The following is a 61,682-nucleotide window of genomic DNA, read 5'->3' on the forward strand; positions in this document are numbered from 1 at the left end:
GGGCTATCCACACAAGATGCATTGAAGCTTATCAAACACCAGGTCATTGACAATGAAACCAGAGACGTGAGAGCCATTCTGTGCTTAGATCTAGAAAAAGCATTTGACAACATCCACCACTCCTTCATACTCGAAGAAATTTCCAAGCTTGGCCTAGGGAAAGCCTTCTATGACTACGTATGGTCCTTTCTTACAGATCGGAAAGCCGTGATGAAGATTGCAGATATCGAGACCGCAGCAATCGAACTAGAAGCAAGGGGCACGCCACAAGAGGCAGTGATTTCCCCAATGCTGTTCAACATTGCCATGATTGGACTGTCAAAGAAATGATCGAGCATTGAAGGAGTGAAGCACAGCATCTACGCAGATGACATTACCATCTGGTGCACAGGTGGAAGCGAGGGGCAGATTGAGAGCGCTGCGCAAGAGGCGATTGACACCGTAGAAGACTACCTTCGCCCTTCCGGGCTCAAGTGCTCCTCGAGTAAGTCAGAACTTTTGCTTTATCGGACTGCACGCCGGGGACCGAACCCCAGAGGATGGAAGCCGTTAAACCAGATTGACATCCATCTCCGTACAAATCAAGGGGATGCCATCCAGAGGGTCGACTCCATCAAAGTCCTGGGAATGCTGATAGAGTCTACTGGCGCCAACAGCAAATCTCTAGCCAAGTTAATTCGGAAAACAGACAGTGCGGTGCACCTCATACGCAGAGTGGCCAACAAAAGAAATGGGATCAAGGAAGACAACCTCATCAGGTTGATGCATGCGTTTGTTCTAAGTCACTTCACATACGAGGCAGCAATGCACAACTGGTCAAGAGCAGAGTCCGAGACACTGAATGTGCTCCTCAGGAAAGTTATCAAGAAGGTCCTGGGCCTACCCATACATACCAGCACCAAGCGTCTGCTTGAGCTTGGCATACACAACACGCTCGAAGAAATAGCAGAAGCCCAAGAGAGAGCACAGTTTGCAAGGTTATCTACTACAAGGTCGGGGAGAATGATCCTGCAGGAGCTGGGTCAACACCCAATAGGAATCAGACGCAATTACAATGATATCCCTGACAACATCAGGGAGACTATCACAGTATCTCCTATACCGAGAAACATGCATCCAGAACACATCGTCGGAAGAAGAGTAGCGAGGGCCAGGACTATACTTCGTCAAGTCTCAAACGAGGAACGAGGGGTCGTATTTGTTGACGCGGCTTCCTACGCCAATGGGAAAGCGTTCGTGGCAGTGGTAGTCGATGGGGCTGGCCATGTCGTCAACTCAGCGACGGTCAGGATGAAAGACCCAATCATTGCGGAACAAGTGGCCATCGCCTTAGCACTCAAGATGGATGACATTGAAGTCGTCTACAGTGATTCCATGGCAGCACTACGGGCGTTCGCCAAGGGGACGGTCTGTGAACAAACTCTGAAAATACTGCAAGGCAAGAACGTAACACATCATTTTCTGAGTTGGTTCCCAGCTCACCTTGGACAAATTAACGATTCCCCTCCCAATCTCAACGAAGCAGCACACGAGGCGGCGCGAGAACTCTCCAACCGCGCCTCCCCGGGGATGCGTTCTACCGGTGAAGGGGATAACCGGGAAATTTTTACAACATATAACGAGCTCACTAAACATTTATACCTGTCTAGAAGGATTTTTCCTCCACCTCATAAAAATCTCATCTGGCCCCAAGCACTTACACTAAGGCTTTTGCAAACGCGGATGTACCCTACTTTGAAAATGTTACACATCATGTACCCTGACCTATACCCAAGTAATCTTTGTCCACATTGTGGGGAAATAGCTTCATTAGAACACATGCTCTGGCAGTGCACCAAATTCGCTTATTTATCGCACATCACCTCTGCCAGATGGGAGGCGGCAATCCGCAGCTCGTCCTTGGCAGATCAGCTCTGGGCTGTCCACCAAGCCCGCGAGGCGGCTGAGGAGCTTGGCATCTCAGTCCCCGTGTGGGAGCTGCCCGCAACACAGTGATCTGTGTTTTGGAGGACCAAATAAAAGTTTATCCAATCCAATCCAATCCCTCTTTTCATGACGGAGGGATGCCGGACGCGCTGAAACGCGCATGCGTCAAAGCAACGCAGCGAAGCGCGTGCCTGCGAGTATATGGCAGGACCGGTGCCTGGCGTGGCAACGTGGTCAATACGTGACAAAATGAACGCTGGCGAGCACGCGCACCGCGTCACGTCGAATTGTACTGGTGCCTTGACTGTGGCATGTAGTCATGTTTTCACATGACACGCATCTCATCATTATCGTGTTTGCACCAGTCGCATACCTTCGTCATCCATTGACGTCGCGTAATACCAAATTTGGCATATGTGCAGCTAGCGAAACGGCCGCGAGTGCATCATGAGTATGGCATGTAGTCATGTTGTGACATGAAATTCATGTCGTGAATATCATGTTTGGATGTGTCATTCACCTATGTCATCCGTTCGCGTCACGTAATACCGAGTTTAGTACATGTGACATAGCTAGCGAAACGGCTGAGAGCGCATCATGAGTGTGGCATGTAGTCATGTTGTTACATGACACGCATGTCGTGATTACCATGTTTGCACCAGTCACATACCTTCGTCAACCATTCACGTACTGTCATATCAAATTTGGTATATGTGACCATATCGAAACGGCCGCGAGCACATCATGAGCGTGGCATGTGGTCATGTTGTTACATGACACGCATGTCACGAGTTTCATGTTAGAGTCTGTAACTTGTGTTCGCCATGCAATCATGTCATACCATACCAGTTTCGCAACATACCATGTGAAGGAGACCACCAGAAGAGCTGCAGGATCATGAAATGTAAATCATGACATTGATGACATACATATCAGGATTTTTATGTCCTGACTAGTCAAATATGTTCTTCATACAGTCATGTTACGCCATACCAAATTTGATATGGATTCCAGTGTCGAAATTGCTAGGAAATCTAAAAGTCGTAGGCGGCTAAATAGATAGATAGATAGATAGATAGATAGATAGATAGATAGATAGATAGATAGATAGATAGATAGATAGATAGATAGATAGATAGATACATACATAGATAGATAGATAGATAGATAGATAGATAGATAGATAGATAGATAGATAGATAGATAGATAGATAGATAGATACTTTTCTACTCAGCTTATTCGTCTTATCTACTCTACTTCAACATTGTTGTGTCCCTAGTGATTGATTGATATGTCGGGTTTAACGTCCCAAAACCACCATATGATAATGAGGGACGCCATAGTGAAGGGCTCCGGAAATTTAGACCAACGTGCACCGAAATCTGAGCACACGGGTCTTCATCATTTTCGCCTCCACCAGAAATGCAGCCGCCACAGCCGGCATCCGAACCCGCGAGCTCACATTTATAATATTCTACTCACTCATAACTGCAGTAGCCTTCATGGACCAGCCGAACAGATGTGTGAGATTCGGAGGAGTGAATGTTTTTTGACCCTCTCTTTGATTTCCGTTCTTGCGAATGCCATCTAAAAACAGCCAGGAGAGGTAAAAGTTGTTGGCGGATAGATAGATAGATAGATAAATAGATAGATAAATAGATAGATAGATAGATAGATAGATAAATACGTTCAAAGTCGCCGAAGTTTGGTAAGAGATGCTTCGCATTTAATATTAGTACATTATTAACCCATATCTTTTGCCAAGCTCCGTGGTGGTGTTCCATAAGATACGACGAGTCCAACCTTTACATGACACGGTAATGCATTTATTTGGGCTAGCTGGCATTGACTGAATGCTTCCATAATAATAGACTCGCGGAGAACATTTATATGCAACGAAAGGAAAGCTACGAGGGCGAAGTTTTTGCATAAGTGCCACTATGAGAATTAGTTCGGTATGCCGCGCGTCCCGAGCAAGATTTTGGGCGCTGCGGATGGGGTCGGCCGTTTGCAGTATCACTTGGTCATTTTGGTGCCGCTTAGGGTACCGTTAAGGGCAGACACACAGACAAATGTACACTCAGACCAACCAAAATTTTTGCGTCGAAGGTCCCCAAGAAAGACTATCATCTTTAATATTCCCTGGTAGCACGACGCACACCCAACACGAATGTCGACTGCACCAAGAAAACTTCTAATTCGTGAAAGCCTAATGCTAAAGCCGACTTTCAGTGATTGCGATATGCACCTCTGCTTGGACCGTTCCGGATGCCAATGAACTCCAGAAAGAACAAGAAAAGATGCAGGGTTGATTTCAGCTGAAAGCACTATTCCACGGAATGTCGCAGTCGTATGGTTTTCTGAATAAGAATTTACGTTTACACGTTGACCCTTCCACCTTTCTTGCTTTCTTACACCTTCAATAATCTATTGAATGAAGTTGCGATTTAGGCAAATAAGGCCCGGCCACGGTGGACTAGTGGCTGGCGTACTCCACTTCTGACCCGCAGGCCGCGGAATCAAATTCCGGCGGCGTCGGCTGCATTTTCGATGAAGGCGAAAATGCTGTGGGTTTGTATGCTCACATTTGTTGCACTGTAAAGAACCTCAGTTGGTCTAAATTTTGCGGATTTCTCCACTATGGTGTCTCTCATAATCATATGGTGGTTTTAAGACATTAAACTCCTCATATAGGAATAATGACAACTAAGAATGAGGTAATATTCGCTTCTCTAACTGTGCTCACAAAAGCGCAAACCTCGACAGTGATCACCGCGAGGAATACAATTGTTCTCTGCTTATATCTGCTGTCATTGACATTGTGTAATGGAACTTTTTGGTGAATAAGCATGTGCGCAAGAACTAAGTAGATATTGTGTTTTTTTTTGTAAATGTCGTGGCTCTCGATGCCCTTATGAAAGCATGAATTTACCTCAGTATTGATGCGTTTTTTGAGAAAGAGAGCAAGTTCAAGGTGGTTGTTTTAGCGCAAATTGCTATCTTCTACTTGAAATCTACATTTGCAATATTTATTCTCCACTTACCGTACTGAGCTACTGAAGACGCAATATATGCGGTAGTACATGTAGAATAGAAGTGTCTTCGCCAGTAGTGTGTAGCAAAAGAAAGGCCTAATAAGTCAGACAGATGAAGAACGCGTTCGTGCTAAAAAAGCATTCAATTCAATGTGTGCGCTCTCCTCTCGTGCCCTCACTTAGTCCTCCTCACCCTCGAAAGAATATTCAACAGTGAGTGATCCCCTTCCACGTATCTAGGCAAGACATTGCTAAGAGGGTAAACATAAATAATGAGCTATGGACATTTAGATGGGCTTATTGCGTACCTTTTTCTTCCACTGATGTTCTTCCACAGCACCATTTTCTGGGTGGCTGCTTTCATAGCACGCACCTTATGATTATCTGGTGAGAGAGACACCAATAGGGCTAAGACAGAGGCGTGTCCATACGGCCCAGTAGCGAGTTTGCACTGCCGCTTACGAAAGTGCAAACTGCAAGTTCATTCAATGAGATCATCAAAGTTCACTTCAAAAGTGCTCATATGGGTTCACTGATGAAGTAAAGTGTACGTAAACTAATAGTAACAGCCAATATCAGTAAGGTCAACTAGATACACACGGCATCTTAGCTGGCGCAAATATAACCCAGTAGTTGAAAAAATGGACTGCAGAAGGCAACTCCGGTGGTGGCATTGTCACTCGGCTACCTCTGGTATTTCGGCAGTACAGCATCCAGCACCATTTGCCTTGGACGTCTACTGGTCACTGCGTCCGCACGTTAAATGCTAATGGGCCACATCTGGTGGCGTTAATGGCAGCCAGCATTCAACCCAACTCAGTCCGAATACGGGGCACCCCCAGAAACGTATACAGATGCGTAAAGCCACGACCCTCCATGTATTTGCGCTATGCGATTAGAACAATGCGCTAGGACACGTTTTCCCCTATCTTTTCTCAAATGACTGTAATCAAGGAAGCTGATGCTCTCATTCTGAAAGATCGTTAGTTGGGCAGCGTACCTAATAAACGGTTAAGCCACGTATATAAAGATTTACATATGGAGAACACTGAAACGCACGTTTGCAACATTAAACAGCTGTGATGTTGTAATGTGAAGGATTGTGGCTGCAAAAATGCTACACAACAAAGCCAAGTCTATTCATTCAAATCTATTGACTACATATGATTTTGCCTTCACAACACTGTTCTAATGCCTAATGAGAATAGTCCGCGCCTCACTGCAATAGATATGCGCTACGTTCATGGAAATCATTCGAGAAACATATTGTCACGAGTTGAGAGTAACCAAAAATCAGAAAACACTATATTTACAGAATGTAGAAGGAGGAGTACGCAGCTCATCGGCCAAGATGTCAGAGCAGCAACGACACGATCTCTTTTCTAATTGTCATCTTCATCATCTTCAATAAGCATTCCTTGTTGTTTATCATGGCTTGTAACAATATCGTAACATACCAGTAAATGGTTTCATGAAGCAGGCACGAGTAGCGTGAGAGCAGCGACAAAAGGAAAAGCTTTATTTGAGCGAACTTACGCACGTTCACAGAAAACTAAGTGACCGCACTGTCGCAGACAGACAGCCGAAAATAATCATTGCCACGCAACTGTCACGGTAGCAGGATGAAAGGGCGCAAGCCCTTTCATCCTGCTGCCGGAGTCTAAAGAAATATTGTGGAGTCTAAAAGATTGCGGAGTCTAAAGAAATAATGGTGTCGTAGAGAAACAAACGCTATTAGTCGTATTGAGAATCTGAATAAAGAACACGTCGAGAAAAGTTCCTTTCACAAAGTTGAAAAGCAAACGTCGTGGAGTAATGAAGGAGGAAGTGCTTTGTTGACGAGAACTTCGAAACGATTAGCAATTTGTCGTTGACAAGTTTGTTGTGGGAGCTCGACAATTATTTCCTTCGCCACGGCAGCCGCTGTCGAGGCAACGCGCCTTTTCTATAGAAGACGATCCGGCGTGTGATGTTTTCTGGCATGGCCGGAAGACAAAAAGCCCATAGAAAGGCGCGTAGACGCAGCAGACACAAAGCCGCTGTGACGTCTATAGCCGTCGAGATGGCGACAGCTTGACGGTTGTCCCGGATCGCTGGTCTTGGCGATCCGCCAATTCTTTCCCGAATTTCTCCGAGCCCGATTATTATAGATTGTGCGTTTAGCGCAGCAGTGGCGCGTCGTGTATGCGACGTTTCGTGGAAAATGACCAAAAGCGAGTTCCGGACAGGGAATTGGAGCAGTTGTCAAGCTCGATACGCCATTACTAATATATGCGTTCTGTTATTCATTCATTGTACAGATCAAACGATTTGCGAATGTTTCTAGAATGTTGTTGCGCAGTTTTGAATTGAAATCCTTCTAGTGGTTAAGTTTCTCAAAAAATTACCACTGGCATCTCATTCACAACAAGGCACCAACGTTTATTGCAGGCTTGTTTACAGAACTTTTCTAGGCAGCTGCCACCCCCCCCCCCTCTCTTCTTTTTTGTCAGGAGTCGATAGAAAAAGTGATTTTAATGAAGAATCAATAAACGCGTTATTGAACTTCAAATATGACGAATAAATGGTTTACACAACCAAACATTCTGCTACATCACCAGATGCCCAAATTAAATTGAAGCAAACTTTAGAGCTATTCTGTGTACATACAAGTGACAAATAAAACACGTTAACCTTTCCTGACGTAAACGGTTTAGTAATTTTTAGAACCTGTATTTTAAAAATAATTGCCTTTTAAATGCGACGCATTTCTTGGCGAACTTCGGCGACTATGAGCGTATCTATCTATCTCTGTGGTTGCCTACGACTTTTAGCTTTCCTGGCCGTTTCGATAAAGGTATCGATACCATACTTGGTATGACATAAAATGACTCTATGAAGAACATATCTGATTAGTCATGACATGAAAATCGTGAAATGTATGTCATGAATGTCATGATCTACATTTCTTGGTCCTCCAGCTCTTGCAGTGGTTTCGTTCACATGGCATGTTTGAAAAGTGGTATGATATGACATGATTGCATGGCGGACACAAGCGACAAACCCTAACATGAAAATCATGACATGCGTGTCATGTAACGACATGAATATATTCCACGTTCTTGATGCGCTCGCGACTGTTTCGCTAGCGTCACATGTACCAAATTTGGTATTACGGTACGTGACGAAGGTATGGGACTGGTGCAAACGTGATAATCATTAGATGCGTGTCATGTAACAACATGACTACATGCCACGCTCGTGATGCACTGGTGGCCGTTTCGCTAGCTTCACTTATACGAACTTTAATATTACGGGACGCGAATGGCAGAACGTATGATACTGATGCAAATATAGTAAGCATGAGATGCGTGTCATGCAACAACATGATCACATGCACCACTCATGATGCGCTCGTGGCTGTTTCGCAAGCTCCACATATAAGCACCGCACAGTGACCAGAGGGATCTTCGTTGCTCACACTTCCCCATCTCAAAGTGTCTAACATTAGCCGTTAGGAGAACGAAACATAGAGACGGGTGCTCGCGTCCCCAATCTATCCCGCGTGCAATCCGCCGACAGATACAGTGCGCAAAACGCGCGCGTCGCGTTCCATTTTCACCGATGCCGTCTCAAGGTATTTTAAGGGCGAAGCTCATTATGGCGTGGCTTGCGCGTCCCTCGTCGTAGTGCGTAACCACTGGTGGCACATACCCGAAAGAGTGGTCCTTGGAATGTCCGCTGTGCGGCGGTACTTGTATATGATGAATAGATGATGAAAAGATGTGAGATGGCGGTACTTTCAGTGGTCACTAAATGGACGGACAGACGGACATGCAGATGGATGAATGGACAGACATAGGGGCGGACGCATGGACGCACGAATGGATGGACAGACAAAGGGACGGCCGCACGAATAGACGTACGGGCGGACGGAGAGACGGACAGGCAGACCAACGGACAGACAGATGAAAGAACGGACGCACAGACGCACGGACGGCCGGACGCACCGATAGTCACATGGATTAACGGGCACATGGACGGACGCATGGACGGACGCATGGACGGACGGAAACAAGAATGAATGAACAGACGGAACCATGGACGGACTGACGAACGCTTCGCCCACCAATCATCCTTGACTCCGTGTATGTGCTGTCACTTTTTTTACCCGCTAGGCTATGTATTCTGGCGCTGTAGTCAGACAGGAAAACTCGACTGAATGATGTCCATCATAGAGTTTCATACAATAACTAGAGAGGAATCTGGCGCAGCGATCGTGAACCTCCATGGGAATCATGGGAAGTACAGGCTTTGGATTGAATAATGTTAACTGGCGAAGTGTCTATGGACTTTTTTCTACAGTTTCAATTTCGTTCTTCGTGCAGTGCGGTTAGTGGGGTGCGGTGAAAGAGGCTGAAGCAGTGACTTTGTTTTAAGTGTGAATACACTTTATAAGCGACCCCAAACCATCCACCGCCGTCGGCGGCGACCACAGTCTTCTCTCTAGCTTTAAAAGAAAGAGGACTTGGCGGGCCGCAGCGCGACACTCTATTGAATAAGCCACGGACGCGACGCTGATATCAATGTCAGTAACGCGCCTTATACCCCCTCCCCCTTCGATCGCTTCTCCGCTCTCCTCGCTCGCTGCAGCTGCGCGCGCACCCCTCTCTCTCGTGCGCCCGCCTTCTCTCTCAGTCTCCCGTCGAGAGTGGGTCGTGAGGGGGAGTAAAGGTAAAATCCGTTGGCATTCGCCAGTGAGTTAACGTAAACTCTCCGTCTGATCAAATTGCGATTCCCTGGAACCATTACACCATAAAGGCACCATAGTGTGATTAATAAATATAATAGTGCGAATTAATAAATACCCCTCATAGCATCACCCCGTGAATTCGCATTTAACCATGTTCACTCTCGGGGAAATGCTTGGGAGTTTTTTTCGAAGAGGCTGATGACCACTGGATCTCCTGATTTGCTGCGATGTTGGAGCTTTACGACTCGTAATTGAGAGTTTAAACGCAGCGTCATCCACTCACCGCTGCACATATATGTGTATAGCGTCTCGTGCAAGAGCAGGATATTGCCTCGAGTTTATGTTTCTCACGAGCGCGTCTTGCCTAAGCTCGTTTTAAATCGACTGCAAACCGATGACGAAGCAAAGTAGACACACCGTCACGCTCCGCTGAGTCGACTTCACAACAAAACCATAGGTGCCTTGAGGGCATACCACTGTAACCACTGGGACAGATGCACCTAGCGTCGCAGAAGACGAAGTGATAGGTTTTCACACTTAATACTGTACTGTGATTTTCATAATTAAATAATACATACTTTCGAAAGAAAAAAGCATGTTTGTTTTCGTTGTAAAAAATAACTTCGTTAAACCTTGATGCCAAATCTGGAACGCGATGACACAGCAATGCAAACCCCTAAGATTGAATTCACCCATGCAGGTTTCACTTTTGCCGTCTGGTCGCAAAAGCGTCTTGCAGTAAAGTTCTGGCACAAATAACTGAAGCAAGTTTAAAATAAATTTGGGCTCATATCATTTTGTGTTACACCCCAAAAAATAAGCGTCGCAAATCTCAAGAACGTAATCCATCCAAAGCGCATTCAAAGCCTGTACTTCTCATAATTCCCTTTGGGGTACAAGCGCCACTGAAGGAGCCCGCGTAGACACTAGCGCCAGATTCCGTTCTAGCTATTATTGTATGAAATTTTATGATGCCTATATACGTGACGTCAATAGATAACGAAACATATGACTGGTGCAAACTTGATAATACTGACACGCGTGTCATGTAAGAACATGACAACATGCCACGCTCAAAGCGTGCTCGCGGCCATTTGGCTAGCTCCACATATACTAAATTTGGTATTACGTGACGTGAATTGATGACGAAGGTAAACGACATATCCAAACACGATAATCATGACACCGAAGTCATGTACGGCATTACGTACCTCCACCTCGTAACTTTGTGCGGATTTTAAAGTTCATGGAAGACAGCGCTGCTTGCGGTCATTGCGGCACCGATGAAACTATAGAGCACGTTCTCTGTCACTACCCTCGTTACAGCGTGCAAAGACGGCAACTAGCTGCTGCGTTAGCTCGCCTTGACGACAGACCTTTGTCTGAACAATCAGTGCTGGAAAGACGACATGATTTGTGTGCTCACAGAAAATCAGTGAAGGCCTTACTGAACTTTTTGTGTGGCAGCGGCCTATTGTATGAACTGTAGCTCCCCAGCTCCCCCCCCCCTCCTTTTTTTTTCTCGCGCGTGTCTATTTCCCTCTTCGCTTGCTCTCCAATCTTTCTTCCCCCTTCCCCCTTCCCCTAGTGCAGGGTAGCAAACCGGATGCTCCATTTTCTGGTTAACCTCCCTGCCTTTCCCTCATTTTATTCTCTCTAAAGTGACTTATCAACATTTCTCATTCGTGCTTCGCCTATGACTGTTTCGTTCTGTGCGTGGGATATGCCAATTTTTTCTAATAAATTTCTGCGCCATCTTTTAGGATCTCAATTGTTACCTTATCCTCACCAGTGGCTTTTTCTCTTTGAATTCTTTTTGGGGCTTTGCTTACTTTTTCTGTGGTTACTGGTAGGATGTCGAATTCCTCTGCACTATTATTGTTTCTCATGATGTCTTCTGGACAGCCTGAAGCCCGTGAACGAGCGGAGAGGCATGGCCTCTCTGTTCCGACATGGGACTAGCCAACGGCTGGGTGGGGACCTACATAGTTGGCCCGCTGCCTTGCCTCTCAGGACAAAATAAAGTTGTTTGTCCTGTCCTGTCATGATGTCTTCCTGGTTCTTTTTCTTCGGTACAGCTCTCTGTAGAACTCCTCCGCCACTTCCACCATCCTATTTATATTCGTTACGGCATTGCCTTCCTTGTTCCTTAATGCGTATATCTGACTTTTGTCTACGCCAAAGCTTTTAGGCTTATGCCACTTTTTACAGCCTGCTGAATTCTCTACATGTTGTACCTTCTGACGTCACCTACCTTGCGTCTATTTATGAAATTCGAAAGCTGCACTAGCTCTATTTTGTCGGTTGCATTTGGAGAATGCATGATTTGTCGTCCTTAGGTAAGATTTTCGTCTCCTGAGATAGCTTGCCAGTGTCCTGTCTAACGGCTGTACCTTCAACTTGCATTGCTCAATTTTTGATGATACTAGTAAGATTATCGTTCATGGTGTCAACCCTAACGTCGGTTACCTCGTTCAGTGCCTCCAATCTATTCTGTAGTGAAACTCTTAATTTTCTTACTTTCGCTTTCACGGCTAGTTCATTAATTGGCTTTTTAAAGACGATAGTCTTTCTTGGGGACATTCAACAAAAAATTTTTGGTCTGTCTGTCGGTCTGTACTTTTGTCTGTTTGTCCGCCCTAACACTACTTCAAACGGCCAGCCCCACCTGCAGCGCCCACCAATATTGCTCAAAGTTTTGCGTTCATAGCTGTGTGATTGTCAATTAATAAGCAATTATTGCGCATATCTGAGGCGCCACAACAACGCTTCGATGTTTCATATCTCTGCCTCTATACTAGAAAAGGCACAGACAAGTAACTCTAATGAATGTAGTGTTTTATTGGGCTGCGCTGACAGTGCAACGCGATGCTTAGAAAGATGTTTCCAACGCTTTGCTACGACGTCACGGTGGTGGCACCTGCCCATCGCTCTGCGTTCTACAACTTATCACCTCCGAGACTGGTGCGCATCTTTCTCCGCGGGCTGCACGCCTTCGTTTTGGAAGATAACTGCCAGATCCCGCTTGTGTCCCACGTGCCTCGATGCGCTCGTTCGCCTCCGCTACACGCTCGAGGCACTCTAACGCAGCGCCTTCAGAATACCACTCACCAATTCTCTTGCGCAGAAAATCAAATAAACGTTTTGTTCACTCTCTCCAGACGCAAGACTATCGTGTTTCGGCGACATTTGCGGTGTAACATGCAGATTTGGAACCAATTTGCTTTTCGTGTCAGTTTTGTCTTTTCTTTTTTTTTAAAATCTAGGTGAATACGACCTCTTACCATTCTGTGGTGACTGCATCGGATCTTGCCAACTACTTCTATATCCTGTACAATGTCTTTGTGTGCACACAGAATGAAGTATATTTTATTTGAAGTTTCGCCATTTGAACTTTGCCACTTCCACTGATGGTTTACGCCATTAGAGCGGAGAACAAAGAAAGCACCTTAGTATATTTTTGTAGTACTTGCCAATAACTCCGCAATATCTTTCCGAGCGATGCCCGCATTAAGCTTCCGCTATGACATTGGGCAAGGCGATGCCTTTTTTTTCTCGTTCTTTACGTATTTGGAAAAGAAACGTGCTACAAGAATCTTTATAAGACTGTACAGCTCAAAACACGCAGCATCTGCCACGTGCAGCCCAAATACCTCAGATTTAAAATAGACCATGCAGAGAATGTCAAGAGAGAGAGAGAGAGAGATAAATAGAGAGGAAAAGCAGGGAGGTTAACCAAGCTTGCTTCTGTTGGCTACCCTACACTTGGGGTGGTGGAAAGAGAGAATAATAGAAAGGAAAGAGAAAAGAAAAGGAGTAAGAAAGAGAAGGATGAATGGTCAGCTCGAGACTACACAGCATGGTGTCACACTGTTCTTTCACAAAATGGTCATGAAGTCTGGTGGTTCTTAAGAAGTGCAAGAGGTTTTTCGTGGCTTTGCGTGCATGGGAAACCGTCAGCCAAGGTGCCAGGATCTTCTCTTGTGTAAGTGGCCGTGAATCCAGCTGACGGAGCTTGGCTTCAATAATACTTCCAGAATGTCGAAAACTACAATATCAAGATGGGGAAGATGATAGACAATGTTTCGGAGTTCGCCGCAGTCGCATGCGAGCAGTAAAAGAACAACGCTTCCCTGCAAGAGCAAATGATTGCATGCGATGATAAGAAAATATTTCAAGAAGCAGGGCTGGCCGCGAACACTTTTAGATCCACACTCGCGTAACTCTACAAAACCTAGGTGTAAAAAAATACGGCCACTTCAAGGAGTTAGCATCTCTTCCGGTTGACAGCGCAGCACACGTAATTATACACCGCACTTAGTGATAGCCGTACGCTGTTGCTAGCCGAGCTAGCACACGTGGTAGTGATGGTGACTTCGCCTTTCGAATCAAAATTTTCAGCTGCTCTAGTGACTCCCCTCTCCTGTCGTTTGTTCATGCACCTTCAAGATGAGTGGGCCTTTTGTTGTCTGCTTCAGTACCAATCGACGGTAAGCTTCGAACTATAATTGACGTTCGCGCATTCGCTCTCCATGTGACAGAGATGGGCTGGTCACATTTATTCTCTGCTGTGGAACGCCGATTGCTTACGGCACACGCTACTGCATATACTGGACACGTCTCGTCGACTCCGGCCTCCGTCTGGACTCTTTCGACTCGAGACAACGGTGCTTTGCCGACTATGGCTTGGTGCCGCCTTCACCAAAGTTTTCGCCTTCCGAATCGGCATGGAAGACAGTGCTGCTTGCGGTTATTGTGGCATCGATGAAACGATAGAGCGCGTTCTCTGTCTCTGCCCTCGTTACAGCGTGCAAAGACGGCAACTAGCTGCTGCGTTAGCTCGCCTTGACGACAGAGCTTTGTCTGAACAATAAGTGATTGAAAGGCGACAGGATTTGTTTGCTCACAGAAAATCAGTGAAGGCCTCACTGAACTTTTTGCGTGGCAGTGGCCTATTGTATAGAATATAGCACCCAAACCCCCCGCTTTTTTTTGCGCGCGTCTATTTCCCTCTTCGATTTCTTTTCCATCTGTTTCCCTATTCCCCCTTTCCCTAGTGCAGGGTAGCCAACCGGATGCTCCATTTTCTGGTTAACCTTCCTGCCTTTCCCTCATTTTATTCTCTCTCTTTAGCAACCTTCATAGCCCCTGCTCACATGCTTTTACCCACGGGTATAAAACATTTGATGCGTCGATGATGTTATCGATACAAACTTAATAGAGAACATGAATGTGACACTAACGGCAAAATCTCGTCGAGAGTGTCGGTATAACTGCTATCGCCCCCAGAAAATCAAGATTGCCGGAAAGATCCAATCGGAAGAAAAAGTGGTGCAGTGAAAGTGGTTTCTCGGAAAGGAATAGATGAGTCTGCAGCGTGTGCTCCCTCGGGAGACCAAATTGGGGGGGGGGGGGGGGCAAAGAATGCAGCAATCTAACTTCTGCTCGCTTCGCTGTTTGCCCGTGTCAGGATTTTTATGTTTCTTTTTTCGGCGCCTGCTCATACGCGAGGCAAGGTATTGTTGTTGCTGGTATACGTATGAGTATACTGCGATGGTTCGTGATACGGAAATGGGAAAACGGAAGAGGTTGAGTGGGGTGCCTAATCGGAATACCCGGAGGATCGTTCGTCTGAAGCTGTAGCAACAGTCCATGAGGAAGCGCTGCGCGCGTTACAGCTGCCATGGTAGCCAACGGATTTAGTAGCCACATTACCCAGGATGTTCTTCGACTTGAGGCATCGCCTACCACAGCACACGCTTGTTCATCCACAACTTAGTGTTCATGCCGAGGTTAGGTAATTTGCTGATGCCAGTGTTTCTATTTTTTAAATGTGCAACAGGCCATATATAAAACAGAAAAAAAGTAAGACGTATTCATATCATAGGTCATCTGATTTTTTTGAAGAATTGAGATTCTTGATTTACTGTAGTTTGTTTCCTCCGTTCTTGCGCGATTGATAACGAGGCTGCCTTCTCTTTGAGCACTTATCGCATGTGAGAAGGCGATTCAGCAATGTTTTCGTTGTGGCTATTTTACCTATGACACGTTAGTGTGGAAATATGCTAAATATAACCGGTGCTGAAGGCTAAAAAAGTGCGAATACCGTACAACTGAACATGTGTGGCCGAATGATCAGGCACCATGACCTAGATGAGTTGTGTCTAGTTTTTTTTACGTCATCAGTTTCACGTTTACATCATCAGTGCTTATCTTCATAAGTGTGTTTTTCGAGATCACTGTAATGAAGTGACAGTTATTAACCATGACAGGATGGTTAATCTACACATAATATGTAGAAGAGCGTGCAGTAGAGACAAATTTTGAGGCCGTGTACAGATGGAGGACTGGACGAAATGTGATCACGCGCGCTCTTGCGAAACAAAAAATAAAACAACAACACGGCTATCAGAATACTCACTGAAAAAGGGACAGATTTTCATGAAGACATCACATTTTTTTAGTGTGGGACATGACAACATGAAGTCTTTTACAAACTTGCAACGGATGAAAACACGCAGTCAGACAGGCATGAGATAACAATTCTAACAATGACACTCTATTACATGCGGTGACAAACAAGCGCACACATGGGACAAAGGAGTGTGCGAATTTCTCCCAATGAGCAATATTGAAAATAGGTCTACGAAACGTAGATTAAGTTATTCGACGTTAAGAAAACTTTGACTTATCTCTTAGACCACAGCTATACATGAAAACTCCCAGAGCTCGATGACATCGCTTATCGTGGACTATATGAGCACATCAATTCGGATCATTGCACGTCAGTGGGCAATAATATCGATGAACGCCGAGAACATGCTAGCATTGACAGGATTATTCACACAGTGAGACAGCTTCCTGGAAATAGGTCTACCTTTGCCAGGCTCTGGTGAAGTAAGGCGACGCAAACAACGGCTCCTGCAAGGTCATCCGGCCTTTAGGACTTCGTTTCGTGGCTATAGTGGAAGGAAGGCAACATATTCAGCGTTTGAAACGTTTTGGATAGGGTTAACACCTATATATATGGTACGCCATCAACACCCATTTTGGGTTACTGCCCCGTAAGCTGCGCGAAAGCCACTTAAAGCTCACCTGTATTCTTGGACAGCATTTTTACTTTCTACATAAGCCACGTGCACATAATTACGCTGATAACGTAACGCGGGTCACAATTTTCTCGCAATCACACAAGAAATGTCATTCGCATTGTCTCCGGTGCAGATAGACTAAGAGACAGTGCACTTTATCACGATCCTTAGGAGCAACTGACCAAAAATTAGTGGCATATGGGGCAGGAAGGGGGCTATTAATCCATTCGTATCACACCTATGCCCTTGAGCAATCGTTCACTTCTCCTTGTGGTGACGGTAATTTTATACACCTTCTTTCATCATACGTACTCAGCCCTTTGCGTTGCTTCGAGCTTTACCACGATTTAACAGCTGTTGTTGCACGCTATCACACAACTGTATGCTGCCGCTGAAAAACAGACTGCGTATGCGCTACTACCGCTGCTGCGGTGGTGGATAGATAGCGTTGAGCGTTACGAACAGCATTCAGCGAGTGTGGCACTGCTGTCCTATGAAGAAGGCCGAAGGAACTCGGGAACAGATGAACTCGCAACATCTTGATGTGCGTCTGCTTCTGTGCCGCCCTGTTTTCACTGACCTGAAAATAATGCAAACACACCAAGAAATAGTCTATTGCGAATTTGTAAAGGTTACCAAAATATGCGTAAAATAAATGTTATTCTACGTAGATCCTTCACGAGGCAACAACTCGGTGGCAAAAAGAGCAATGCGACGACAGAACAGGCAAAGGCAACAGGAACACGGTGTTTGTGTTGTCTTGATCGCTTCTCTTGTGTTCGTGCGTACATGCCTCCATTTCGGTTATCGTAAATGCTCATTAACCAGTTCAACTCTCTGTTGTTCTCAGCACAATGAAAAAGAACAACTACCAATTTACACAAGCAGACACTCAGCAGCTAAGTACGTTCGCCTGCATTGCGTCCTGTAAAGCAGGACATACACAGATTTTGCACACTCGTTGTAGGTCACAAAAACAAGATCAATGTATACACGCGCTGCAATCTGGTGATGACGTCAGACGTTTTGCGCGAAATCTTCTTGTGTCCTGCCACTGCTGCATTCGAACTTCGCTCAATTCGTAAGCCTCCGTGATTGACGACGCACATCACGATCCAGTCAGAGCAACAAGGCGTGAGCAAAGCTGTCGCACTTTGAGAGAGTTACGTTGCGATGGCTCCCCCACCAGCAACACTGACAGTCGGAAATATAGGCACGTTGTTGCATAGTTTTGTGACACTGCTCAAAGAAGTGGTACATTTCACAACAGCAAACTACAGAAGTACTGACAAGAAGGCCGAAGATAAATAGGTTTGGCACAGCCGGCACAATCGGTTGGTAATCAAGGTTCTTGTTTTTAAGTTCTTTTTGAAATGGTGTAAACACCGAAATCCGTGACAAAAAATTATAGTCGTCATTCACTTTTTGTTCGTGTTAATTTTAAAATTCCACAAGAACAATTTAAAAGTTTTCGTGTATAAGAAATTTGTGTGCGAAACTCCTGTGCAGTTTTATTTGTTTTGCACGCAAAAAAAACAAGATTGAATAGGAGTATTTCTGCAATCAACTATGAAAGCAGGAGCAATCTGATTAACGTAGCCCCGCCGAAGTGGTCTAGTAACTAAGGTACCCGGCTGCTGAATCCGGGCTGCGGGGGCTACATTTTTGATGATGAACAGACACACTGAAGTACCAGCGTTCAAGGGTGCTAGCGGGATGGCTCACTGCTCTCTCATAGTTGAGTACGAAGTACTCGAAATCGTTAAACTTTTTTTTAAACATTTTCGATGGAGGCGAAAATGCTGTAGGCCCATAATCTTTCATAAGCGTCTCTCATAATGATATGCTGGCTTTGGGACGTGAAGCCTAATATATCAATCAATCATTTTAATCAACACATGAACTTTGCAAAGAAACATGGTGTGGTGAGGCCATGATCACTCCATGAAAATCACTGTGTGACACTGTGGACATTAGAGGAAGGTAAGTACTGCATCAAGCCTCGTCAATTTAAAAGAGCTGCGCGGTGTATAATAAAAAAAAAGCCCGTTCAATAGTTATCAACCCTTCTATTACAAATATAAAATGTCACAATTTGGAGGGGGGGGGACATCTCAGCACTGTGAAAGAGGACGTAATGTTTGAAGCACAGTTGATAAAATAAATACACCTATAACGCTTGAATTACTAATGATTAGACCAAGAACATCTACATGCTCACTGGCAAAGTCTTCAGGATCTACAAAGCGCGACACCGTGAATACAGTTGAAGAGGCACCACTCAAAGCGTCAATGTCTATATGCCGAGAAGCGGCATGGTAACCGCACTCCGTCTTGAAGTATCCACCCTATACACAGTCATGGAAAGGCGTGAGTGGCCTGGTGATTCGTCGCCTCAACTTTTCCATGTTGTCTGTAATGAGCTTGTTCTCTGGGTCTAATGAGTGGGCAACTTGATAGTGTCGAAAGGCACCTTGGTAGTCACTCTGTGAGACAATGGTTAACACAAAATGTTAGCCAGTAGATCGCACATGAAATTTTTTTGCGTCGAATAATTAGTTGTTTATGCACAAGTGCAGTTCTTGTAAGAGAAAACACAAGCAATAAGCAAACAAGTATTGTGTGTTTCGGCGAAGAAAATGAATATTGAAGCATGATAAAACAGATTTTCGGAATGTTCTACCAAATATCGCAACTTCAATGCTCACCTCCAAGTGTCTGATCACAGCGAGATTCAGATGAGCGTGAGCAAGACCAGAATCCAGACGAATGGCCACTTCGTAACTCTGAAACAGAAAACAAAATGGCCTTTTCTGTTTTTTTATGTATGTTATTATATGAGGAACACGTAGGGGGCATAATAACGACATAATATAAGTGGTCATCTTTAGATGCACGCCGGACGACTGTCTCTTAGGAAAACAATTCAAAAGAAATCCACAATTCTGTGGCACTCATCTTTTATTTTCCCTGAAACATTTGCACAGAAAACTTTTCAGCTTTATTTCAGCCCTTGACGACACAGCACTTCTATAGAAAGTAAACGAACAACAATATTGAGTGAACGATCAAAGACGTAACCTTATAAAATGTTTGTTCAAGATAAAATATTTTTGTATTCATAAAAACCAAATATATATGAGTAGTATTATAGCTTTATACAGCGATATTGCATTATGTTACTGTTTGATTTCGATTTAAACGATTTCACACTACTATCTTTAAAATGTTTATTTGCTCCGAGTAAAAATTTGGCCAGATTAAAAAAAAAACTCCGTTTTTATGAAACAGCTGCTTCTTGACCTAAAATTATACTTTTACAATATTTTTGCTAATTTTGTTACCTTGTATGCACACCTTTCTGCCCACGCAAAAGTATCTCCAAATCACCGCATAACTATCACCTTTGGCTGAACTTGATGAACGAAATCTCATACATTATAAAAACTTAAACCTTTCGCAACTCGAACCTGACAGCACAACTCTGGGCCGTTCAGCGTGCCGAGGAAGCCGCTTCGAGACAAGGTTTCGGAACCACATCCGCGGTCGGTGCCCAGGCCCACTAAAAAACGCCGGACTCGAATCGTCTGGATTCGACAAATAAAGTTTATGTTCTTCTTTCGCAACAGAATTAATCAGTTCAAGCCAGTTCGATTAGAAACATAGGCTAATTCAGTAAAAAATACATCATTCAAAGAACCAACATTTGCCGACGAGCTGAGGTCGCCCAAGTCCTTCAGTATGTCACCGTGATCACTGTGTATTTTCGCACAACGCAGGTCATCAACATCGCATAGCTTCAGAGCCTTCAAAATGTAGTCCAGTGCCTGAAGTATTAGAGAGAAATATTAGCAACGTGATGACTATTCCACTGATCATAAACGTTAGTGCGAGAAGGTATAGCAGTTCGGAAAATTAATAATTGTATTCAGGACAGCGTGGGCAACTTAATTTGCTGTATACAATTGGAATATTGTTTATTTAGGTAAAAAAAGATGTATAAAACAAGTTCTTGTGAAATCACACAAATTCTTTACGTATTTTTTAGGCGTTATTTCAATTAGGGCGCTTTTTACGGTCTCTTCAACAGTACCGTAGTTATAGAGCACCCCGTGCGGAATTCTCAATGTAATTTAATGACCAATAAGTCGCCTTCTACAAACAATTGGTAAGCAGATCTGAGAAAAGTACTGAATCACATCTCGGTTGAACGTCTACATACGAAACTTGGCCACTCCACAACCCAGCCCACAATTTGGCTACTTGCTAGGTACTTAAATTATCTTGAGATGTTAATCACCAGTTACTGCTTGCAGCCTGAAGCATGTGTGACAATAAAAACAAAATCACATGCTTGCTCATTATTTTCTTTACAGTGACGTAGTGCAAAAAAAATGAAACCATTAATTTCTCGCAGAAAAATTAAGTTACCTGAGTTAGAGGCATGACGTGAAACATTATTAAAGGGACTGCAGATTTACCCGCGCTATTACATTGGGTGAAATAATATAACGTACGAAGGTCAGTGATATGTTTCTGTGGAAAATGCTGAGGCCAAATAAAGAGGAGTGGTTTTAAGTACCCGCACGCAAAGAAAACATTGACAAGCAAGTGATATTCCGCGCAGAAACAAATGCTTGGTTCGCACACAAACAAAACAAATTGGTTGTCTAATTCGGTATAAGGTAACAAGTACCTCGACTGTGCGGTTGATGTGGTTGTATAAAAGGGCAGCCGTGTGCAACGCTCCTCTGTCGGTGCCGTTGTATTCAATCACATCCAGTAGGAGGTCTTCAGCTGCTTGAAAACTTCTGTGCTGAATCAGGAGCTGAGCCTGAAAATAAAGTTAAAGTAATACACCATAAGAACGGCTATTTGGGCTAGTTGGTTGGAATTCATGGTAATAAGGGCTGCAGCGCGAGCACGAAGGTGCCTTGCCTCGCCTTTCGTTTCCCGTTTCTTCTAGCACCTTCGTGCTCGCGCTGCAGTCCTTATTACCATGAATACACCATAAGCTGCTTTCCACAGCACGCTAAATCGGTACAGTACTCATTTATAGCCTCTACATAGTGAAGCACAAATACAAACACGTTCGCTCATAGAAATGCAGATATTTAACACGTATGAATGCAGCAGTGCCTAAACAGCTACTGCAGCAACGAACATCAGCACGCCTTTCACCTCTCGTAACATATAATTCAAAATTACCTTAAGGTCAACCTTACACAGCCCTTCTTTTATTGCACACACTCTTGGAAATGTATTCTATATTTTGAAGAATTCATTATTCTTTTTTCTCAACCATGCACCTTGAGAAGATTTAAGTTGATTTAAATGCATGCACACGCATCCGGTACTCTTGTACCACCTTGGCTGGTATTACGTCACTGCCTTTCTAAACTAAATTTTTGCATGAAAGTCGCGCTACAAACACAAATGCTTTCAGCCGTTCACGGTGTGTCGCAGACATCAACAGAGAAAGTTGGGTCAGTTTATTGGAAATACGTTTGCAATTCTGGCGGCTCTTTTGTGTTTAAGAGGCAATGAACTATAGCCTGTACTTAAAACTGTGCTTATTATTTAGTACAGCCATCTCGCCTGACAGTAAATAGCAAAAAAGACAAAAAATTTTATGTGCATAAGTTAGTCACAGGAATAGAACAGAAATAGTCTGCCATTTCTAGTCTGATGTTTCTCTCTTGTGAAAAGGAGCAGTGCGCGAAGGCCAATGATGCCACATACTAGGTGTTAACAAAGATTTTATTGGTAGAATCGAAGTTACGCTTGGCGTCTCTGACTCACATGGTGAACCTTGCTTTCACGGTGCTCCGGGAAACGCCTGTGAATATCCTCAAACAGCTCTCTTGCTTCGGCCAGGCGGCCAGCGTTGACGTAGAACACAGCCAGGTTGTCCATCACCTGTGGATCCGGCTTAACAGCGAGGGCCCTGTGCTCAAAAAAAGAACAGATGATATCAAGGAAACTGAAACTGCGAAAATTTGACCTGTATGCCAGATTCACGTATAGCGTGCATGGTGCTGGCTTAACGGCAACGTACGTTTAGTGAGGCTTCTTGAGCGACCGTCCCACATTTGCTCTACACAATCATTTGTATATACGATGAAAAACAACTCTGATACGATGTGTCAAAAGTTACTTTGTAGGAAGCCAAGCTTTTGAAACATGGTTGTAAAACTCACTCCCTGATACTCGTGATGTCATGCAATGGTAGATGTCACTCAGAAACTCATTTATTCAAATTGACAACGTGAATAATAAGGCAACATCAGTGTTACCTACTAAATACATCTGAAGCACTAATTGTAACACTAGTGCTATCTGAAAGGCTAGAACGCACTAGAGGGCATCGATGCGCAGTTCCTACAAAGACACGTCAAGTAAAGTATTACGTAACACACGAGTAATACATTACATTATGTTAACTACGAGGAAGCGTCTTGTAAGAAAGCCATCACTGGAACACGAACACTCAGTGACGGTATCTTGTTCAGATTTCCCCCCTAACAACATGGACCAGCTAGTGGCCTTCAATAACATCGGTCTATGCTGAGAATATTTGGCTTACGACGTTTTCAACCAACGCTCACCTTTCTTAAAGTTCTACCGCGGCTTGGCCCGCTGAATTGAAAACGTAAGAAACTATTGATTTGAGGCACTGGGCGTGGTTCTGATGGTTCAGTGGCATCAGTAATATGTATATGTTGCAAAAGAACCTGCCAGGAAATATAATCAATTGATCCTCTATTTAGGTCAGCTGTTATAACATGTGGTCAGTATGTTGTCACAACAACCGGGAAATTGATAGGTTAATGTAGTTCTATGCACCAAGGTCGGCTGTTGGTATACTGGCTGACCTCTTGTAGAGACTCTCGGCCTGCATGTTGAGGTTCATGCTGTGAAGGCTTCTAGCTGCGTTCAATAGTGCCACGGTGTGGTTTTGCTGGATGTCGAGAGCTTGCTCATACTGTGCCATGGCCTCCTCAGCACGGCCTGCACAAAAAGCATATCCATGATTACTTGAATAAAAACATCAAAGGGCAGAATATTGCAACAAGTAATTTAAATTATATTAGAAATGAAAAATTACAAATTCAGGGTGTCAATTGTGCGAAGCGACAGGTATATACTTCAGTACCAACAGCCGTTTTTGTTGAACAACTCTACAATCTGTCTTTTCAGCAATTTTTGCTCGCTTGGAATTTCCAAGTTCGCTGTTTGAAATTATTATCGACAAACGTGCCATGCAGCAGTGCTTCCAAACGCTTCATTGTTTTACTGCTCCTGCACCATATCATGTTTATACCGTTAGAAAGGTCGGAGGACGTGCTAAAAATATAACGTCTGAATATTGAATCAGGAAATGCCTCCAGCCGTCTTATTAGGAAAGAGGAGGAGGAAGAAAGTTTAAGCGGAATGACAGGGAGGTTAGCCAGTTCTTAGACTGGCTGGCTACCCTGTGCAGGGGTAGAATTGTCACCTGTACGTTGAAATGGGACCTCAGGAAACTTGTCATACGTTGCCTCTCCGCGGTGGTCTAGTGGCTAAGGTACTCGGATGCTGACCCACAGGTCGCGGAATCGAATCCCGGCACCAGTGAATGCATTTTCAATGGAAGCGAAAATGGTGTAGGCCTGTGTGCTCAGATTTGGATGCACGTGAAAGAACCCCAGGTGGTCGGAATATTTGTAGGCCTATTCTACGGCGTCTCTCTAAACCGTATAGTGGTTTTAAGACGTTCAACCACACAAATCAATATCAAATCTTGTCATACATCGCAGTAACAATTTTCAAGTGTTTGCCTGCTTTGGCATAGATACAGCTTACCAGAGGAGTTACCAGTTATTTAGCTATTGAAGAAGTACTTAAGATCCTTTACACATAGCATGACTGTGAACTTAATAGGAATGAATAGAAGCCACAGTACAGCCGGCCTCACCGTGTGACTGAAGGAATGTGCCGTAGTTGTTGCGGGCATCCGCATTTCGGTCATCGCTGCGTAACGCCATCTGGTGCAACCTCTCTGCTTCAACGAGGTCACCTTTCTCAGCCACGAGGGCCGCAAGCGACGAGTACGCCTCGCAGAAGTCTGGATCAAGCTCCACCGCACGTTCCAGCAGAGCTCTTGCGACGTCCTTTTGGCCTTGCTTGCTGCACGTGGGAAAAGAACGCTAACTGTCAAGTTTACCCCTTTTTCGCTCCACAACGGTGGTCCAGTGACGAAGGTACTCGGCTGCTGACCTGCAGGTTGCGGGAACGAATCCCGGCAGCGGCGACTGCATTTTTGATGGAGGCGAAAATGGTGCAGGCCCGTGTGCTTTGATTTGGGTGCTAGTTAAAGAAGCCCAGGTGGTCGGAATTTTTGAAAGCCTACACTACGGCGTCTCTCTGAACCATGTGATGGTTTTGGGACGTCAAACTCCACTTATCACCATCATCTTCATTACTTCAAAATTTGCGCATTTTTTTGCAGTGCGTAGCACACTAAAGTAAGATTCAAGAAACAAAGCCAAACCAATATAGCTGTACAGTTGACACTTACAATAAAATGCGCCATCTACAGTTGCGATTCTAACTTGGGCCTTTTGAGTGAGAAGCGGGAATTTTACCGCTTTCGGATCTCCCCGCAACTCTTAAATCGACGACACAACGCAGACTACCGACCTCGGTGCCACAAGCGGGTTGATCCTGTTTGGGCTTCATTTTTCGAAGCTGGGACCGGGCACTCCTCTCTTTTAGTAGACTCTAACTCAACCATACTTTGTGTTCATTGCCAATATAAAGCAACGGAAACATCACGTGTTGCCAATAACATTCCCACATATAGAAAAAAAATCAAAAACAGATAACACACCACCGCATCACACTACTCGTGTAGATAGTCTATATCACAAAAGAATAAAGCAAGAGACGGCTTCCTGGTGTGTTTTATGCCCAATTTGTTGAAACAATAATTTCCAATAACTCTCGTTTATGTCTTTTTGCCATAACTTCAAAGTTCTGGAGTCTTCTTTAGCTTACGTGTGCAGTCGGTTGACGCACACTGCGTGACTAGTGTACGTCAGTCAAACTGGACGGCGCCTGAACAAGCGTCAGAATGAACGTAAGCGTACGTTAAATAGTGATACAGAAGCAACTTGGCACTTCATTAAAGCATAAAATGCGCGTCAAACTATTGCGCACCTTAGCTGGAGCAGTACCGAAGCCGTACAGAAATGGTACTAGAACAGAGCATCACAGGTAGCCAAGATTGAGACCAAGATTCATGTAGCAAGGCAAGCAGAGGACTATTCTCTTTCGACGCCGTTAGCAGTGAAGCAGGCAAATACGCGGTCATTTTTTTCGCTATATGACAAAGTGTTTTAGGGGTGAAGCTCCTTATGGCGTGGCTTGTGCGTCCCGTTGTCGTAGCACGTAACCTGTGGCGCATACCCCAAGAAGGATTATTCTCCTTGAGATACCCGCATACAAGTGGCACTTACCCGCCCTCGGGATCATATCCGCGTATCCACATGTTACGAAAAACGTAGCATGGCGTCGTTGTCACGCGCTCGGTGCTAACAAAGCGCTGAGAGCAGAAATGTGGTGCATACTCTTGTTTAGTGCTTTAAATATCCGCTGGATGACGATATTTCGATAAGATGAATATATGATGAAAAGAAGCGAGATGGCGGCCCTTGAAGTGCTCACTAGATGGAGGAACGTATGCACGGACGGACGGACAGACAACGAGGTGGGCAGACAGACAAACACACGAACGGACGAAAGAACGGACGCACGAACGGATGGACTGACGCCCAGGCGGATGCAAGAACGTATGAACGAACGGGCACACGTAAAGACGTATGGACCCACGGACGGAAGCACGGACAGATTGACGGACGCTTTGGCCCACTCATCCTCATTCATTCCGTAAATATGCTTTGAATTTTGTTTAATGGCTTTATATTTACAATCAACAAAAAATAATGTTTCGTTTCAAGTGTGCCTTTTTCCTGTCAGTTTTTAACCTCGCTACACCCACACCTTGCTAGAAAAGTCACACGTACCTGTAGATATTCGCCAGGTTAAAATGAGCCCCCGGGTGGTTTGCATTCACGTTCAAGGCGTACCGGAAGTGGTGTTCAGATTCCTCCGCTGACGTCAGCACAGTGCCCAAGTTATTGTGAGCGCTGGCGTGATTTGGCCACAAACTGCGGGAAGCAGAAAAAGTGTTCAAAGATCACCTTATCGCATTACGCCTCATCACCTGATACAGTATGCCACGTCCTCACCAGCGCAAGCGAAGGCTTCAGTAATCGCAGTAAAAATAAATGTTCTTTCTCGCTTGTCTGGGGCTGAACAAGCGTAGGTAATGCAATCCCGTTCAAAGGTTTATTGGCCAAAGACCATATTAAAAAAAAGATAGCTTCTTTGACTGGTATACCTAGTGGAATGCCCGGGTTACGTCGTATTAAAACCTGCATGCCTCATCTTATGATTCGGATGGTATCATTGGAGTACCCGGTTTGTGGTGCAGTCCTTCAATGTCACGCGACGTTTGGTGACAAAAAGTGTGAAAACCACTTCATACATAAAAACAAACAAATAAGCACTAAATGAAGAATGTTTCTGGACACGAACACTGCATGTAAGAAGCGTTGAGAAAAGATTACAGCGACCGAGAACTCACGCAATTGCTAGCCGGTAATGTTTGACGGCCAAATCTGAGTTCCCAATGTCCTTCTGCAGATTAGCGTAATTGTAATGCACCTTTGCGTTTCCTGGAAGGTCCCTTACACCGGATCTGAAACAAACAAAATGCATCATTCAGCTAATGTAAATATAATGAACGAAAGAGAAAAAAGAAAGCGTGCAATGTTGATTCACGTTCTACGTTTGGTGAACAATGAACGTGAAACGAAAGATGAACTGCGCGTGAAAAGAGTAAGAATTTCACCTACTCGAACAGGGCCTCTCTGGACGCCCACACGATGTTTCTGTTCCAGGTGCGGGCAGCAAACAGCAGCACCAGAATGAAGCAGATGCTCGTGGAGCACCACCGGAGCACTCTAGAGCACCGCATGTGAAGGCGACACAGCCCTTCGGCCACCAACAAGGACATGCCGATGCTGTAATAAGGAGAATTCCAGTGCAGCAAACTCTGCAGTATCTAATATTTAAATGGAACATCAAACAAGAAACCACATATTACGATGGCAAACGAATAAAAGCCAACAGTTGTGTCGTGTCTATGCAAACTTCGTAATATGAGAAGCTCACATTAATGTCTCTAAAAGATACTGATTGCTTGACGGGATGAGCGCAACGCAAAAAGCTGAATCATACGCAGCGTTGTGTGTAAAAAAAATCCGTCTGGGAATCAATGCAATGGGAAGCAGCCAGTAAAGAGTCGCATACATTGCTTATTTCGTATTTGGTTGCAAATGAAGTCATTGGTGTTTTGAGATCTAGTTCACTATTCCCCGTGTTCAAAGTTTTGCTTTATAATTTTCTTAAATTTCAGCACAAGGAAGAACATGAAAACCACCTTCGGAGAACACTTATGTTTCCAGGGGGTCCTAGAGACAATTATGGTAGCTCTCAATGTCTCAATCAGCTAGGATTTATAGCATCTTCGGAATTGTGCCCAGGAGCTGTCTAGAATTTTCCGAAAACCAAAAAAGGCAGAACGCCCCAGTTCTGTGGAGGGGCAAATGGAAATACCAAAGACAAAATGGTACACTTTGGTGCACAGTGCTGGCGCCGCCTAGCGTAACGCGCGCGCTTTGAATTTGCGCCCCCCTGTGCTCCGTCCGGCTTTTTGCATCGTCTGCTACACCATGAGCGCTTTTTTCCGCTATGAATAGAGCCAATAAGCTCCAGTCCACAAACTTTTAAAGTATATGTAAGTATAAAATTACTCACGTCGACGTTGGAGTAGAGCGTGACGGTTTCCCCCACAAAATTGCGAACTTTCAGTACTTCAGGGGTGTGCCTGGACACCAAGCTTAGCGAAATTTCATCTTAACTGTCGTCATCAAATAACCTGAACAAACATGCCTCCGAAAATTCGAGGCGTGCTATCTTTCTTTCTGTCACCATACCAGCCATCGCGCGTCGTCTGCTGATTGTCTGCTACGCGCGCGGCACACAACGAAGGCTGGGATTACACAGCGTTGCTCCACAAATTTTTTCGGTAGACCTCGGAGCAACAAAAAAAATTGTACCCCAACAAGGTGCGTTTTGGTTACCGAAGATGGTTGGTGCGCACCGGTGCAATTTATCGAATACGTACGAACGCACTGGTGCGCACCGGTGTGCTTTCCCGAAGATGCCATTAGTAATTAGCTTTTCAATGACTACAGTAAGCAGAGAGTTTAGTATCGAAAAACTTCAGGCAGTTGCGTTTCGAAACATTTACACATGGAAGAATTCCTCTAGCATTTCTGTGCCCGAGGTATCCCGCGGTAAGGTTCAATTGTACTTTGCATCATTAGCATGCAGGGCGGTGAATATCAGTGGAATTTCTTTTCCCGATGTGACAAACAGCGGTAGCTTGGTGTCGCCAACCTGTAGTAGAAGGGCAACCGTTATCATCTTTACCAATGCCCTCGACTTATTGTCAGATTAAACGATGCACGTAACTACCGTGGCCCTTCGGAAAGTAGGTTCGCGCCAGTGCTTACTGTCTTGCACGTGTAGTCACGCTAAGCAAAACTAGGTTTCTACGCAGTATCTCGGAGCACAGGCATGCTAGAAGAATTTTTTCAACGTGTAATTGTGTAGAAACGCAACTGTCTCCCACTTCTAAATACAAATATGTCCGCTCACTGCAATCTCTGAAAAGTTAATTATTGAATCCTAATTAATTGTGACACTGACAGCCATCATTATTGTATCAATTTGTATCTCCCTGGATTCGTAACGTATCTGCGAAAATCGATTTAGTGTTCTTCCTAGTGCTGAATTTTAAGAAAACCATTAAGCTTGAATTTGAACACACGGCATATCACATGTTTGTCATGCCCAAATACTTGAGCAACATGATATATACACCACGCGAATAAAACCTATACGTCCTGACAGACTTCTTAGTGGGAACCAGGTTGTATGAGCGCTTGTGATGGTCCAGGGATTATTATTTATGAAATGATGTGTTAGTATATTACCTGAGAGTAAAATTAGAAAAATTTGCGTCGGAAAATTTTATGACAGTGTGAACTGCTGCAAGAAAACTGTTCATTCACACGTTCTTTCAACTAGCTTAAATGTGCTATTATGCGTTTTTTTGTTTTTTTGCTGATTGTTCATTTTTATTATCATTCAGCATTGATTTTTTAAATTTCTTTTCGGTGCAGAACTTATTGATATGGAGGAGCTGAGGCAATATGTACGTCAAACTCTCCACAGCAAAACAGTTATAACACAACACAACAGAACAAAAACCCATATGACCGTACGTACATGACCTGGTCATGCATGACCTGCCGCTTACGTTCGTCATGCACTGATGTCATGCCATACCGACTTTCGTACATATACTGGTAACAAATCTCCGGAAAACGCACCAATATAGTTTGACGTAGGCCATGCAATACATATTAAACGCGGCATGAATTTTATTTTAGAACTTGTCACTTATGTTCGTCGTACAAACGCGTCAGTTAATAATAATTTTAGAGCATATCAAGCTAGCGAACCGGTCACGAGCACACCGATAGCGTGGCATCTAAATGTTGTTGTTCATGACATGCATATGACTAATTTCATGTTACCACCAGTCAATTACATTTGGCTTGTAGTCGCGTCACAGAATACTAATTTTTGTAGATCAGTGTAGGCAACTGGCCGCGAGCACACCATGCGTGGGGAGAGTAAGCCATGCAGTGCGTGACATGCATGACATTATTTGTTATGAAATGACGCTGTATATAGAAATAAAAAGCTTAATCTGAGTATTAGAGGCATTAGTGCGAAGAATACAGAATTGGTGAAGTAAAAAAAAAGAACTGAATAGCTAAATAAAAGTCTGAATATTCCTGTGTTTTTCTCAGATTTCCCCACAACCAAGCGAAGTCATAAGTGATTTTTATAGCATTGAGCAGGCAGGAGAGAATGAAGTCGTTAGGACTAACACGGGGGAGTAGGGGCAATAATCAGTTCGAAGGCTGTGTGCTGCAAAATAACAGAAATCTGCGAGAAGAATGTGTGAATGCACACACAAGACTAACTGCAATCGAATATGCGGCGAAATATCTTCGCACCCTCATTAAGGTTGGGATGCCCAAGGAACGGCTTTCAGCTCTCACATAGTAGAGTACCGAGTACTCTAAATCGTTAAGCGCCTTTTTCCAAACTCACAACAATAGGTACTGAGCAGTGTATCATATGCTTTCGTTGGCAATGCAAGCGCAAGTTGGTTCGAGACAGCAAAATACCATCTGCGTGGAACGCTGCTGAAGAGTCTCAGTAATAATGAAACTGCAGTAAGCGAATATCTTACTGCACAGAGAAGAAAATATATTGTCCCAAAAATACGTATGCAAGGACTCGCAAGAGGAAAGAGAATGACAGTGACGGCGCCGAACGACCATACCGGGAATTCTCTAAAACAGCTGAGGATGCAGTTACCTAGGAATTGACATTACGTAGAAAAAAAGGCCTATCCTCTTTTTTTTCTGGATATGAAGATACAAACCGCTTGATAAATTTGTTCGCGGAATATCCGTTTGCATTTCCACTATCTTTGAAGAAGCTACGAAGCGATTTGTGCGTGCGTGTACACAACAAATTGCGGCAGTGAAATTGCTGGGTGAACGTCGTACAGAATGGAGAAACACGACCACGTCAAAGAACGTATCGAAAATTCTAATATGTTCACAGAACACCGCGGAATAAAATTTAGCGCAGTTCGTGCTCGTGAAGTTTACGTGATATCGATGTAGGAGCCAAGACGGGTAATCAGACGTTAAAAAATAAGGTGCGTTGAAGTTCTTCGTATGACAGTAGTTTGACTGAAGACGCAGAAACATTTACAAGTGCTTGTCTGTATGTTAGAGCAAGCTTCCTCTTGAGTACATCCAACAGAGGCAATTCAAATGCCTCCGAAACCCACACCTCCCGTGAACATGCAAAGTTCCCAAGTTGCTCTGAGCTTTAGAGGTACAGGGCAACTTGGTTACTTAAAGCGATGAAAGAGTCCTTGAACAGAAGGTATAGCTGCAGCGATACTTACCATTTAGACATCTTGCATCTCATTTGTACGTGTGTTTTTAACTTGTGCTGTTGAAATTAACGCGGGGTACAAGGCATCAACGCAGACACATAGGTTGGGAACTATGATGTGTAGTTTTAGAAACATGGAAGCTCATATATAACGCAAGTAGGCCTACAGGCTTGTTCACAGGTCACAAACGCTACGTTCCCCATTTTGTTTGCTTGATCATAAGAAGCATCGTATTGCGAGAAGAGAGCAGGAAAATCTTGCGTCAGCTGCCCGCAAAAAACAGTGGCACCCCCCGACGAAAAAGTCTTATAAAATGAAAAACAAAATGAACAACAATATGTTTGCATAAGTATTAAAATATTCAATTAAAATGTCAGTTTCATACGAAACGCGAATTACGCTGAGTCCAGCAATGCATCAAAGCGGTGATTAAGATTGAGGATGGTTATTTTGTTCGTCTGTTGTGTTGAAGGAAACGTTGCCGCATTCTTACATTTTTTCACGAATAAAGAGGTCATGTTAAACTGTTACTTAGCTCTTCCGCGTGAGACTAATATAACAACAGTTCAGTGTTTCCACTTCTTCACAAGCTCTCTCTATAATTGTGATCGTTGTGGAGTTGCCTGTAAAGGGTGCTTCGTTGTATATTTAGTGTTAATGTGGCAAAGGTACTCACTGCCCGAAAAGCCCTTTTGAAGGTATATAGGAACTAAATAAAGTGCCCAGCGGCGATGGCGTACACACACCGCATGAAATGAACCCACTTGCCAGAGTTATAAAGTTTTGCATTCCGCTATTTATTCTAATTATTGTTTTTATGCTCGCTATTATCCGCGCGCTTCTTAGTGAACGCGGTGTCAAATTCTTCACAGGGTGAGTTGACTACGTCAAAAATGAAAGTGGACTGTTCGAAAGTGAACATACTTTCTATTTTCCAGCGTGGAGCTCTTTAGGTTTTTCCTTGTTCAGATAGTGCAAACAGGAATGATCACTCTGAACAGCTGCACGCTTGCTCAATATCTTTTAACTTTCGCTTCGCTCCCATAGCACGATCGCTGAGTTTTTTTTTCTGATGTGGAATGCAAAACCTAAGACGGGTGAGTCTGTTATGTCACCTAATATTATATACCTTCACAATATAATCTGTCACGTGACTAAAATTGCATAACGTCACGTGAAGCTCGCTCACCTAACTATAACCGCGTAACAAAGTCACATGACTGAACATCATATAACGCTCACGTCACCTCTCTTTGTCTACATTTATTGAAAACACTCGCGTCACCAAAAATCGTGCTACGCCTAGTCGCATGACTAAAAAGACGTAGTAATTAGTCGGGTGGCTGATATCAGGCTGCATCGCATCACAGCCAGTTACGTCACATGTTGACGTCATACATAAAACTCGTAATCGCTACTCACGTGGCATGTTACCTTCATAAACCACATAATAGTAGAGTGACCTTACTAAAATCACATCAGGTAACAGATAGGAACGGGACATGTCTAGGATTGTCTGGGCATACTTATTACTACTAGCGAAAACATAGGATATCTCGCAAATATTTGGCATTACTAGCATAAGCTTGGTTAAAAAGTAGTTTCACTGATAGTTGTAGCCTTTCGCCACTAGGTAAAGGCTGCAACGTCTTCTTGAAAGATGTGTTTGCGTGGTTCAATTCATATATAAAAGTTATTTTTCGCATATCAGATTCAATCGTATCATTCCGCCTTTTGAACACCATTTGTTATCCGCTATCATAGGTACACATACGATTACTATCATGTGCGCTGTTAAAAAGTATTCCGTACCTGGGAATGTAGAGAACTCTCTCAGCTACGACGAAGCCGACGGTCACGAACAGGTTGGACGCCGGAAGGAATGGCAGCACAGTCAGGAGCAGGGGCACCAGTAGTCTTAATGAAGGGTCACGCAGTTGCCCAGTGTTGTTGTAGTAACATAGTTGTTCTCTTGATCCACTGGCAGGCTTCATGCGTCACATAAAATGATACCAATTGCCTAAAGTTCTCAAACAATCCTATCACGCTTATATCGATGACAACTGCGCGCAGTTTATGGTTACGAAAAATCACACCATATCCACGGAGTGAATGATGATGAGTGGGGCGAAGCGTCCGTCAGTTTGTCAGCGCTCGCGTCCATCCGTTCGTTCTTGCTTCCGTCCGTCAATGCATCTATCCGTGCATTCATTCGTCTATCCGTGCATCCGTCTGTCCGCGCGTCCGTCCGTACGTCTATCCGTCCATCTATTCATGTGGCCGTGCGTTCATCCGTGTGTTCGTCCTTGCGTCCGTCCATCCCTCCATCCGTGCATTCATCCGTGCGTGTGCTCCTCTGTGTGTCAAACAGACAGACAGACGACGGACAGACGCAGGCGGTGGACGATTTACTGTTTGTCAATGAAACCCCCCGAAGATTCACTCCACTCATCATCATTCACTTCGTGGATATGCTTTGAGGTGGTTACTACATACATGCATACATACAGGTGACGAGCTAAATACGCCTCAAGGGGCTTCGCCCCTTAAATGTTTCGCATGAAGATACACACATGCAAGAACACAAATACACTCACGCACACGTGTACATATGTTGAAAGTAATACTTAAAGTGGCAGAAAGTCGAACTAATCAGTAAGGACTTATCATAGAAGAAGATAACACGTGCAGACTGGAACGCAACAGAAGGGACCAGACGGCGTTTTTGTTGTCTTGTTTCCTTTATTTGTGTTTTTGTTTGCACACTCTGCCTTCGTAATTACTTTTGCCTTTAAATGTTGCTTTCATCTCAGGTAGTAAAAGTGTCGTTCTTGCTTTTATGATGAGCAAGCCCACTATAGGTTTATGATTGTGAATGTTTATTCGGTCTTATTAAAATCACTGACTGTGTTACTGCCAGAACGGCCAATATACTATTTTTGAGAAAATTCTGCAACTTCAATTTTTTTATGATAGAAGACATAAAATAGTGAAGAACACAAGGAAACAAAAGTACGCCCCATTACAAATGTATGTGCATAGCCATTCACCTTCATTCATTTATTTTCTTCAAGACAGAATGAAGCAGTGTATAAATGTACTCTCGAAACTACTGGTCCAGTTATGGGGAAACTTGTTGGCCGGTTTTACAAAAAAACCCAGCTAATGGACGATTTATCTCATGACCCTCTAGAAGGACAAGTATCGAAGAACCGTCTGCGGATAAATATAGCAATGTGGAGCTTCCCTGCGACGTGACATACAGGGAATTCGCGCAAATAGGCTTAAACGTCATTACCATATCCGCTGTGAGGAGAATAAACATACTGACCAGCTGGACTGAATACATGTTGGCTACACGCTTTATACAAGACTTAATACACGCTAGCCTTGTAATGGTAATGGCGCTTGACCTCGTGATGGTTTCTCGTGAACCGACGCTATATAGTGCTTTACATATTCGAAAATTGGATGCGTTAGACCTACTGAAGCAAACATAATAATTAAAAAAAATTCATATAGGCAATATAGAACGACCGTTCGGTGAAAGTGTGATCATAGTAACACCATGATCACCATAAAAATTGGCATTCCAGTGCTCCCCCCTCCCAAAAAAACATACATGAAATTGAAGTTAACTCATTGCTATTCCGTTTTTAGGCAAGGCCCGTAGAATAAGAATTATGAAACGTAATGGCAACTCACGCTGCTTTTTCTTTTCAATCTCGTCAAAGTCCGCCTGCCAAGAGCCAATATCGAAGTGATTAACGCCAGTGTAGCCAGATTCCTGTAGTCGCATGGTGATGTCACGAGAGGTATACTGCCCATCTGCCAATCGTATGACAGGTACGTGGACACAGCAAGATCCAGGCGTTGAAGGCACACAAGTAGCTGTAAGTCAGTAGCCTGTCGCAAAGAAAAGGAAGGAATCAGGATGGGCGACGTGCATTCGCAAGGCTTATCATAAAATGAGCATCGTCTCCTAATATTGTTTGTGCAGTGCTACCAACACGCTCTGTACTTTTTGTGAAGTGAAAGTAGGATGTTAGCGGGTGCTCAAATTGTTTATGTAGGTGCCAGTAATTGAGTATACCGTTTTCCTGGAGTATTGTTTTTTGGAGTTGGTAGTAATGAAAATACTCTGTGGTATTTTTACTAGTTAAAACTGTATCTATACACTAGACATATACAATAAAGAAGTAATAAAAGCTGCGACATATATAAAATTGTTTACTGAGAAATTAAATTTTACTCGGAACTGTGCATTTAATATTTAAGCGTGCATAAATGTTCTGCACTACATTTTTATCGCGTTCCTCCATACGCGACTTCGTTTGTTTGGTTTTTTTGCGTGACATTTTCTCACTGATTATTTTATTTCGAAACATCATGTTCGCCATCGTGGAATCAACAATGGACTAATGAACAATGATTCAAGATGCACAATTTAAAATTCTTGTCTTTTCATAATGGTGTTCCTCTCTATCATTTGAAAGTAACCTCTTATACCAAGTGACGCAAGACTTGCATTTAGAAAACTTAACTTTATTTCTGTGACCTTTTGCCAGTTTTTTATATGTGTTCTGAAAGTTCGAGATACGGGATACGGGACTTCATAATGACTGCGAGGAAAAACATTGTGAGAATTCAGTTTTCGACCATTGACACTAATGCAATCTTGTTCTTTTCTATACAAGGAACCGCTTGCCCCCAAGTAAAGATCGCCGATCTCAAATATTTTATTAAGCGATGGGTCGGCGATACGGTGATACAATAGACATTTTTCATATTTGTAAAGCAAGCTAATAAAACTAATGGTGGATAGGCAGTTACTGCAAAGAGGTTCTTTGTGCACAGTTTAATTGCGCCAGGACATCAAAAATATTTTTTTTCCTCTCTTGACATAAAGAGGCGTTACCGACAAGCTCCAGCGCGTGCAACTAGGAGTTAGTCTCGACCTGAAAGATGCCGGCATTAGTTGAGGGTATGTACAGTGCGGAAAAGTGCACTTGCTGATAATAAAGGGGTATAATAATAGTTATAGGCCAGTATTGCATTTGTAATGAAAACAAATGATTTAGGATACTTTCTTACTACCACTAGCCATATTTGAAAGGTATGTTCACCTGGTTGTACGCATCGAGGAGTAGGCTGCAGGGTTGTCCATCTCAGAAAATTCAGGAAAGCTTCCTTGCAGAATGCATATCCTGAAGCATAGGAGCAATATCGTCTGCACATAGAAATAAAAAAAAAACACAATATAAGCGCAATAGATGTCATTGCCTAGTGCTTTCCTTGCTTTAGTTTCTGCCAGTGATTGCTCCGAAAACGTCATAAATTTCCTGGGTTCATTCAAGAAAACAATTCCCATCCACCGGGGAGTTGCGCCAGTCTAATGACTAAACTAGTAGACATTTCTCACATTGCAAAGGGAGGCAGTTGATAAATATATGTTATGTGAAGGAATTAATAAAGGTACAGAGCATTGTTTTGTTGGACGCTATTCGGTTGGAAGCCATGAGTTATACGGCAAAATTTTTTTGCTTGCTGGTATACCTAATTTCTTTTTGAGAGAACCTAATGATTTCTTTTAAAGAACAAAAAAAAACAGTAAACCTTCTATGTCTATTCGCCGACACTTCAGTCACACTTTGGTTGTGACAACATTGCACTTTATGAGGCAGCACGTGTATAGGAATCACTGTGATTATCATTATTTTCATTGTTTCGTTCACCTGCATCTTTCTGAAGTTTTCATTGCCAGAAAACGCGGGTTTTTTTTATAACTAATGACGCCGGCAACACACGGGATTTAATGCGAAACAATCTTGTTCCCGCTGTGGAGTTAATGAAAAGCGCGCAAACACGGGAAAATATGGCGAGCTAGACAGGATCGAGAATTGTGATATCGCCATGCTATTCTTACGAATTTCAGGAAGTGACTACGCATCACTAGCGCATACTGGCCATACAAGAAAGCAAGATCCAGAGCATATAAGTACGCGTGGACGTTTACTCATCGAGGGAAGCTTGACTAAAACAATAGCGACTGTTTCGCTTTGTTCTATCACTCCTGCACAGCGTTGCAACGCTATTGTTCTGATGCGAGGCAGACCTATTCGCGGATGGTTCCAAACTGCGCCGTTTATCGATCGCCATTCGTTGCTTTTAGAAAAGCATGTAGGCCATATACGCGATAAGAAATCATCATACTCAGTGCCAGGGATCCTATTCCTTTTGTACTACGCTACTGAGTAGCGTTTGTTAGCTAGTAATAACGACCAGTAAAGACATTTTGCCTGGTTGTAATCGGCATAGGCACTGCCACGGGACCTATTCCTTTTGTACTACGCTAGAGAGTAGCGCTTGTTAGGTAGTATTGGTGACCAGTAAAAACATTTCTCTTGGTTGTACAGGGATTACAGAGGTTGGCTGCTGATTCTTGGCTGCTGATGAGATCAATCCTGGCTGAAACGTCACAGTTCAATGCAGGCGAATTGTCTGGCACCTGCATAGGCAACTGTGTGATGTAAGTTCCATGTAAATGAACACCAGATGATGGAAACGTTCAGAGCTCAACGTCACTCATTCATTTCGTAGCTCTCGCTCGTAAAATTCAACATATGACATTCATACTGAACAGAGAGTTGTGAGAATGATAAGTCCATACGTGCCAGGATAAATTGTCGGTTTTATCATTTTGTATGTAGAAGAGATTACAAGTTCTCAACACGCTAAAAATATGTCCGGGCAATGATCATACATAGCGCCAATGGTGGCTCCATATAAAGATTTTTTACTCCCATAATGTCATCGTTATAACGGGAATAAGACGTGTAATGAAATAGGTTTACAGCCTATGAAGCAAGACTTTAGAGCAATTTTCCTTTCAAATCAATGTGAGAGTAACATAAGGCTGGCTCTTAAAGGACTGAGTTGCCACAAATCGACACACCTTTCAATTAACTTCTTGTCGATTTGGCAAGTGAACTGCAGATAAGTGCGTTCCTGCTTGAGACATCGGCAAGACCATTCCATCAATTACAGTCTCGTGGCCCATACTATTGACTCGGAAAAGAACATTGCTTCTTCATGCTATATATATATATGTATTTATATATATACATATATATATATATATATATATATATATATATATATATATATATATATATATATATATATATAATAATTATCTTCAAATATAATCTCTATTGTGGTACAGCGATGGTAATTTGCGTATCACCTATACCACGTGTAACGAAAGCTATCGATTGGCGACGAAATTAGACCAAACGCCGTTCATGGTCTCAATTTTTTCGCTAAGAGCTAGTGCACGTCTGCACACGTTGTTTATGCTACTACATATTTTTAAAAATACTCCCACCTCCCGGTCACGGCTAGAGCTTGTAAAATGTATGGGTCTTCTAAAACAACATGCGTGCTCGAATCGTCATCGTCAAGCTTGTATAATTCATCCTCAACCGAAGTCCAGAGAGACTAGACGAGACCATAAACTTGTACAGCTGCCAGACTCCTCGATTATCACCACACGATACGCTTGAAGGCCACTTTAGGATATGCTGAGCAAAGATGAATACCAGTGGGCATTGTTTTTTTTCACCATACATCGGTGATCTAGCTACTTTTGACGGTAACTCAGCTTCTTCCTGTCACGTCGAGCAGTCTGCGCACTTGGAGCTCCGAAGTCGTCCACCAGTTGTACAGTCCTGGTTGTATTACTTTTGAACTTTAATTTTCGCAGCCCCTTGCTTAAGCATGACTTGGATTGGAAGAGTATGTTCCACCAACGATCCTAGCAAGGTGTATCAAGTAGTCTTCAAATCTTTACGATGCATCACGAGCAGTAAAATATGCAATTTGAGAGGTCGTTGGCAATTCAGAATGTCTTGGAAATATATTGTTCCTGCTTCAGGTAGGAGTGCTTTATTAAAGCACAGCGTAGCGGGCGTATTTCTACTGTGCAGTGGCAACCAGAAGGCGTTGGCGGAAATCCCACTTGACAATTCATAGTACACTGCTTCGGTAGGTTCAAATGTTCCGTAAGCTTTCAGGTTCACACTGACGGAAACGTCCAACTTTGGATTAAGAATCAGCCTTCTATCAAGGTAGTCGTTGACGAATGGGATGCCTTGAACTTGTGACGATGTGTCGACCATAACGTTGAACTTCATAATCAGAGATTGTTCTCCTAGAACTCTGTGACGTAGCATATAAAATATAGCGTGATCAATTAAAGCGTTCTCAGGCACCACTTCAGCATGTCTTAACTTGAAACATTGCCAAAGGGCTGTGTCGTGTTGCACCAATAATCCTTCCATGAATAGCCTCTCGATCTGCCAGTTTTTGGGGACGTCTGAGCATGCCAACATAATTTGTTTCAAGTGGCTGTTTTGAGCTGTGTATTCGAGGTTGTTCCACAGTACACCCATTTTATTGCGATAGCGATTAAATGGACAGTCTCGGCTAGATTTTTTCGTCGATGCCACCACCATCATCCACGCATGTATATATATATATATATATATATATATATATATATATATATATATATATATATATATATATATATATATATATATATATATATATATATATATATATATATCGTAGGGAACTATGCGAACGACGACGAAGCAGCAAGAAACGGCAAGCCACCGCGTTGGTGCACACGCGCGACCCGAGCTTGCGTTTGTTTTGTATTTTCGGCCTGTTGGCATTCCTCGCTCTTCTGGCATTCCTCGGCCTTCCAGTAGGTCTGTACGTAAACAAACTGCGTGACATCTGGTGGAGGTGTGTGGACTCCCGTAGAAACCTGGAACTTCGCTCCTGTAAGCTTCCCCTTCTACGTGACACGAACATGGCCACCGAGACGCCACTCCAGGTGGGACCTTCGACCGTCCATGTCACTTGCGGCGCCGTGTATCCTCAACAAGACCCTCCTATCTTCACGGGCTCCACTGAGTCGGACGTCGAAGATTGGTTGGCGAGGTACGACAAAGTCGGCGCAAGTAACAAATTGGACGACCCAAGTAAGCTGGGCTACATCACGTTCTACCTTGCGGACACCGCACAACTGTGGTTTAATAACCACGCAGCTGACATTACTACGTGGTATCCATTCAAGACTGCTATTATGGACGTCTTTGGACGACCTGCGGCACGCTAGCTTCAAGCCGAGCACTGTTTACGTCACCGTGCCCAGCACCCAGGTGAGACCTACACGGGCTACATTGAAGATGTGTTGCATCTATGCAACCACATCAACTCTACCATGCCTGAGGAAGAAAAAATCTGGCACATTTTGAAAGGCATTGACGACGGCGCCTTTCAGATGTTGCTCGCGAGAAATCCCCCCACAATTGCTGTTCTCGTTTCCCTCTGTCAAAGCTTCGATGAATTGCGTAGGCAGCGTGCATTTGCTCGTCAAGCCCTCACGACACCAGACACGCTCGCAAGCTTGCACCTATCTGCCCATCCTACTGATCAGCAGCCGCTGCTTTCGACAATCAAGGACTTCGTCCGCGAAGAGGTAGCGCACCAGCTGTCACTGCTGCCACTGACACATGAGCCCGCGCAAGCTTTTGCACCGGAGCTCCAACACGTCATTTGGACCCAAGTAGCTGAGGCCCTTCCGCCGATGCATCAGCAACCACCAGTCACTACACCTCTCACGTACGCCGCCGTCGCTGCTCGGCCTACACAACAGCGTATGCCATATGTTCAACCTGCCACGCCACCCTATGTCGTGCCTACAACCCCAATTGCTGCGCCGTATCCCTACGCGAGATCTTCAGCTCCATTTTACCGTCGCTCAGACGCTTGGAGGACGCCGGCCCATCTGTTCCGCCTGTGGTATCGCTGGACACGTCGCTCGCCACTGTCGCCGAGATCCCCCTCCAGTCGACACCATGAGCAGGCCAATGGCGTCGTCGTCTAGGACGCCATCAAGGTACACCACTGACGGTCCTCAACCCTACGCAAACCATCGGTCACCATCGCCCCGACGACGCTCCCTGTCACCTATGCGTTGCCGACCTGCTACAGAAGAGGGAAACTGATCGCTGCAGCTCCGGAGGCAACAGCTGCATAAAATTCGAACTGCTCAAGGCCTCCATCTTTCTCTCCGCAAAACGTTATTGACGTCATTGTTGAGGGGACCGCCACACAAGCGCTTATCGACACAGCGGCCGCCGTTTCCATAATCTGTGACCTTATGCCGCAAGTTGAAAAAGGTGACGACACCTCTTTCGGGCCTGATGCTTCGCACGGCCAACTCGGAGTGCATAGAGCCTACAGCTGTGTGCACTGCACGTGTCATTATCCAAGGTGAACTTTATGCCATTGAATTTCTCGTGCTGGCATCATGCTCCCACGAAGTCATTCTTGGATGGCACGTTCTTTCGCGTCATCGGGCCATCATAGATTGTTCACCTGCAGAAGTTGTCCTTACACCACTGCCAACCTCTTGTTTGGTGGATTCTCTTTCTGAAGCTTACAAACTTGTCGTTGTTGATGACACGGAAATAGCACCGAGAACATCAACCCTTGTAGCCCTGACCTGTACGGCTGCTCCTGCCGGAACTGTTTCGTTCACTCTATCTGACGTATTTACCCGCCACCGTAGCCTACACCTGCCCTTTGCCGTAGTCGCTGTGGAATCTGGTGCTACCGCCATGTTCGTCGCGAACTCGCTATCATCGCCAGTTACCTTACTTCGCGAAGAATGTTTGGGTAACATACGAGACGTTGACCTCTTGCGCCCTCTGGAGTTCGCCGAACACCCACCTCACCTCCAGCTCAATGCTATGACGCCACCTGTGACTACACTGCCCACGCCGGACTCATTCCAGCCCTCTGTTGCCGCTGAGCTATCAGCGACACAAAGAAGGGAACTCTTGTTGCTTCTTCGAGAGTTCCGTTCTGCCTTCGATTGCGCTCAACCATCTTTGGGTTGCACAGTGAACATCACGCACCACATTGACACCGGTACTCATGCTCCCTTACGCCAACGACTATATCGAGTTTCACCGGAAGAGCGCCGTATTATCGACGAACAAGTCGACGGTATGCTCAAGCGTGGTGTCATCCAGCCATCGCAGAGCCCTTGGTCGTCCCCTGTTGTACTTGTGCGCAAAAAGGATGGGTCTATCCGATTCTGTGTCGACCACCGCCGGCTCAATAAGATAACTCGGAAGGATGTGTACCCGTTGCCACGCATCGACTATGCTCTCGATTGCATGCAAGGAGCAGAATATTTCTCTTTAGATTTACGCTCAGGATATTAGCAATTTCCAATGGCTGATCCTGACCGATCGAAGACTGCATTTGTACCACCTGATGGGCTGTATGAGTTTAACGTCATGCCGTTAGGACTCTGCAATGCCCCAGCTACCTTCGAACGGATGATGAACACCATCCTTCGTGGCTACAAGTGGAACGCGTGCCTCTGCTACCTAGACGACATCGTCGTTTTTTTCTCGCGACTTTTCGACTCACCTTGTTCGTCTTCGTGCTATTCTCACGGATCTCACCTCTGCTGGCCTTCAACTTAACGTTAAAAAGTGCCATTTTGCCGCACGTCAGCTCACTATACTGGGTCACGTCGTCTGCAAAGAGGGTGTGGGGATACCAAGAATACGTGGTCGCTTACGCGAGCCGAACCCTCAAGAAAGCCGAGTTTAATTATTCTGTCACGGAGAAAGAGTGCCTCGCGATTGTCTGGGCTTTGACGAAGTTCCGCCCATACCTTTATGGCCGTCTTTTCGAAGTCGTCACGGACCACCACGCTCTATGCTGGCTATAATCGCTCACAGACCCGTCGGGGCGCCTTGGTCGTTGGGCGCTTCGCCTACAGGAATACGACATTCATGTTGTATACCCATCCGGCCGCAAGCACTCCGACGCTGATGTGCTATCCAGCTCACCGCTGATGCGCTATCCTGCTCGCCGCTACCGGCTGACCCAACCTCCTCGTCACCTTCTTCAGCTGTCATAACACCAATCGCTTTCACAGACATGGCATCGGAACAACGCAAAGATATGTGGATTTCCCAACTCCTCGCCTTTCTGACTGATCCGTTAGCTAATTTGGTCTCAAGAACTATCCGCCGTCAAGCCACACATTTCGCTATTCGAGACGACCTCCTCTATCGGCGGAGTTACACGTCTGAAGGTCGGAGGTGGCTGTTAATGATACCCAACCACATGCGCTCGGAAATCTGTACTGCTTTCCACAGCGACCCGCAAAGCGCTCACACTGGCGCTCTCAAAACGTACAACCGTCTATATCAGCGGTACTATTGGCGCGGCATGTACACATTTGTCCGCAAGAACGTACGTGTTTGTACTGCATGCCAGCGACGTAAAGTCCCACCTCAACGCCCTGCCGGTACACTTCAGCCTCGGCCTTGTTCAGCGCGTCCGTTTGACCGCGTCGGTATCGACTAATACGGACCACTTTCCACGTCGTCTTCTGGAAATAGGTGGGTAATTGTTGGCGTGGACCACCTCACGCGTTACGCAGAGACGGCAGCACTACCCGCAGCAACCGCGAGGGAAGTTGCGTTTTTCATCTTGCGCAGCTTTGTTTTTCCCCACGGTGCTCCCCGCGAACTTTTGAGCGACCGGGGGCGTGTTTTATTGTCTGACGCCATTCAAGCGTTGCTCGCTCAGTGCAACATGGTTCATCGCATGACGACAGCATATCACCCGCAGACGAATGGCCCAACAGAACAATTTAATTGCACTCTCGGTGATATGTTGACGATGTACACAGCTTCATACCAGACCAATTGGGGCAATGTCCTTCCATTCGTCACGTATGCGTATAACACCACATCGCACGCGACAACAGAGTTCTCCCCTTTATTTCTGTTGTACGGACGCGAACCATCGTGAGGGCTGGACACTATCCTCCCATACGCGCCAGACTCCTATGAGTACACTGCAATTTCTGATGTGTCCAGGTACGCAGAACATTGCAGACGATTGGCCCGTTCACTGACAACCGAGGACCAAGGCCACCAAAAGCTATGGCATGACACTGACCGACATCTCTCTACTTTCACGACTGGTGCTCTCGTTTGGCTCTAGATTCCACAGAGCACTCCTGGCCTTTCGTCGAAATTACTGGCACGATACCACGGGCCCTACCGCATTCTCACCCGTACGTCACCAGTCAATTATGAGGTTGAGTCTTTGACACAGTCTCATGACTTACGCCGTCATGGCCGAGAAATTGTGCATGTGAGTTGCCTGAAGCCGTATTACGACCCCGCTATAGTAACTACGCCTTAAGTCGCCAGGTTGGCTACGCTATTCACCTGGGGGCCGATGTAGGGAACTATGCGAATGACGACGACGCAGCAAGAAACGGCAAGCCACAGCGTTGGTGCACACGCGTGACCCGAGCTTGCGTTTGTTTTGTAGTTTCGGCCTGTTGGCGTTCCTCGGCCTTCCTGTAGGTCTGTACGTAAATAAACTGCGTGACCATATATATATATATATATATATATATATATATATATATATATATATATATATATATATATATATATATAAACTGTACGTAAAAATGTACGTAAATAAACTGCGTGACAATATATATATATATATATATATATATATATTGAAATACAACGGTGCAGCTGACGCTTTATTGAAGCAACAGCAAAATGGCGCCGATCATGAAGAGGAACGGGCCGAAGACTGATGATGGTTATTGATAGATGAGGAAGATGACGTACAATGAATTCTCACACTAATTTCCCCCGTCGACGGAAGCGGCCAGCCTGGCCGCGAATTACGCTGTAGAACGCATACAATAGGGCTTGAGACGCGAAACGTGCACAATCTCTGTCCCGCGGCAGCGTTGGTCAGTGGGGACATGAACAGGTGTGACACGGTAGTTCACCGGTGAGGTCTGTTCGATAACTTTGTAAGGGCCAAGATAGCGTGACTCAAACTTTTCGCATAAGCCAGGCGTTCGCGCAGGAGTCCACAGAAGTACATTGTCGCCAGGGCGGTAGAGAACGACGCGGTGAGTGGCATCGTAACGATGTTTGCGATCTTCTTGGCTAGCTTCGGTGTTTACGCGGGCAAGACGACGGCATCGAGCAACGCGGGACAGAAACTGGTCGCAAACGAATGGTGAAGAGTTGACGGGGCCAGAAAAGAATGAAACGTCGAGTGGTGATGTCGGTTGGCGTCCGTATACTAGGAAAAATGGAGAATAGCCTGTGGTTCGTTGAACTGACGTATTATATGCATACGTGACAAAGGGTAGTATGGCATCCCAATTGCGATGGTCCGGTCGGATATACATGGACAGCATGTCACACAGCGTGCGATGAAATCTTTCCGTTAAGCCATTGGTTTGCGGGTGATAGCTAGATCTTGTTTTATGAACTGTTTTTGATGCTTGAAGAACTTCACTGAGCGTGCTTGAAAGAAATGCCTTTCCCCGGTCGCTCAAAAGGACACGAGGGGCTCCATGACGTAGATAAATAGCATTCAAGAAGAAAGTTGCTACTTCCGAAGCACTTCCTGAAGTGATTGAGGCCGTCTCAGCGTACCGGGTCAAGTGATCAACCGCGGTGACTATCCACCTCTTGCCGTCTGATGTAGTTGGGAGGGGCCCGAAGAGGTCAATTCCGACGACAGAGAACGGCTCTGATGGACAAGGAAGTGGTTGTAGGGTCCCGACTGGAGGAGTAGTGGGCCGCTTGCGGTGTTGGCAAAGTGCGCACGAGGCAATATATTTAGCTACTGTCGTGGAAAGACCTGGCCAGAAAAATCGACTGCGGATGCGCTCGTATGTTTTGTAGTAACCCAAGTGTCCTGACGTCGGGTCGTCGTGGGAAGCGCGCAGAACTTCAGTGCGTAGTGCGCGTGGTACGACGGGAACCCATCGGTGGCCTTCCGGGTGCAAAATGTATCTCACAATATATATATATATATATATATATATATATATATATATATATATATATATATATAATATATTCTCAATATTCTCACAATATATATATATTGCAAAATTCTCACAAAATTCTCGCAAAATTCTCACAAAATTATCGCAAAATTCTCACAATATATATATATATATATATATATATATATATATATATATATATATATATATATATTGTCACGATGAGTCACAAGTACTGGGAGATATATTGAACAACCGGGTAGCTAGCTCTAGGACGATGCGTCAGTCGTGGCTGGCTCTCGAGCCGAGAAGAGACACGCAAATCTTCTTTCTTTCCTCCAGATGGTAGAGCCGCTCTTGCAGTCGACCCACTACGTGTGGGTGGCATTATCCCCCCTTTCGAAAAGAAAAAAAAAAGTCCCAAAAAGGGAAAAGAAAAGTACATAGCACCACCACGATGTTACGACATAGGCACGTGGAAAAAAAGAAATTGGAAATTCGGATAAAGTAAAAATAGAAATGAACGAGCGTGCCAATATAGGAAAAATCAGTGAACGAAAAAGCAAGTTCACAAAAATAAATAAATAACACAAAGAATGCTGTACGGCAAGAAAAAAGTTATGAACAACGCGCAATAAATGGTTTCATGCGCAACACATGAACGACATCTGACCTCGGTCGTGTCCTACTCCGTGCCTGCGATGTTGAGTCCGGAACCACTTCGTAGTTCACGTCACTGACGCGACGTAACACTTTATAAGGGCCAAAGTACCGGCTCAGTAACTTTTCACTAAGGCCACGGCGGCGGACGGGCGTCCACACCCAAACTTGGTCTCCGGGGTTGTAAAATACTTCACTGTGGCGGATGTTATAGCGCCGTGCGTCTGCCTGCTGTTGCTGGCCGATGTGTAATCGCGCGAGCTGCCGGGCTTCCTCAGCACGCTCTGCGAATTCATCGGCGTCAGTTGTCAACTCGTCTTCGTCTTGACACGGTAGCATAGAGTCCAGCATGGTCTGCACTTCGCGGCCGTAGAGAAGCCGAAATGGCGTGAATCGCGTGGTCTCTTGCACGGCGGTATTATACGCGAAGGTCACGTAAGGTAAGATCCGGTCCCATGTTTTGTGCTGTACGTCGATGTACATTGAGATCATGTCTGCGATGGTCTTATTCAGTCGCTCGGTAAGTCCGTTGGTTTGCGGGTGGTACGCAGTTTTCTTTCGGTGTCTGGTGTTGCTCAGTTTGAAAACCTCGTCCATAAGCTGCGCCGTGAATGCCGCCCCTCTGTCCGTTATTATACTGGAAGGAGCACCGTGTCGTAACACGATGTGGTGCATGAAAAATTGTGCTACCTCTGAAGCCGTGGCTCGTGGGATCGCCTGCGTGTCAGCGTAGCGTGTCAGATAGTCGGTCGCGACGATCACCCATTTGTTGCTGTCCGCAGATAGGGGGAATGGCCCGAGAATGTCCATGCCGACTTGGTCGAACGGCGTGCAGGGTGCTTCAATGGGCTGAAGCAAACCAGCTGGCTTAACAGATGGTTGCTTTCGACGCTGACATTCCCGACAGCTCTTCACGTACTTCTTGACGCTTGCCGAAAGTCCTGGCCAATAGTACCTCACGCTCACTCTGGCAAGTGTCCGTGAGTAGCCCAGATGACCGGATGTGGGTTCGTCATGGCAAGCGAAAAGGACGTCGTCTCGCATGTCTCGAGGAACCACCAGGAGGTAGGTACGGTTGTTCGAACGAGCGTTCTTCTTGTACAGCACACCCTCTCGAAGGCAGAACGACGGCAACGAGCGGGATAAATGACGTGGTATGATTGTGCCCTGGCCCTCTAAATGATCGATGATCGGACGAATCTCTGCGTCATCCCGCTGCAGTTTACTCAAGTCTGATGAGCTAATGGCACCCAGGAAGCCTTCGTCTTCCTCTGCTTCCTGACTGACGACATGAAGGGGTGCGCGTGACAGTGTGTCAGCGTCTTCATGCTTACGGCCGGACTTATGGACGATGGTGACGTCAAATTCCTGCAGCCACAAGCTCCACCGTGCTAGCCGTCCTGAAGGGTCGCGCAGGCTTGCCAACCAGCAGAGGGCATGGTGGTCCGTCACTACCTTGAAGGGACGACCATAAAGGTACGGGCGAAACTTGGTGATTGCCCACACGACTGCGAGGCACTCTTTCTCCGTAGTGGAATAATTCGCCTCAGCACGGGATAGAGAGCGGCTGGCGTAGGCTATCACCCTTTCGATGTCGTCTTGACGCTGAACGAGCACTGCACCAAGCCCAACGTTACTAGCGTCAGTATGGACCTCCGTGTCAGCATCATCGTCGAAATGAGCGAGAACGGGTGCTGATTGCATGCGCTGTCGCAGTTCATCAAAAGCTGCTTGTTGCTCGTTTTCCCAGACAAACGGCGTGTCGTCCCTTGTGAGACGAGTCAGAGGTTCTGCTATCTGTGAAAAGCCATGAATGAACCGGCGATAGTAGGCGCACAAACCAAGGAAGCGCTGGACGGCTTTCTTATCGATAGGAGCTGGTAATTCGGCAACAGCGGCAAGCTTGTCTGGATCGGGCCGGACTCCTTCAGCGCTAACTACATGTCCAAGAAATTTCAGTTCTTCATAGCCGAAGTGGCACTTCTGTGGCTTTAGAGTGAGGTCCGCCGATCGGATAGCCTCCAGCACGCTGCGCAGGCGCTGTAGGTGCTGCTCGAACGTGGCAGAGAAGACCACCACATCATCAAGGTAGACAAGACAAGTCTGCCACTTGAGCCCTGTGAGGACAGTGTCCATCATTCGCTGGAAAGTTGCCGGCGCTGAACACAAGCCGAAAGGGAGTACTAGAAATTGGTATAGGCCGTCTGGAGTCACGAAGGCTGTCTTTTCGCGGTCTCGCTGATCTACCTCGAATTGCCAGTACCCGCTTTTGAGGTCGAGAGAAGTGAAATAATGGGCACGACGAAGTCTATCCAGCGAATCGTCGATACGCGGTAGCGGGTACACATCCTTTTTGGTCACGTTGTTGAGCTTTCGGTAATCGACGCAGAAGCGTAGCGATCCGTCCTTCTTTTTAACAAGCACGAATGGAGATGACCACGGGCTGTTGGATGGTTCGATAACGCCATCGTCAAGCATCTCGCGAACTTGCGTACGTATCACTTCACGTTCTTTAGCCGACACGCGGTAGGGGTGCTGGTGTATTGGGCGTGCGTCCTCGTACGTGATGATTCTGTGCTGAGTCATGGACGTCTGGCGGATCTTTGAGCAACTTGCGAAGCAAGACCTGTACTCGAACAAGAGCGCTCGCAGCGCAGTCTGGTTATCAGTGGACAGATCAGGATTGATGTCAATGTTGCTCATTGATGTGTATGCGTTATTCACTATTTCTGACGTGGGACAGTTGGTTACGTTTGCTACTTCGTGGGCAAACGCTATCGAAGTGCCACGGAAAAGGTGTCGATGCTTGTTGCTAAAGTTGGTAACGAGCAATTCAGATCGGCCGTCGCGAACGTGAATTACACTACTCGCTACACATATGCCTTGCTGCAGGAGGTGTTCTAAATTTGTCTTGGCCACCACATCGCCATCGCTCAAACCACAGCATGTTACGTCGACTAGAACACTGGCTCGGGGAGGAAGCGTCACGCTCTGTTCAGAAATACGGAGTACGTCGACACGCATTCCGTCATCCTGCACGTTGATTGCTCGCTGGGCTGAGAACGTGACGCGGCGCTCTTGCAGATCAATGATAGCTCCATTTTCCTGTAGAAAATCAACTCCCAGAATGACGTCACGGGAGCATTCACGTAGAACAAGGCAGCTTGCTACGAATGTGTACCCTTGAATCTGTACTCTAATTGTGCAGGCACCCAGTGGAGTTACGACATGGCCACCAGCTGTCCGAATCTGCGAGTTATGCCACGGCGTGATTACTTTCTTCAGCTGCGTTGTCAGTTTCCCGCTCAGTATGGAATAGTCTGCGCCGGTGTCCACTAACGCATTAACTACACAACCATCAATTGTTACTGCTATGTCGAGTGAAAGCCGGCTATCCTTTGCAGCAGCAGGTGATGTCGGACCAGTTTCTGTACGGTTCTGCGTCAATAGGAGGTCTTCAGCGCTTCGACGTTCAGCGACCCCGCCCCCAGAGGTCGCTTCGGCTAGTTTTCCCGGCGGGGGCTGGGAGATCGGGCGGTAGAATACCGCTGGGGCATTGATGAAAATCGCCTCGGCGATGGCGAGCGCGACTGGCGCCCGGCAGACGGTGGTTCATGCAGCTGGGAGAGGTAGTTTTGGATGTCGCGTGGTCTCTGACCGTAACGGGGGGGCGGCGAGTACGCAGAGAAGCCGCGAAGCCCAAGACGGCGATAAGGACACTGGCGGTACAAGTGATCAGCTTCTCCGCAATGAAAGCATAGAGGCCGGTGATCGGGTGTGCGCCAGACATCAGACTTCCGAGGATACGAGTGCCGATCGTCGATGTACTGGACCGGTTGTACCGAATGATGGGCAACAGAAGCACCACGGCCAAACGGCAGGGGCGGTGGCGTGTACGTGCCTTCGTAGTATTGCATGTGCTGCGCTGACTCGAGTGAAACTGCAGGGACAGGATGAACGAACAAGGGCGGCGATGCAGCAGGGCGTTTCAAGGCTTCCGCGTAGGTTGTCTTACGGTGGTATTCAGCAGGAGCTGGCGCAGCTGTGTCAGGAGGCAAGGTGTCCCGGAGGGCCTGGTGCAGCTCATCTTTGATGACGGTTGCAATAGAGCTAACCGTAGGATGCGGTGTTACACCAGCCTTTTGCAACTCCTCACGTACGATATTACGGATGAGTTCACGTAAGGAGTCATTGCTGGTCCCAGCAGCAGCGAAAATGTCAGCAGTGGACATGCCACTGACTTGCCTGTCGTATTGGTTTGATCGCTGCTGTAGCATTTTTTCCCATTGTCACGGCTTCAGACAAGAACTCCGCGACCGTCTTCGAAGGGCTTCGCACGAGGCCGGCGAAAAGCTGGTCCTTGACACCACGCATCAAGTGACGCAACTTCTTGTCCTCCGTCATTCTTGAATCTGCCCGTCGGAAAAGACGCGTCATGTCTTCGACGTACGCGGTCACAGTTTCGTTTGGCGACTGGACGCGGGCAAGAATAGCTCGTTCAGCTCTCTCTTGGCGGTCGGCGCTGGCATATGTCTGCAGAAGTCTACGAGAGAATTCAGGCCACGTCGTCAGCTGCTCCTCTCGATTTTGATACCACGTGCGAGCCCCGTCTTTGAGATAGAAGTAGACACGACCCAGTTTCGCCGCGTTGTCCCACTGATTCAAGTTGGCTACGCGCTCGAAGTCCGCCAACCAGTCCTCAACGTCTTCGCTCTCCGTACCATGGAACGTCGTCGGTGCCCGTGGGCTTTCCAACGTATATCGGTTCGACGACGTGCTTCCCGTGCCGGTTGGCAAGGTTTGTACCGAAGTGCTGGTCATGTTTGTTGACGTGATGGTAGCAGTATCGTTGACTTCCGGATGCAATCCCCTGATTCGGCGGCTCGTCCGATGCACGGGAGTATTGACTGGCACTGGACTCGTATTACGGCTTCCTGGGGGGGGTCTGCAGCATCCGTGAGACTACCCAGCACCTTCCACCAGTTTGTCACGATGAGTCACAAGTACTGGGAGATATATTGAACAACCGGGTAGCTAGCTCTAGGACGATGCGTCAGTCGTGGCTGGCTCTCGAGCCGAGAAGAGACACGCAAATCTTCTTTCTTTCCTCCAGATTGTAGAGCCGCTCTTGCAGTCGACCCACTACGTGTGGGTGGCATTATATATATATATATATATATATGGGAAAGAAGTGTATACCTAAGGGCTCGTTTTTCCGTGTTTTAACACAGTAATAATGAGATCTAACAAAAAGACAGTAATGACAAGGAATGTACAGGGAAAGTTATTAGAACCAGTGGAATGTAAATAAGAAGAAAGAAAAGTGGATGAAAAAATAACCAGCCGTGAGCAGGAATCGAACCTACGACCTTCGAATAACGCGTTCGATGCTCTAAGCACTGAGCTGCCACAGCGGCCTTCCCTCCATCCATTTTTTTGGGTTTTGGGTTTACATGTGAATTTAGAAGTAGGAGTGACAGTCAGCGTTATCTATAGGCCAAACGACGAGTGTGAAAACACTCTTATGCGTATGTTTGGCGTCACGTAGCACGTGAACTTATTCTGAGTGGGCAGCTGAATAATTGTCCCTCTTATACAATCTAAACACACCAAGTCTGCCAGTACGAGACCCTCGTTCAATGAAATAAGGGAAAGAAGTGTATACCTAAGGGCTCGTTTTTCCGTGTTTTAACACAATATTAATGAGATCTAACAGACAGTAATGACAAGGAATGTACAGGGGAAGTTATTAGAACCAATAGAATGTATATATATATATATATATATATATATATATATATATATATATATAGGGCTTATATGCAGAGGAATACCTTCAGCGTTGCCGCAAGGTTATAAGTATGAAAGTGGATGCGCTTGCACATAACAACTGTTTGCAGAAGGGCTTTCCTTGAAGGGCGAGTTGGTACATGATACTGAGGAAAACAGCGCAAAAAACGGGATGGAGAAAATTTGAACACACGACACAAGCGCTGTGTCGTGTGTTCAATTTTTCTCCGTCCCTTTTTTGCACTGCTCTCCTCAGTAATAACTGTCAACAGCGCGCCGCTCTTTCTCCCACAGTAGGCCGGAGCTCCTGCTATCAACACGAAATAAGAGTACTGCGCGGTAGAAAACACCGACGGGAAAAATACAAGGACAAGCGTCTTTTTACCGTCCGTGTTTTCTACCGCGTAGTACTCTTAGAATATGTATCATCAACTGGTTCAATCGTCCACCCTGATCAACACGAAACAACGGTGCCAAAAGTGTACCAGGAGTGGCCGTTCACATATAGGTGCGCTCGGCACATAACAAACTGCCACCAGCGGTGACACGCGAGGTATGGCCCTTAGTGCCAGCATGCACAGCCCACGGGAGGCGCTTCTCACCAACGCCGTCACTACACATGGTTCTTGTTGTGATCATCTACTGTGACCACGCCGCAAGAAACTTGGTTACTTGGCAAGCGCATGTTTACTACAAATAGTATTGCTCCTGAAAATGCTAGCCTTGCTTCGTAAAACATTTTAATGTGTTGCTATCGCATCCATTGCTTTGCCCTTTTGGCTAAACTGTGACACGTTTTTTGTGCAGGTCATTTTTTGGATGCCTGTAGTGAGCTATTATCAGTGTCGTTCTCCAGGATCTCTGATGCCCACTGCTACAAGCTGCCTCAATTATCGAGGAATCCGTGATATTGATTCATTGACACTGATCGTTTCGACTCTTAGTACACAGACTACGGGTTTAGTGTCACCGTAAAAAGTGGTACTTTTCCCACCTTGGTGGTCTAGTGCCTAAGGTACTCGGCTGCTGACCTGCAGGTAACGGGATTGAATCCTGGCTACGGCAGCTGCATTTTCAATGGAGGCGAAAAGGCTATAGGCCCGTGTGCTCAGATTTGGGTGCACGTTAAAGAACCCTGGTTTTCAAAATTTCCGGAGCCGTCCACTACGGCGTCTCTCATCATTATTTGGTGATTTTGGGACGTTGAGCCCCCCATATGAAATCAAATCACTAAGAGAGGTAATTTGATGACTGGGCCCTTGCATTAATTGTCCAGCCAAGTGCCGTGTTCATTGTCGAAAATCCTGGAATGTCCTTGCTTCTCATTTTTTCTCCTGTAATCATTATCCACAGGTGGTCAGCTCCAATCAACAAGCTGATGCCAGTCACAGTCTCCACTTCAGTTGAGTTATTTTTATTAGCAATAACTTTACCTTCATGACGCGACTTTTGCGTTGGGTGGCCATTACCTGTCGGCAAAATAATGTCGTCCCAGATAAACGTTACGACAATGACCCCAGTTGTGTGGATTTGAGAGTGGTGTAGGCTACGCAAGTGAACTTAAAAATATTTTGTTGCCCCGCAGAAGTTGGAGAAACGATGTCAAACGTGTTAAATAAAGATCTAGTTTTTCCCAGTAGATTGAGTTGCATTTTTTTAAGCTATAAATTCGGTGATGTATGATCTCTAGCTTCCTCCAACGAGAATCTCTCGGATGTAGCGGCATGTGTTACCGTTGACGACAAAGGCGTGAAAGATCTACCGGTGCACTCCTGTGTCTGTCTTCGCGCAACCACTTGAAGAATTCTTGGCGCATAGCATCACTGAGTGTGACGTCCCTCTCGTGCATCCTGAAACCTCTGCTTGTAACGACGTTTCCGCTGTAGCCAATTTATTTACGCAGTAAGGGTCCCACTTACTTGATGTGCGCCTTCCGTGACAAGCTAAGCACGCAAGTTTGACGTGCAAAGAACGTGCCTGATGGCCTCGGGACGTGCATTGATAGCAGCGGTTGTCTTTCGTCAGTATTCCTTTCTTGGAGTCAAGCGAGAGGTTCACATCACAGGTGCGTGTGACGTGTTTTTTTTCGATTTGCAAAAAAAAACACTAGCTCCAGCTGTTTGATATGCTGTGCGGTACCGAAGCGGTGCTGCCGCCTCGACCTTCATCATGACTAAGAGTGTAGTCAATGAGAGGTCATTCTGAAAATGGCTGACACTGATCCGGCTTTCTACGTTTCAATGCTTGTGAAGGTAAGCAGCTCTTTCAATTTTGAATTAGAGTTTGCAGCTGTTAGTGCTGCGTCTAAGGCATTCGTAGAAGGCTCGTGTCTGAAAGCGTGGCCGCGCTTTGCTTGTGTGCACGCCAATACGATATCATGTGGCGAAGACTCTCGTAGAATGTCAATGAGCAATTAAGAAAAAGTGACCGTTGGTACGTTTAGCGCAGTGAGATAGCATACGTTGAGCTGAGTGGTATCGTAAAGTGGCCGGAGGCCGTGCACGCCACTTTCATACTTTACGTGAGGTAGATTTCGAAACTCTGATAGCTGGTGTTGCTCAATCCGTTTTTGCTTGCCGTCCCACTGTGGTCCCCGGTTTCGGCACAACACAGTAAAGAAACCTGTCGATCGGCAAAGAAACCAGACCAAACGCCGTTCATGGTTTCAACGTCTTCGTATTGTCTAGCAGTGCTCGCGTGCACACGTTTATACTACATATTTTTCTGCACCATAGCTGCAAGTACACCACTCCACGCACGAACTAGTTATATGCACAAGTAATATGGGTATGCTTCACTTGACCTATAACCTTGAGCACTTCATTGGATATGTCAGTTGTAAATATAGATAAAACTTTTCACGTTTTTTTAAGTGTAAGGCAAGAAAAGCGTAATGGTCTTTCGTCGAACACTTTAAAATGTCTCTTAGCTAGTTTGAGAGTTACCACATAATTACAGATGTCCACATATCTACGTTGAGAACTTTTATACCACGCAGGTAAATGTGAAGCAATGGCTCACTTACCAGTGTCGTGAGAGCCACAAGCTCTGAATCGGTGATGCATCTGTAGGCAATACCTCGTATGCAGTACCTGCAGACTGGCCTGAAAGTCAGTTACACGTACGTTTTCAGGTTTCGAAAGTGTGGTCGTTAATTTTTATATGTACATGTCTTGCACTTTCTCAAAGATACGCTCAATGGCGCTGGTGTAATACAGTTCAACAACACTGTTTGAGATCACCAATTATATCTACTTCGATTGGAAGTACTATGGCTTGCCTTGAAGTCGAGGGTTTGACGGAAACGCGATTTATCTCCATAAAACATGCGGCTGCAAAATCTGCCAACCAAAAGTTTAGGCCTGCCTGTTCAGTATGAAACAAAGGCAACTAATCTGTTTTTACAACTCTGAAACAAAGCTACAACAACACGAGGGTTGTCTTCTGTTGCCCAAGAATATATCTACCACAGTGCGAAAACGGCACTGAAAACATTATGCTAAGCTTTGTGAGAAAGCTTAATCAAGCAGTGCATCAGATAGGACAAAAAGGAGAACGACCTCGTCAGTTAGTCTCACCTTGCTGTCTTTTCCAAACGTTCTCTGATGCGCTGTTTGATTCAGTTCCAAATTGGAACCCCACTAACACTGATTCATCCTTATGAAGGTTTTTTCTGCATCTCTCATATGTAAACATTTTTTTCAGTCAATTCGAAGTGAACTCTGAACACTTGATTGAATGCACGAGTTAGTTAAGGTGCAGCGAATGATTTGTACAGAATTTCGTGAAGCTATGAGTACCGTAATTAAGGTGGCATGCTTGAGCGTAAAAAATGACCAACTAGTAATCACAGTGCGCTATATGCAGTAAAGAAAGCATCATGATGTATTTCAGTACAAGAAACTGTAAATAGTGAAAGAACTTACCACGTCCAGCATCCAGCTTTGCGGCATTGCATCTCTTTTCCGGGGTGCATAGATTCACGCACTAATGTGCTTATCCTGAGAGCCATGCACAGCGGCAGAACTGTGATGCCTTGCTCTTTGGAAAGCAGCGCACATAAGGATAGTAGACCACTAGCTGCGAGCCACTTTGACTGTCCATGTCTCCCTTGGACATCTCGAGAGAGTTGGCAGCTGTTGCGATGAAAAAATGAAATAGAGTGCACTTCTCTAAACTGCCTCATATTCTGCCCTATCATATCTGTTTGCGAGAACAACACGAGTATTTCAAAATAATTTGTTAACAGCACGCTGTTTACATGCAAATTGTGAGCAGAAGTTTGTGGGACAACTCAACCACCTAAACTATGAGATTTAGGATTTGGTTTATTTTCCCCACGTAGGTACATTTGTAGGAAAGAGAACATTTAATAATTAGGGGGGGGGGGGAGGATGACAGAATGAAAAATGCAATATATGTAGCTTCACTGGCTTCGCTACCCACATGGCATAAAAAGAGCAAGATGCCGTGCGGAGAGCGTTTTAGCAGTGAAAAATTGAGAATCGCGTAGCAAAGTTCAGAAAGATGATAAAACGCCGAAACTACCCTATTTACACTAGAAAGAAAAACGTAAGCAGACACTATATCTGAAACTGAATTTCTGAGAGTCTCAGGTTAACGTCGCCTGTTCAAATTTCAGCAATTCAGAATTTTCGCGCGTTCATGCAGTCTGCCAGGGAAGAATCTGTTTTGTTGTAATTGTCGAGAATTGAGTCCTCTAACGATAAACTGTCATTAAAATGTGAAAACAGCTAATGCCATTGTTGATTTTCATCAGCAACACTTATTAACACGAAGCACCATCATCCGTACCACTGTGCTAATCATGCTAATGGCTACTTATGAAAACACATGACGCTGCCCAGTATTTTGATGTTAGCTTATTCCGAGCACTATGATATTTTTCGTGCAGAAGTATAAAACGAAGATATATCAAGCATCACAGCAGACCAGCGTAATACTTATCCTGCACATATCCGTCTCTCTATCACTATGTCTTGACAAAAAAAACAAATGAGTAAACGGCTAACTATTATTTTTTCGCAAAATACTCATAACACAGTTTGAAGATTTGCCAATTTTCTTATTAGAAACCGAAAGTATTTTTTTCTAAATAAAGGCGGTGATTAGGGTTCGATACTTACGCAATATACAGTTGCTAACGAGCCCTGCACTGTACCCGCCGAGTATTCCCACAAATCAGTTGTACTTAACGCAAAAAGTAAATGCTAATGCGTGAAATTGCGCGTCAGCCTCTACAGCCAACTAACAAGACTGCTGATAGAGCATGCGCCTAGGCAGTTCTCATGCAAGCCAGTAACCTTTTTTTCCGAAACAAACGTACGATCAAATTGGCGACATTGTAGCTGGGCAACTGTCCTCCTAATGCTGAGTACGCCTTCAATACCACGCCTTGTGAGGACTACGCTGCGATCAAAAGCGCGTCAATGAGGCCGCAGCTGATGCCAACATTTGAAAGCATTTTCACGTAGGCATATATATGCGAACGCTATCACTTAACGTTTTCTTTCGTATTTTTTTGTTGGCTGACAGCTGCAAAGCAACACTAATAAGGTTAGTAACGCTAAGTTGCTCGATTCCATTATGGCAGTTCGTACTTCCCGAGTTAAATGCTATCAAACATGTGTACACTCAACTCTCATTTAGTTCGCAAATGAAAGGGCTTGACTCACACTTAAGGCTTAAGGTGAAATCACCAGAATGCGTTTTGGCGCAAGGTTTGCGCTCGGTATTCGATATAATTAATCTGGTAGGGTCATTATACATCCCATGAGAGAAGCTAAGTCAGACATTGTTATCAAAATTTAGCGTGGACTTTGAATTTTCATTTCCGTTCGGTAGAATGAGTATATTGATGAAAAATTAGGCAAATATGAGAAGAAAGAACAAACCAACGGAACGACCTGAATGAGGGTGACGTTGCACACATGCGCATGCCCAGTCTGTTTCACAAAGACATTTGTAGCAACTTCTGAGACACGCATCCCAACCCTCCTCAGAAGCCTGTCTATGGTGCTCGAATGCTGAACCGAAGGTTGCGGCAGCCTTATTTTCGTAGGAGGCGGAAAATGCTTGATGCCCATGAGCTGGAATTTAGCTGGATGTTAAATAACCCCGTGTGGTGGAAATATACAAAGCCCTCTAGGGCACCCCTCGTAATTGTACCATAGTTTTCGAATGATAATTAGTAGTGGCGTGCACAATTGTTTCAGTGATAGCATGTTGCCTCTCACGCAAAAGGCCAAGCTACCACTGCAGTGATGTTGACGGTAACGCTGTCGTTGACGCCAGTTTTCCTTTAAGTCAACCGCGCTGAGATTTGAATTCTATTCCCAGTGCGGGAATTGAATTCAATTGAATTCGATTGAGTTCATTGGAATTTGTGAACTAACATTTATTCTTCCCAGTGACGTGCGAACTGACTACATTTTGTTGCAGTAAAATTCTGCCTTCTCATCAGGCATCTTAGGCTGTCGCACTGTCATAAAAAATTGGACGTGTTAGGCGCACAACTTGATAACATTCATTGCCTTCATTTTGTGTATTAAGCCTGCCAAGCGGCAGCGCAATGGTTCAAAACATCATTTAAACTGGTGAAGTTGAGTGACTATCAATTAAAAGGGTATAAAGCAATAAACTAAATCTTATTTAGCGGGATACTAAAAATACTTGGAAATATACGCGTGCTGAAGTAGTGACCTCTTTTATAATGTAGGCATATTTCATGCATTTTTAAATTACCATTCGTAATGATGTATTATGGAAACATTTTTTCTGGTTATCACACTAAAATTAAATCAAACCGGGAAATGTGTTATGCCTAACAACTATCTATTGAGCAATAAGTTGTGGGAATCATTATTTTCCCTACATGTTTTGCTGTTGGCTTAAACGAGCCATTTTTCACTCGCTCATTTCTTCGCCTAAACGAATACTTCAAGTCACAAAACGTTCCAACGTTAAAAGTAAAAAAGATTTGGTGAAACAAATGAGCAACTACACTTTTTTTTACGTTGATCTAGCTCTTACTTCAGAAAACAGTTTTGAGAATGTTAACATAAGAAAAGGCTACGGCCTACATTGAAAAATTTTATCACGCAATGGGCTATCGGAAATCGATTATACAGAATTCTCTTTTTGCCAAAATAATACCAAAAACGGGGACCACTGCCTATTGTAGTGATGCACGGCCTGATGGGTTACGCCTGTGCATTTTGACTTACAAAGAAAGGCGAAAAAAATGGGCATTATCTTTTATCAGTTGCGTAGTATATAAACAGTGCCCGCATCAACGAATGATTGTCTTTTCTTTCTTTCTACCATAACTGTGCAATAGAGACTCGGACAATTCGCCAAGAGTAAGTCCATGTCTCTTCTTGAGTTTGTCTCGTTTGAGTTTTATTCTTTCCGTAAGTAAATCTGTCACTTCAACTGCACATCCATAGAAACAGCATTTTTATTGCGGCAATACACTGAAAAGTCATTGAGCAACACCATTTTGACCTAAAGCAATTGAAAAAGCAATATAAAAGTGGTTTCGCAATTCTATTCTGAACCATTTTCAACCTGAAGCGTTCAGGTTCCAGGTTGCAGTAAAAGATTGGCTAAGAAGTTCATTTATAAAAGCTCGACCTGAAGGTTTCTACAGAAAGACGTCTCAAGGACGCGATTTTTTTTAATCACTTGTACAAGGTAAGTCGGCTGCGTAACGACTGATTCTAGGAAATATGTACCAGATCTCTGCAACTTAGAATAGAAAAAAGGAATAACAAATACCGTAAAACGCTCCGAAAAGTAGAAGATTGATGATTGATTGATGTGCGGCATTTAACCTCCCAAAACCACCACATTATTATGAGAGACGCCGTAGTGGAGGGCTCCGGAATTTTCGACCACGTGGGGTTCTTTAGCGTGCACCCAAATCTGAGCACATGGGCCTACAACATTTCCGCCTCCATCGGGAATGCAGCCGCCACAGCCGGGATTCGATCCCGCGACCTGCGCGTCAGCAGCCGAGTACATTAGCCACTGGACATCCGCGGCGGGGCAAAAGTACCAGATTGATTAGATTATTTTCTTCCAAGGAAATTTTCGTTGGTATTTACGCTGCGTAAGAAGGCCGAAGACATGATGTTTTCTAAGACACTACAGTGAACGTGCTTACTTAATCAGTTCAATTCACCATCAGTGTTCTTTTTTCAATTTTCGCTCCAGTTCACTGTAGACTTTCAAAGTGTTTCT

At 45.0% G+C, this 61,682-nt stretch overlaps 1 protein-coding gene across 1 annotated transcript; it reads right to left on the reverse strand.

The window, feature by feature from the left end:
- Nucleotides 1-16,130: 16,130 nt before the first annotated feature.
- Nucleotides 16,131-57,553, reverse strand: LOC142774773 (protein O-mannosyl-transferase TMTC1-like). The gene is made up of 15 exons (XM_075875807.1): nt 57,344-57,553; nt 56,443-56,521; nt 37,138-37,241; nt 35,717-35,917; nt 33,824-33,999; nt 27,747-27,914; nt 27,476-27,589; nt 26,853-26,996; nt 24,743-24,954; nt 23,661-23,796; nt 22,588-22,732; nt 21,482-21,619; nt 20,490-20,612; nt 19,494-19,571; nt 16,131-19,271 (listed from the first exon to the last, which is right to left on the reverse strand). Exons 4-15 carry the CDS (start codon nt 35,837-35,839, stop codon nt 19,134-19,136), a joined length of 1,695 nt encoding a protein of 564 aa, XP_075731922.1. The 5' UTR covers nt 35,840-35,917; nt 37,138-37,241; nt 56,443-56,521; nt 57,344-57,553; the 3' UTR covers nt 16,131-19,133.
- Nucleotides 57,554-61,682: the final 4,129 nt, after the last annotated feature.

The sequence above is a fragment of the Rhipicephalus microplus genome, chromosome 10, assembly GCF_043290135.1.
Source record: "Rhipicephalus microplus isolate Deutch F79 chromosome 10, USDA_Rmic, whole genome shotgun sequence".
In the NCBI taxonomy this organism is placed as follows: domain Eukaryota; kingdom Metazoa; phylum Arthropoda; class Arachnida; order Ixodida; family Ixodidae; genus Rhipicephalus; species Rhipicephalus microplus.

What these genes read in the sequence shown, in the direction of transcription:
- LOC142774773 (XM_075875807.1), bottom strand. Translation starts at nt 35,839, where the DNA reads ATGGGCAGTATACCTCTCGTGACATCACCATGCGACTACAGGAATCTG. An exon ending in GCCGAGAGTCTCTACAAGAG is followed by an intron (nt 22,733 to 23,660) that starts GTCAGCCAGTAT and finishes TTTTGAGCACAG; the next exon opens with GGCCCTCGCTGTTAAGCCGG. An exon ending in ACATCAACCGCACAGTCGAG is followed by an intron (nt 20,613 to 21,481) that starts GTACTTGTTACC and finishes CTAATACTTCAG; the next exon opens with GCACTGGACTACATTTTGAA.